The 68154-nt window shown below is 49.1% G+C and overlaps 12 protein-coding genes across 12 annotated transcripts; all 12 read right to left on the bottom strand.

The window, feature by feature from the left end:
• Positions 1 to 18868: 18868 nt before the first annotated feature.
• On the bottom strand, positions 18869 to 23181 carry LOC130457356 (YTH domain-containing protein 1-like; the record flags this gene model as incomplete). Its single annotated transcript, XM_056818134.1, has 3 exons — positions 18869 to 18976; positions 21805 to 22868; positions 22923 to 23181. Coding segments are annotated over 3 exons (1431 nt in total), but the record flags the coding sequence as incomplete, so codon positions are not given.
• Positions 23182 to 25665: 2484 nt separating this feature from the next.
• LOC130457355 (YTH domain-containing protein 1-like) lies at positions 25666 to 27153 on the bottom strand (the record flags this gene model as incomplete). Its single annotated transcript, XM_056818130.1, has 2 exons — positions 25666 to 26840; positions 26895 to 27153. Coding segments are annotated over 2 exons (1434 nt in total), but the record flags the coding sequence as incomplete, so codon positions are not given.
• A 2483-nt stretch (positions 27154 to 29636) lies between these two features.
• LOC130457354 (YTH domain-containing protein 1-like) lies at positions 29637 to 31613 on the bottom strand. Its single transcript, XM_056818125.1, has 2 exons — positions 31355 to 31613; positions 29637 to 30865 (listed from the first exon to the last, which is right to left on the bottom strand). Exons 1-2 carry the CDS (start codon positions 31611 to 31613, stop codon positions 29637 to 29639), a joined length of 1488 nt encoding a protein of 495 aa, XP_056674103.1.
• Positions 31614 to 33580: 1967 nt separating this feature from the next.
• On the bottom strand, positions 33581 to 35068 carry LOC130457353 (YTH domain-containing protein 1-like; the record flags this gene model as incomplete). The annotated part of the gene is made up of 2 exons (XM_056818121.1): positions 33581 to 34755; positions 34810 to 35068. Coding segments are annotated over 2 exons (1434 nt in total), but the record flags the coding sequence as incomplete, so codon positions are not given.
• Positions 35069 to 37532: 2464 nt separating this feature from the next.
• Positions 37533 to 39509, bottom strand: LOC130457352 (YTH domain-containing protein 1-like). The gene is made up of 2 exons (XM_056818111.1): positions 39251 to 39509; positions 37533 to 38761 (listed from the first exon to the last, which is right to left on the bottom strand). The coding sequence occupies exons 1-2, from the start codon at positions 39507 to 39509 to the stop codon at positions 37533 to 37535; spliced, it is 1488 nt and encodes a 495-aa protein (XP_056674089.1).
• Positions 39510 to 41482: 1973 nt separating this feature from the next.
• LOC130457351 (YTH domain-containing protein 1-like) lies at positions 41483 to 43459 on the bottom strand. The gene is made up of 2 exons (XM_056818101.1): positions 43201 to 43459; positions 41483 to 42711 (listed from the first exon to the last, which is right to left on the bottom strand). The coding sequence occupies exons 1-2, from the start codon at positions 43457 to 43459 to the stop codon at positions 41483 to 41485; spliced, it is 1488 nt and encodes a 495-aa protein (XP_056674079.1).
• A 1997-nt stretch (positions 43460 to 45456) lies between these two features.
• On the bottom strand, positions 45457 to 46944 carry LOC130457350 (YTH domain-containing protein 1-like; the record flags this gene model as incomplete). The annotated part of the gene is made up of 1 exon (XM_056818092.1): positions 45457 to 46944. A coding segment is annotated over one exon (1488 nt), but the record flags the coding sequence as incomplete, so codon positions are not given.
• Positions 46945 to 49396: 2452 nt separating this feature from the next.
• Positions 49397 to 50884, bottom strand: LOC130457349 (YTH domain-containing protein 1-like; the record flags this gene model as incomplete). Its single annotated transcript, XM_056818079.1, has 2 exons — positions 49397 to 50571; positions 50626 to 50884. Coding segments are annotated over 2 exons (1434 nt in total), but the record flags the coding sequence as incomplete, so codon positions are not given.
• Positions 50885 to 53365: 2481 nt separating this feature from the next.
• On the bottom strand, positions 53366 to 54853 carry LOC130457347 (YTH domain-containing protein 1-like; the record flags this gene model as incomplete). Its single annotated transcript, XM_056818075.1, has 2 exons — positions 53366 to 54540; positions 54595 to 54853. Coding segments are annotated over 2 exons (1434 nt in total), but the record flags the coding sequence as incomplete, so codon positions are not given.
• A 2464-nt stretch (positions 54854 to 57317) lies between these two features.
• On the bottom strand, positions 57318 to 58805 carry LOC130457346 (YTH domain-containing protein 1-like; the record flags this gene model as incomplete). Its single annotated transcript, XM_056818068.1, has 2 exons — positions 57318 to 58492; positions 58547 to 58805. Coding segments are annotated over 2 exons (1434 nt in total), but the record flags the coding sequence as incomplete, so codon positions are not given.
• A 2462-nt stretch (positions 58806 to 61267) lies between these two features.
• Positions 61268 to 62755, bottom strand: LOC130457342 (YTH domain-containing protein 1-like; the record flags this gene model as incomplete). The annotated part of the gene is made up of 2 exons (XM_056818065.1): positions 61268 to 62442; positions 62497 to 62755. Coding segments are annotated over 2 exons (1434 nt in total), but the record flags the coding sequence as incomplete, so codon positions are not given.
• A 2446-nt stretch (positions 62756 to 65201) lies between these two features.
• On the bottom strand, positions 65202 to 66689 carry LOC130457340 (YTH domain-containing protein 1-like; the record flags this gene model as incomplete). The annotated part of the gene is made up of 2 exons (XM_056818058.1): positions 65202 to 66376; positions 66431 to 66689. Coding segments are annotated over 2 exons (1434 nt in total), but the record flags the coding sequence as incomplete, so codon positions are not given.
• Positions 66690 to 68154: the final 1465 nt, after the last annotated feature.

Raw genomic sequence — 68154 nt, 5'->3', positions numbered from 1 at the left:
ATGAATGAAAAAATAAATAAACAAATAAATAAATAAATAAATATATAAATGAATGAATGAATGAATTAATAAATAAATGAATGAATAAATGAATGAATAGATATAAAAATAAATAAAAGAATGATTGGATCAAAAAAAAAGAAAAAGAAAAAAACCCTGTGGTTTTTTTGTTTCCTCCTTTTTTTTTTCAATTATTTCTTTCTTTCTTGTTTTGCCTCTTGGTTGAGCTTCCAAAGGTAATGCCCGGTTTGTTCTGGGTAGAGGAGAGGTCACCTCCCTGGATCCGCAGATGAGGACTCCAGTGATCCCAAATGAGGGAGATGCCTGACAGCCGACTATATAGAGGAGCTGGCAGGGAGGCCAGGAGTTCTCACCCTTGTGTCCGGAGTTCACACCTTGGGAATATGTGTGAACTTTTTTCTCCATTTGGGGGCAAGAGGAGAAGGTGTGAACTCATGAGCTTGACTGTATCAGAGGCAGAAAATCCACATCCCTCTCTCAGCCCCCTGTTCTCTCTCTCAATTATACACATCCAGGTTCCCTTTGTAAACCTTAAAATTTCTTAGACTTGTGAATGTTGGAAATTTCACCATTGGAAGGTTTCATGCTTGTAAGGAATTTCCTACTGATAGTGGGAACTCTACTGGAATGTGAATCCCATTGGCAAGGGAGGTTCCCCCTCCTCCCTTCTTAAGATTACTTTAGGACAGAAACCTTTTGCTGAACAATGGAAAGGGCTGCAGCAGAGATCAAAACTTAATTATTCCAATCTCCACCCTACTCAGGGTAACAGGATTTAGGAAGGGCTGTAGCAAAGGATCAAGATTTAATTATTTGAGAATATGACCTTCAACAGACATGTGCAAAGCCACAGACCTCTGGGCGGTCCTGGGTTAAGCTAGAGCCACCATTGGCACAGGGAAGACATGGACAGTGATTGGTAGATGTGAGAACTGAGGGGAGGGAACTTGGATGGTTTCCTTAAAGATAGGGGGGTCTGAGGACTGAGGGGTGGTTGGAGAGGTTTTGCTCTGAGAGGTTGTGCTCTGAGAAGCTTGCTCTGAAGGAAGCTGGAGGTGGAGGCCCCTGAGACTGTGTCTCCATTTTGGTCACGTGAGTGATAGGGACTGATCTCTTTTCTTTGCCTCAGCTATCTAAGGGCTTGGGCCTTTTGGCCCAGCCAAAACAGAGGGGGTATTTAAGCCCTATTCCTTTCTCTCCCCTTTCTCTCTCCCTCTCTCTCTCTCTCTAATACCTTTCTTCCTCCTGTCTGTAATTAAACTCCATAAAAGGTTGACTGCTGACTTGAGTTTTCATTTAGGAATTACATAGCTGAATTCCTTGGCGACCTTAAATTAATATGTATCAGTCTCTTAAAGAGATTTCCTTGTCACACCTTTGGTTAATAGGCCCCATGGATGGACACGCCGAGCATGATGGACGGGATTGTTCCTTCCTAGGGTTGCTTTTGTTTCCGTCGCCCTGAGCTCATAACTGCCTCTTACACACATCCTGGTCGGTTGTTTACTGGGTCCGAGGGCGTGTCCAGGGCTTGTATCGGGAGAAAATCAGAGGATACGGGGGCTTCCTAGTAGATTGATGTCCGTTGTCGAAGGACCTTGGGGAGGAGCCAGCTCAGGATCAGTTGGAAGAATCCCTTGGAGAGAATAGGGGTACAGTAGGATCCGCCAGCCGTTCCTACATAATTCATCTGTGGGTGGTGAGCTGAGAAGGAGAATGGAGGCTAGAGGAATCTGGATGTGAGACAGATGAGGCGGTCAGAGGAAGAGAGGCAGGAATCAAGACTCAGAGACCACAACTTAAAACACCTGCGGTGTGGCAAGCTCCGTATTTATTTACCTCTCTAGAAAGGGAAAGCAAGTGGAGAAATTAGAAGTATGAGAAACAAGAGCACAGGCGTGGAGCTGCGAACTCCGGGACATCCTCCGTGGGCCAGGTGGTCAGGAGATGAATGGAAGATGTTCGGGGCAGCTGCATCGCGTCAGTCTCCTCTCCCGTCTTCTCCTCTCTCTTCTCTCCTCGTCTCTCCTCCTCTCTCGCCATTCACGCGCCTCCCTGTCTCTCCGGCCATATGGGGAACTATCACATTCTCCGGGTCGATCCCATTCACGGGGTCTCCGTCTCTGAGAGCCAAAGATAGCTCGTGTTTCACGCAGGAAGTCCTCTACGCGCCTATCAGAATCACATGCTGGTTGACCTCTGTGTCTTGCTTCCTGTGGCACAGGTCGACGTCCTGACCGAGAGTCCTGGAAAGGGAGAGCACGCTGCTGGTGGCCAGCGCGGTAGGAAGGCTGTCCCCTTCCTCGACCAGGGGACATGTCCCGCATTGGCCTTGGTGGCCTGCTGTTGTGAAATGCTCTCAGGTCATCCTCGTAGGAGCCCTTCATGAAAACACCTCTGGCAACTCCTGAAAATCTTCTGTCCGCTGCTGGATGGCGTGCGTCCTCCCTACGCGCTGGTCTCTCACGAAACCCAGGGGCGTAGTCCATCCTCGGTCTCTTCCTGCTGTTATGAACCTCGTCATCTTCTGACCGACGACGCCTTCTCGCATCCCGGTCCGCTTCTCGGCGGGGTGGAAGTCCTCTGGAACGCAAGGGTGAAAGCACTCTTACCTGGTGGTGCCTGTCACCCATGACCTGATACAGGTCAACGCCTTCATCGGGGGGAAAGAGGAGACATAGCTCCGTTGCACATTCGAGGTCAACTTCCTGACCGTCACGTCCAATTTTAACTGGCTTATGTCCATTCAAAGCGTTGGTAAGGTGAACACATTTGGTGAAGGGCAATTCGTGCCTGCAAATCCAGGCAATTCTGAAGACCCCTCCAAGGGTCTTAAGATTCATGCCTTCAGGCAAAACCCAATGTATAGGAGGTCCTCCGTGGTGGGATTCTGAACAGAGTCTCGCAAAGCCTTGAAAAGCTCCACTCTCTGTCACGGAAAATATCAAAATGACATTTCTTGCAGATCGGAATGCAGCATTCAGTTTCTTTTCATTTGCTGGCAGGGTCGACCATATACCCCTGGCTTTGGCAAGGGAGATGTTTTCACGGTTGCTGCTCTTTATGAGGAAGAATCTCGCATCCCGCAGAATATATCGAAGCCTCCTCGTGGGGTCTTCCGGAACAGCAGCAACGGAAGATGATGATCTCTTGTGCTTGCCTCGCGGACCTGCAGATGATTCCGATGCACAACTTGGACTTCTGCGAAAAACAATTGAAGCTATGCCTCGGGCTCTCTTCCTTCCTTGCTTTTTCTCCTCTGATCCATCAGTGCTAGAACCAGCGGCGGCTGACCCTTCTGGGAAAGATAGAGTCTCAGAAAAAGAGCCACCGGCTTCGCTTCGAAGATCCCGGGCGCTTCTCTCTTCGGGCTCTTCCTGCTCCCCTCCATCTTCTTCATCTTTTCTCGCAGCATCCCTCTCTTCCTCTTCTCCCACTCCTTCCGCCTCGTTCCTTCTGCCCTTTCCACTCTCTTCTTCGGAACAGTTCCTGCTGCCGATCTCACGGTCATATTCCACACAGCCTGATTCTTCTTTGGAAGGCAGCTGGGACCTGCTGTGCCACCTATCAACATCCTGCCCAAGGCTCTGGGAGCCGTCCGCTGTGGAAGACTCAGACCTGCTTTGCACGCGCCTTTTCCCGACTGCAGTCTGTTCACGTGGACTTCCACATGGCTCTGTGCTCATAGGTGAGCCAGGTGGCTCTGGAGTCAATTCTCGGGACCACTCAGGGGATTCTTGACTCTCGCGTTGGGTAGTTTCCATTCGATCACATCTTCTTTTGGAGGCCCGTTCCTCATTTTCATCTTGTTCCATTTCAGGGTGACACAAAGAGTCATCCTGATCGTATGCCTCTCCTAAGATATAGTCCAAAACATTAAAATCTCCATCTTTCTCATCCCGATTGCTGGCGGCCATCACCCCAGCTGAGGAGATCAATGAATGAAAAAATAAATAAATAAATAAATAAATGAATTAATTAATTAATTAATAAATAAATAAATGAATGAATAAATGAATGAATAGATATAAAAATAAATAAAAGAATGATTGGATCAAAAAAAAAGAAAAAGAAAAAAACCCTGTGGTTTTTTTGTTTCCTCCTTTTTTTTTTCAATTATTTCTTTCTTTCTTGTTTTGCCTCTTGGTTGAGCTTCCAAAGGTAATGCCCGGTTTGTTCTGGGTAGAGGAGAGGTCACCTCCCTGGATCCGCAGATGAGGACTCCAGTGATCCCAAATGAGGGAGATGCCTGACAGCCGACTATATAGAGGAGCTGGCAGGGAGGCCAGGAGTTCTCACCCTTGTGTCCGGAGTTCACACCTTGGGAATATGTGTGAACTTTTTTCTCCATTTGGGGGCAAGAGGAGAAGGTGTGAACTCATGAGCTTGACTGTATCAGAGGCAGAAAATCCACATCCCTCTCTCAGCCCCCTGTTCTCTCTCTCAATTATACACATCCAGGTTCCCTTTGTAAACCTTAAAATTTCTTAGACTTGTGAATGTTGGAAATTTCACCATTGGAAGGTTTCATGCTTGTAAGGAATTTCCTACTGATAGTGGGAACTCTACTGGAATGTGAATCCCATTGGCAAGGGAGGTTCCCCCTCCTCCCTTCTTAAGATTACTTTAGGACAGAAACCTTTTGCTGAACAATGGAAAGGGCTGCAGCAGAGATCAAAACTTAATTATTCCAATCTCCACCCTACTCAGGGTAACAGGATTTAGGAAGGGCTGTAGCAAAGGATCAAGATTTAATTATTTGAGAATATGACCTTCAACAGACATGTGCAAAGCCACAGACCTCTGGGCGGTCCTGGGTTAAGCTAGAGCCACCATTGGCACAGGGAAGACATGGACAGTGATTGGTAGATGTGAGAACTGAGGGGAGGGAACTTGGATGGTTTCCTTAAAGATAGGGGGGTCTGAGGACTGAGGGGTGGTTGGAGAGGTTTTGCTCTGAGAGGTTGTGCTCTGAGAAGCTTGCTCTGAAGGAAGCTGGAGGTGGAGGCCCCTGAGACTGTGTCTCCATTTTGGTCACGTGAGTGATAGGGACTGATCTCTTTTCTTTGCCTCAGCTATCTAAGGGCTTGGGCCTTTTGGCCCAGCCAAAACAGAGGGGGTATTTAAGCCCTATTCCTTTCTCTCCCCTTTCTCTCTCCCTCTCTCTCTCTCTCTAATACCTTTCTTCCTCCTGTCTGTAATTAAACTCCATAAAAGGTTGACTGCTGACTTGAGTTTTCATTTAGGAATTACATAGCTGAATTCCTTGGCGACCTTAAATTAATATGTATCAGTCTCTTAAAGAGATTTCCTTGTCACACCTTTGGTTAATAGGCCCCATGGATGGACACGCCGAGCATGATGGACGGGATTGTTCCTTCCTAGGGTTGCTTTTGTTTCCGTCGCCCTGAGCTCATAACTGCCTCTTACACACATCCTGGTCGGTTGTTTACTGGGTCCGAGGGCGTGTCCAGGGCTTGTATCGGGAGAAAATCAGAGGATACGGGGGCTTCCTAGTAGATTGATGTCCGTTGTCGAAGGACCTTGGGGAGGAGCCAGCTCAGGATCAGTTGGAAGAATCCCTTGGAGAGAATAGGGGTACAGTAGGATCCGCCAGCCGTTCCTACATAATTCATCTGTGGGTGGTGAGCTGAGAAGGAGAATGGAGGCTAGAGGAATCTGGATGTGAGACAGATGAGGCGGTCAGAGGAAGAGAGGCAGGAATCAAGACTCAGAGACCACAACTTAAAACACCTGCGGTGTGGCAAGCTCCGTATTTATTTACCTCTCTAGAAAGGGAAAGCAAGTGGAGAAATTAGAAGTATGAGAAACAAGAGCACAGGCGTGGAGCTGCGAACTCCGGGACATCCTCCGTGGGCCAGGTGGTCAGGAGATGAATGGAAGATGTTCGGGGCAGCTGCATCGCGTCAGTCTCCTCTCCCGTCTTCTCCTCTCTCTTCTCTCCTCGTCTCTCCTCCTCTCTCGCCATTCACGCGCCTCCCTGTCTCTCCGGCCATATGGGGAACTATCACATTCTCCGGGTCGATCCCATTCACGGGGTCTCCGTCTCTGAGAGCCAAAGATAGCTCGTGTTTCACGCAGGAAGTCCTCTACGCGCCTATCAGAATCACATGCTGGTTGACCTCTGTGTCTTGCTTCCTGTGGCACAGGTCGACGTCCTGACCGAGAGTCCTGGAAAGGGAGAGCACGCTGCTGGTGGCCAGCGCGGTAGGAAGGCTGTCCCCTTCCTCGACCAGGGGACATGTCCCGCATTGGCCTTGGTGGCCTGCTGTTGTGAAATGCTCTCAGGTCATCCTCGTAGGAGCCCTTCATGAAAACACCTCTGGCAACTCCTGAAAATCTTCTGTCCGCTGCTGGATGGCGTGCGTCCTCCCTACGCGCTGGTCTCTCACGAAACCCAGGGGCGTAGTCCATCCTCGGTCTCTTCCTGCTGTTATGAACCTCGTCATCTTCTGACCGACGACGCCTTCTCGCATCCCGGTCCGCTTCTCGGCGGGGTGGAAGTCCTCTGGAACGCAAGGGTGAAAGCACTCTTACCTGGTGGTGCCTGTCACCCATGACCTGATACAGGTCAACGCCTTCATCGGGGGGAAAGAGGAGACATAGCTCCGTTGCACATTCGAGGTCAACTTCCTGACCGTCACGTCCAATTTTAACTGGCTTATGTCCATTCAAAGCGTTGGTAAGGTGAACACATTTGGTGAAGGGCAATTCGTGCCTGCAAATCCAGGCAATTCTGAAGACCCCTCCAAGGGTCTTAAGATTCATGCCTTCAGGCAAAACCCAATGTATAGGAGGTCCTCCGTGGTGGGATTCTGAACAGAGTCTCGCAAAGCCTTGAAAAGCTCCACTCTCTGTCACGGAAAATATCAAAATGACATTTCTTGCAGATCGGAATGCAGCATTCAGTTTCTTTTCATTTGCTGGCAGGGTCGACCATATACCCCTGGCTTTGGCAAGGGAGATGTTTTCACGGTTGCTGCTCTTTATGAGGAAGAATCTCGCATCCCGCAGAATATATCGAAGCCTCCTCGTGGGGTCTTCCGGAACAGCAGCAACGGAAGATGATGATCTCTTGTGCTTGCCTCGCGGACCTGCAGATGATTCCGATGCACAACTTGGACTTCTGCGAAAAACAATTGAAGCTATGCCTCGGGCTCTCTTCCTTCCTTGCTTTTTCTCCTCTGATCCATCAGTGCTAGAACCAGCGGCGGCTGACCCTTCTGGGAAAGATAGAGTCTCAGAAAAAGAGCCACCGGCTTCGCTTCGAAGATCCCGGGCGCTTCTCTCTTCGGGCTCTTCCTGCTCCCCTCCATCTTCTTCATCTTTTCTCGCAGCATCCCTCTCTTCCTCTTCTCCCACTCCTTCCGCCTCGTTCCTTCTGCCCTTTCCACTCTCTTCTTCGGAACAGTTCCTGCTGCCGATCTCACGGTCATATTCCACACAGCCTGATTCTTCTTTGGAAGGCAGCTGGGACCTGCTGTGCCACCTATCAACATCCTGCCCAAGGCTCTGGGAGCCGTCCGCTGTGGAAGACTCAGACCTGCTTTGCACGCGCCTTTTCCCGACTGCAGTCTGTTCACGTGGACTTCCACATGGCTCTGTGCTCATAGGTGAGCCAGGTGGCTCTGGAGTCAATTCTCGGGACCACTCAGGGGATTCTTGACTCTCGCGTTGGGTAGTTTCCATTCGATCACATCTTCTTTTGGAGGCCCGTTCCTCATTTTCATCTTGTTCCATTTCAGGGTGACACAAAGAGTCATCCTGATCGTATGCCTCTCCTAAGATATAGTCCAAAACATTAAAATCTCCATCTTTCTCATCCCGATTGCTGGCGGCCATCACCCCAGCTGAGGAGATCAATGAATGAAAAAATAAATAAATAAATAAATAAATGAATTAATTAATTAATTAATAAATAAATAAATGAATGAATAAATGAATGAATAGATATAAAAATAAATAAAAGAATGATTGGATCAAAAAAAAAGAAAAAGAAAAAAACCCTGTGGTTTTTTTGTTTCCTCCTTTTTTTTTTCAATTATTTCTTTCTTTCTTGTTTTGCCTCTTGGTTGAGCTTCCAAAGGTAATGCCCGGTTTGTTCTGGGTAGAGGAGAGGTCACCTCCCTGGATCCGCAGATGAGGACTCCAGTGATCCCAAATGAGGGAGATGCCTGACAGCCGACTATATAGAGGAGCTGGCAGGGAGGCCAGGAGTTCTCACCCTTGTGTCCGGAGTTCACACCTTGGGAATATGTGTGAACTTTTTTCTCCATTTGGGGGCAAGAGGAGAAGGTGTGAACTCATGAGCTTGACTGTATCAGAGGCAGAAAATCCACATCCCTCTCTCAGCCCCCTGTTCTCTCTCTCAATTATACACATCCAGGTTCCCTTTGTAAACCTTAAAATTTCTTAGACTTGTGAATGTTGGAAATTTCACCATTGGAAGGTTTCATGCTTGTAAGGAATTTCCTACTGATAGTGGGAACTCTACTGGAATGTGAATCCCATTGGCAAGGGAGGTTCCCCCTCCTCCCTTCTTAAGATTACTTTAGGACAGAAACCTTTTGCTGAACAATGGAAAGGGCTGCAGCAGAGATAAAAATTTAATTATTCCAATCTCCACCCTACTCAGGGTAACAGGATTTAGGAAGGGCTGTAGCAAAGGATCAAGATTTAATTATTTGAGAATATGACCTTCAACAGACATGTGCAAAGCCACAGACCTCTGGGCGGTCCTGGGTTAAGCTAGAGCCACCATTGGCACAGGGAAGACATGGACAGTGATTGGTAGATGTGAGAACTGAGGGGAGGGAACTTGGATGGTTTCCTTAAAGATAGGGGGGTCTGAGGACTGAGGGGTGGTTGGAGAGGTTTTGCTCTGAGAGGTTGTGCTCTGAGAAGCTTGCTCTGAAGGAAGCTGGAGGTGGAGGCCCCTGAGACTGTGTCTCCATTTTGGTCACGTGAGTGATAGGGACTGATCTCTTTTCTTTGCCTCAGCTATCTAAGGGCTTGGGCCTTTTGGCCCAGCCAAAACAGAGGGGGTATTTAAGCCCTATTCCTTTCTCTCCCCTTTCTCTCTCCCTCTCTCTCTCTCTAATACCTTTCTTCCTCCTGTCTGTAATTAAACTCCATAAAAGGTTGACTGCTGACTTGAGTTTTCATTTAGGAATTACATAGCTGAATTCCTTGGCGACCTTAAATTAATATGTATCAGTCTCTTAAAGAGATTTCCTTGTCACACCTTTGGTTAATAGGCCCCATGGATGGACACGCCGAGCATGATGGACGGGATTGTTCCTTCCTAGGGTTGCTTTTGTTTCCGTCGCCCTGAGCTCATAACTGCCTCTTACACACATCCTGGTCGGTTGTTTACTGGGTCCGAGGGCGTGTCCAGGGCTTGTATCGGGAGAAAATCAGAGGATACGGGGGCTTCCTAGTAGATTGATGTCCGTTGTCGAAGGACCTTGGGGAGGAGCCAGCTCAGGATCAGTTGGAAGAATCCCTTGGAGAGAATAGGGGTACAGTAGGATCCGCCAGCCGTTCCTACATAATTCATCTGTGGGTGGTGAGCTGAGAAGGAGAATGGAGGCTAGAGGAATCTGGATGTGAGACAGATGAGGCGGTCAGAGGAAGAGAGGCAGGAATCAAGACTCAGAGACCACAACTTAAAACACCTGCGGTGTGGCAAGCTCCGTATTTATTTACCTCTCTAGAAAGGGAAAGCAAGTGGAGAAATTAGAAGTATGAGAAACAAGAGCACAGGCGTGGAGCTGCGAACTCCGGGACATCCTCCGTGGGCCAGGTGGTCAGGAGATGAATGGAAGATGTTCGGGGCAGCTGCATCGCGTCAGTCTCCTCTCCCGTCTTCTCCTCTCTCTTCTCTCCTCGTCTCTCCTCCTCTCTCGCCATTCACGCGCCTCCCTGTCTCTCCGGCCATATGGGGAACTATCACATTCTCCGGGTCGATCCCATTCACGGGGTCTCCGTCTCTGAGAGCCAAAGATAGCTCGTGTTTCACGCAGGAAGTCCTCTACGCGCCTATCAGAATCACATGCTGGTTGACCTCTGTGTCTTGCTTCCTGTGGCACAGGTCGACGTCCTGACCGAGAGTCCTGGAAAGGGAGAGCACGCTGCTGGTGGCCAGCGCGGTAGGAAGGCTGTCCCCTTCCTCGACCAGGGGACATGTCCCGCATTGGCCTTGGTGGCCTGCTGTTGTGAAATGCTCTCAGGTCATCCTCGTAGGAGCCCTTCATGAAAACACCTCTGGCAACTCCTGAAAATCTTCTGTCCGCTGCTGGATGGCGTGCGTCCTCCCTACGCGCTGGTCTCTCACGAAACCCAGGGGCGTAGTCCATCCTCGGTCTCTTCCTGCTGTTATGAACCTCGTCATCTTCTGACCGACGACGCCTTCTCGCATCCCGGTCCGCTTCTCGGCGGGGTGGAAGTCCTCTGGAACGCAAGGGTGAAAGCACTCTTACCTGGTGGTGCCTGTCACCCATGACCTGATACAGGTCAACGCCTTCATCGGGGGGAAAGAGGAGACATAGCTCCGTTGCACATTCGAGGTCAACTTCCTGACCGTCACGTCCAATTTTAACTGGCTTATGTCCATTCAAAGCGTTGGTAAGGTGAACACATTTGGTGAAGGGCAATTCGTGCCTGCAAATCCAGGCAATTCTGAAGACCCCTCCAAGGGTCTTAAGATTCATGCCTTCAGGCAAAACCCAATGTATAGGAGGTCCTCCGTGGTGGGATTCTGAACAGAGTCTCGCAAAGCCTTGAAAAGCTCCACTCTCTGTCACGGAAAATATCAAAATGACATTTCTTGCAGATCGGAATGCAGCATTCAGTTTCTTTTCATTTGCTGGCAGGGTCGACCATATACCCCTGGCTTTGGCAAGGGAGATGTTTTCACGGTTGCTGCTCTTTATGAGGAAGAATCTCGCATCCCGCAGAATATATCGAAGCCTCCTCGTGGGGTCTTCCGGAACAGCAGCAACGGAAGATGATGATCTCTTGTGCTTGCCTCGCGGACCTGCAGATGATTCCGATGCACAACTTGGACTTCTGCGAAAAACAATTGAAGCTATGCCTCGGGCTCTCTTCCTTCCTTGCTTTTTCTCCTCTGATCCATCAGTGCTAGAACCAGCGGCGGCTGACCCTTCTGGGAAAGATAGAGTCTCAGAAAAAGAGCCACCGGCTTCGCTTCGAAGATCCCGGGCGCTTCTCTCTTCGGGCTCTTCCTGCTCCCCTCCATCTTCTTCATCTTTTCTCGCAGCATCCCTCTCTTCCTCTTCTCCCACTCCTTCCGCCTCGTTCCTTCTGCCCTTTCCACTCTCTTCTTCGGAACAGTTCCTGCTGCCGATCTCACGGTCATATTCCACACAGCCTGATTCTTCTTTGGAAGGCAGCTGGGACCTGCTGTGCCACCTATCAACATCCTGCCCAAGGCTCTGGGAGCCGTCCGCTGTGGAAGACTCAGACCTGCTTTGCACGCGCCTTTTCCCGACTGCAGTCTGTTCACGTGGACTTCCACATGGCTCTGTGCTCATAGGTGAGCCAGGTGGCTCTGGAGTCAATTCTCGGGACCACTCAGGGGATTCTTGACTCTCGCGTTGGGTAGTTTCCATTCGATCACATCTTCTTTTGGAGGCCCGTTCCTCATTTTCATCTTGTTCCATTTCAGGGTGACACAAAGAGTCATCCTGATCGTATGCCTCTCCTAAGATATAGTCCAAAACATTAAAATCTCCATCTTTCTCATCCCGATTGCTGGCGGCCATCACCCCAGCTGAGGAGATCAATGAATGAAAAAATAAATAAATAAATAAATAAATAAATTAATTAATTAATTAATTAATTAATAAATCAATAAATGAATGAATAAATGAATGAATAGATATAAAAATAAATAAAAGAATGATTGGATCAAAAAAAAAGAAAAAGAAAAAAACCCTGTGGTTTTTTTGTTTCCTCCTTTTTTTTTTCAATTATTTCTTTCTTTCTTGTTTTGCCTCTTGGTTGAGCTTCCAAAGGTAATGCCCGGTTTGTTCTGGGTAGAGTAGAGGTCACCTCCCTGGATCCGCAGATGAGGACTCCAGTGATCCCAAATGAGGGAGATGCCTGACAGCCGACTATATAGAGGAGCTGGCAGGGAGGCCAGGAGTTCTCACCCTTGTGTCCGGAGTTCACACCTTGGGAATATGTGTGAACTTTTTTCTCCATTTGGGGGCAAGAGGAGAAGGTGTGAACTCATGAGCTTGACTGTATCAGAGGCAGAAAATCCACATCCCTCTCTCAGCCCCCTGTTCTCTCTCTCAATTATACACATCCAGGTTCCCTTTGTAAACCTTAAAATTTCTTAGACTTGTGAATGTTGGAAATTTCACCATTGGAAGGTTTCATGCTTGTAAGGAATTTCCTACTGATAGTGGGAACTCTACTGGAATGTGAATCCCATTGGCAAGGGAGGTTCCCCCTCCTCCCTTCTTAAGATTACTTTAGGACAGAAACCTTTTGCTGAACAATGGAAAGGGCTGCAGCAGAGATCAAAACTTAATTATTCCAATCTCCACCCTACTCAGGGTAACAGGATTTAGGAAGGGCTGTAGCAAAGGATCAAGATTTAATTATTTGAGAATATGACCTTCAACAGACATGTGCAAAGCCACAGACCTCTGGGCGGTCCTGGGTTAAGCTAGAGCCACCATTGGCACAGGGAAGACATGGACAGTGATTGGTAGATGTGAGAACTGAGGGGAGGGAACTTGGATGGTTTCCTTAAAGATAGGGGGGTCTGAGGACTGAGGGGTGGTTGGAGAGGTTTTGCTCTGAGAGGTTGTGCTCTGAGAAGCTTGCTCTGAAGGAAGCTGGAGGTGGAGGCCCCTGAGACTGTGTCTCCATTTTGGTCACGTGAGTGATAGGGACTGATCTCTTTTCTTTGCCTCAGCTATCTAAGGGCTTGGGCCTTTTGGCCCAGCCTAAACAGAGGGGGTATTTAAGCCCTATTCCTTTCTCTCCCCTTTCTCTCTCCCTCTCTCTCTCTCTAATACCTTTCTTCCTCCTGTCTGTAATTAAACTCCATAAAAGGTTGACTGCTGACTTGAGTTTTCATTTAGGAATTACATAGCTGAATTCCTTGGCGACCTTAAATTAATATGTATCAGTCTCTTAAAGAGATTTCCTTGTCACACCTTTGGTTAATAGGCCCCATGGATGGACACGCCGAGCATGATGGACGGGATTGTTCCTTCCTAGGGTTGCTTTTGTTTCCGTCGCCCTGAGCTCATAACTGCCTCTTACACACATCCTGGTCGGTTGTTTACTGGGTCCGAGGGCGTGTCCAGGGCTTGTATCGGGAGAAAATCAGAGGATACGGGGGCTTCCTAGTAGATTGATGTCCGTTGTCGAAGGACCTTGGGGAGGAGCCAGCTCAGGATCAGTTGGAAGAATCCCTTGGAGAGAATAGGGGTACAGTAGGATCCGCCAGCCGTTCCTACATAATTCATCTGTGGGTGGTGAGCTGAGAAGGAGAATGGAGGCTAGAGGAATCTGGATGTGAGACAGATGAGGCGGTCAGAGGAAGAGAGGCAGGAATCAAGACTCAGAGACCACAACTTAAAACACCTGCGGTGTGGCAAGCTCCGTATTTATTTACCTCTCTAGAAAGGGAAAGCAAGTGGAGAAATTAGAAGTATGAGAAACAAGAGCACAGGCGTGGAGCTGCGAACTCCGGGACATCCTCCGTGGGCCAGGTGGTCAGGAGATGAATGGAAGATGTTCGGGGCAGCTGCATCGCGTCAGTCTCCTCTCCCGTCTTCTCCTCTCTCTTCTCTCCTCGTCTCTCCTCCTCTCTCGCCATTCACGCGCCTCCCTGTCTCTCCGGCCATATGGGGAACTATCACATTCTCCGGGTCGATCCCATTCACGGGGTCTCCGTCTCTGAGAGCCAAAGATAGCTCGTGTTTCACGCAGGAAGTCCTCTACGCGCCTATCAGAATCACATGCTGGTTGACCTCTGTGTCTTGCTTCCTGTGGCACAGGTCGACGTCCTGACCGAGAGTCCTGGAAAGGGAGAGCACGCTGCTGGTGGCCAGCGCGGTAGGAAGGCTGTCCCCTTCCTCGACCAGGGGACATGTCCCGCATTGGCCTTGGTGGCCTGCTGTTGTGAAATGCTCTCAGGTCATCCTCGTAGGAGCCCTTCATGAAAACACCTCTGGCAACTCCTGAAAATCTTCTGTCCGCTGCTGGATGGCGTGCGTCCTCCCTACGCGCTGGTCTCTCACGAAACCCAGGGGCGTAGTCCATCCTCGGTCTCTTCCTGCTGTTATGAACCTCGTCATCTTCTGACCGACGACGCCTTCTCGCATCCCGGTCCGCTTCTCGGCGGGGTGGAAGTCCTCTGGAACGCAAGGGTGAAAGCACTCTTACCTGGTGGTGCCTGTCACCCATGACCTGATACAGGTCAACGCCTTCATCGGGGGGAAAGAGGAGACATAGCTCCGTTGCACATTCGAGGTCAACTTCCTGACCGTCACGTCCAATTTTAACTGGCTTATGTCCATTCAAAGCGTTGGTAAGGTGAACACATTTGGTGAAGGGCAATTCGTGCCTGCAAATCCAGGCAATTCTGAAGACCCCTCCAAGGGTCTTAAGATTCATGCCTTCAGGCAAAACCCAATGTATAGGAGGTCCTCCGTGGTGGGATTCTGAACAGAGTCTCGCAAAGCCTTGAAAAGCTCCACTCTCTGTCACGGAAAATATCAAAATGACATTTCTTGCAGATCGGAATGCAGCATTCAGTTTCTTTTCATTTGCTGGCAGGGTCGACCATATACCCCTGGCTTTGGCAAGGGAGATGTTTTCACGGTTGCTGCTCTTTATGAGGAAGAATCTCGCATCCCGCAGAATATATCGAAGCCTCCTCGTGGGGTCTTCCGGAACAGCAGCAACGGAAGATGATGATCTCTTGTGCTTGCCTCGCGGACCTGCAGATGATTCCGATGCACAACTTGGACTTCTGCGAAAAACAATTGAAGCTATGCCTCGGGCTCTCTTCCTTCCTTGCTTTTTCTCCTCTGATCCATCAGTGCTAGAACCAGCGGCGGCTGACCCTTCTGGGAAAGATAGAGTCTCAGAAAAAGAGCCACCGGCTTCGCTTCGAAGATCCCGGGCGCTTCTCTCTTCGGGCTCTTCCTGCTCCCCTCCATCTTCTTCATCTTTTCTCGCAGCATCCCTCTCTTCCTCTTCTCCCACTCCTTCCGCCTCGTTCCTTCTGCCCTTTCCACTCTCTTCTTCGGAACAGTTCCTGCTGCCGATCTCACGGTCATATTCCACACAGCCTGATTCTTCTTTGGAAGGCAGCTGGGACCTGCTGTGCCACCTATCAACATCCTGCCCAAGGCTCTGGGAGCCGTCCGCTGTGGAAGACTCAGACCTGCTTTGCACGCGCCTTTTCCCGACTGCAGTCTGTTCACGTGGACTTCCACATGGCTCTGTGCTCATAGGTGAGCCAGGTGGCTCTGGAGTCAATTCTCGGGACCACTCAGGGGATTCTTGACTCTCGCGTTGGGTAGTTTCCATTCGATCACATCTTCTTTTGGAGGCCCGTTCCTCATTTTCATCTTGTTCCATTTCAGGGTGACACAAAGAGTCATCCTGATCGTATGCCTCTCCTAAGATATAGTCCAAAACATTAAAATCTCCATCTTTCTCATCCCGATTGCTGGCGGCCATCACCCCAGCTGAGGAGATCAATGAATGAAAAAATAAATAAATAAATAAATAAATGAATTAATTAATTAATTAATAAATAAATAAATGAATGAATAAATGAATGAATAGATATAAAAATAAATAAAAGAATGATTGGATCAAAAAAAAAGAAAAAGAAAAAAACCCTGTGGTTTTTTTGTTTCCTCCTTTTTTTTTTCAATTATTTCTTTCTTTCTTGTTTTGCCTCTTGGTTGAGCTTCCAAAGGTAATGCCCGGTTTGTTCTGGGTAGAGTAGAGGTCACCTCCCTGGATCCGCAGATGAGGACTCCAGTGATCCCAAATGAGGGAGATGCCTGACAGCCGACTATATAGAGGAGCTGGCAGGGAGGCCAGGAGTTCTCACCCTTGTGTCCGGAGTTCACACCTTGGGAATATGTGTGAACTTTTTTCTCCATTTGGGGGCAAGAGGAGAAGGTGTGAACTCATGAGCTTGACTGTATCAGAGGCAGAAAATCCACATCCCTCTCTCAGCCCCCTGTTCTCTCTCTCAATTATACACATCCAGGTTCCCTTTGTAAACCTTAAAATTTCTTAGACTTGTGAATGTTGGAAATTTCACCATTGGAAGGTTTCATGCTTGTAAGGAATTTCCTACTGATAGTGGGAACTCTACTGGAATGTGAATCCCATTGGCAAGGGAGGTTCCCCCTCCTCCCTTCTTAAGATTACTTTAGGACAGAAACCTTTTGCTGAACAATGGAAAGGGCTGCAGCAGAGATCAAAACTTAATTATTCCAATCTCCACCCTACTCAGGGTAACAGGATTTAGGAAGGGCTGTAGCAAAGGATCAAGATTTAATTATTTGAGAATATGACCTTCAACAGACATGTGCAAAGCCACAGACCTCTGGGCGGTCCTGGGTTAAGCTAGAGCCACCATTGGCACAGGGAAGACATGGACAGTGATTGGTAGATGTGAGAACTGAGGGGAGGGAACTTGGATGGTTTCCTTAAAGATAGGGGGGTCTGAGGACTGAGGGGTGGTTGGAGAGGTTTTGCTCTGAGAGGTTGTGCTCTGAGAAGCTTGCTCTGAAGGAAGCTGGAGGTGGAGGCCCCTGAGACTGTGTCTCCATTTTGGTCACGTGAGTGATAGGGACTGATCTCTTTTCTTTGCCTCAGCTATCTAAGGGCTTGGGCCTTTTGGCCCAGCCTAAACAGAGGGGGTATTTAAGCCCTATTCCTTTCTCTCCCCTTTCTCTCTCCCTCTCTCTCTCTCTAATACCTTTCTTCCTCCTGTCTGTAATTAAACTCCATAAAAGGTTGACTGCTGACTTGAGTTTTCATTTAGGAATTACATAGCTGAATTCCTTGGCGACCTTAAATTAATATGTATCAGTCTCTTAAAGAGATTTCCTTGTCACACCTTTGGTTAATAGGCCCCATGGATGGACACGCCGAGCATGATGGACGGGATTGTTCCTTCCTAGGGTTGCTTTTGTTTCCGTCGCCCTGAGCTCATAACTGCCTCTTACACACATCCTGGTCGGTTGTTTACTGGGTCCGAGGGCGTGTCCAGGGCTTGTATCGGGAGAAAATCAGAGGATACGGGGGCTTCCTAGTAGATTGATGTCCGTTGTCGAAGGACCTTGGGGAGGAGCCAGCTCAGGATCAGTTGGAAGAATCCCTTGGAGAGAATAGGGGTACAGTAGGATCCGCCAGCCGTTCCTACATAATTCATCTGTGGGTGGTGAGCTGAGAAGGAGAATGGAGGCTAGAGGAATCTGGATGTGAGACAGATGAGGCGGTCAGAGGAAGAGAGGCAGGAATCAAGACTCAGAGACCACAACTTAAAACACCTGCGGTGTGGCAAGCTCCGTATTTATTTACCTCTCTAGAAAGGGAGAGCAAGTGGAGAAATTAGAAGTATGAGAAACAAGAGCACAGGCGTGGAGCTGCGAACTCCGGGACATCCTCCGTGGGCCAGGTGGTCAGGAGATGAATGGAAGATGTTCGGGGCAGCTGCATCGCGTCAGTCTCCTCTCCCGTCTTCTCCTCTCTCTTCTCTCCTCGTCTCTCCTCCTCTCTCGCCATTCACGCGCCTCCCTGTCTCTCCGGCCATATGGGGAACTATCACATTCTCCGGGTCGATCCCATTCACGGGGTCTCCGTCTCTGAGAGCCAAAGATAGCTCGTGTTTCACGCAGGAAGTCCTCTACGCGCCTATCAGAATCACATGCTGGTTGACCTCTGTGTCTTGCTTCCTGTGGCACAGGTCGACGTCCTGACCGAGAGTCCTGGAAAGGGAGAGCACGCTGCTGGTGGCCAGCGCGGTAGGAAGGCTGTCCCCTTCCTCGACCAGGGGACATGTCCCGCATTGGCCTTGGTGGCCTGCTGTTGTGAAATGCTCTCAGGTCATCCTCGTAGGAGCCCTTCATGAAAACACCTCTGGCAACTCCTGAAAATCTTCTGTCCGCTGCTGGATGGCGTGCGTCCTCCCTACGCGCTGGTCTCTCACGAAACCCAGGGGCGTAGTCCATCCTCGGTCTCTTCCTGCTGTTATGAACCTCGTCATCTTCTGACCGACGACGCCTTCTCGCATCCCGGTCCGCTTCTCGGCGGGGTGGAAGTCCTCTGGAACGCAAGGGTGAAAGCACTCTTACCTGGTGGTGCCTGTCACCCATGACCTGATACAGGTCAACGCCTTCATCGGGGGGAAAGAGGAGACATAGCTCCGTTGCACATTCGAGGTCAACTTCCTGACCGTCACGTCCAATTTTAACTGGCTTATGTCCATTCAAAGCGTTGGTAAGGTGAACACATTTGGTGAAGGGCAATTCGTGCCTGCAAATCCAGGCAATTCTGAAGACCCCTCCAAGGGTCTTAAGATTCATGCCTTCAGGCAAAACCCAATGTATAGGAGGTCCTCCGTGGTGGGATTCTGAACAGAGTCTCGCAAAGCCTTGAAAAGCTCCACTCTCTGTCACGGAAAATATCAAAATGACATTTCTTGCAGATCGGAATGCAGCATTCAGTTTCTTTTCATTTGCTGGCAGGGTCGACCATATACCCCTGGCTTTGGCAAGGGAGATGTTTTCACGGTTGCTGCTCTTTATGAGGAAGAATCTCGCATCCCGCAGAATATATCGAAGCCTCCTCGTGGGGTCTTCCGGAACAGCAGCAACGGAAGATGATGATCTCTTGTGCTTGCCTCGCGGACCTGCAGATGATTCCGATGCACAACTTGGACTTCTGCGAAAAACAATTGAAGCTATGCCTCGGGCTCTCTTCCTTCCTTGCTTTTTCTCCTCTGATCCATCAGTGCTAGAACCAGCGGCGGCTGACCCTTCTGGGAAAGATAGAGTCTCAGAAAAAGAGCCACCGGCTTCGCTTCGAAGATCCCGGGCGCTTCTCTCTTCGGGCTCTTCCTGCTCCCCTCCATCTTCTTCATCTTTTCTCGCAGCATCCCTCTCTTCCTCTTCTCCCACTCCTTCCGCCTCGTTCCTTCTGCCCTTTCCACTCTCTTCTTCGGAACAGTTCCTGCTGCCGATCTCACGGTCATATTCCACACAGCCTGATTCTTCTTTGGAAGGCAGCTGGGACCTGCTGTGCCACCTATCAACATCCTGCCCAAGGCTCTGGGAGCCGTCCGCTGTGGAAGACTCAGACCTGCTTTGCACGCGCCTTTTCCCGACTGCAGTCTGTTCACGTGGACTTCCACATGGCTCTGTGCTCATAGGTGAGCCAGGTGGCTCTGGAGTCAATTCTCGGGACCACTCAGGGGATTCTTGACTCTCGCGTTGGGTAGTTTCCATTCGATCACATCTTCTTTTGGAGGCCCGTTCCTCATTTTCATCTTGTTCCATTTCAGGGTGACACAAAGAGTCATCCTGATCGTATGCCTCTCCTAAGATATAGTCCAAAACATTAAAATCTCCATCTTTCTCATCCCGATTGCTGGCGGCCATCACCCCAGCTGAGGAGATCAATGAATGAAAAAATAAATAAATAAATAAATAAATAAATAAATGAATGAATGAATGAATGAATTAATAAATAAATGAATGAATAAATAGATATAAAAATAAATAAAAGAATGATTGGATCAAAAAAAAAAGAAAAAGAAAAAAACCCTGTGGTTTTTTTGTTTCCTCCTTTTTTTTTTTCAATTATTTCTTTCTTTCTTGTTTTGCCTCTTGGTTGAGCTTCCAAAGGTAATGCCCGGTTTGTTCTGGGTAGAGGAGAGGTCACCTCCCTGGATCCGCAGATGAGGACTCCAGTGATCCCAAATGAGGGAGATGCCTGACAGCCGACTATATAGAGGAGCTGGCAGGGAGGCCAGGAGTTCTCACCCTTGTGTCCGGAGTTTACACCTTGGGAATATGTGTGAACTTTTTTCTCCATTTGGGGGCAAGAGGAGAAGGTGTGAACTCATGAGCTTGACTGTATCAGAGGCAGAAAATCCACATCCCTCTCTCAGCCCCCTGTTCTCTCTCTCAATTATACACATCCAGGTTCCCTTTGTAAACCTTAAAATTTCTTAGACTTGTGAATGTTGGAAATTTCACCATTGGAAGGTTTCATGCCTGTAAGGAATTTCCTACTGATAGTGGGAACTCTACTGGAATGTGAATCCCATTGGCAAGGGAGGTTCCCCCTCCTCCCTTCTTAAGATTACTTTAGGACAGAAACCTTTTGCTGAACAATGGAAAGGGCTGCAGCAGAGATCAAAATTTAATTATTCCAATCTCCACCCTACTCAGGGTAACAGGATTTAGGAAGGGCTGTAGCAAAGGATCAAGATTTAATTATTTGAGAATATGACCTTCAACAGACATGTGCAAAGCCACAGACCTCTGGGCGGTCCTGGGTTAAGCTAGAGCCACCATTGGCACAGGGAAGACATGGACAGTGATTGGTAGATGTGAGAACTGAGGGGAGGGAACTTGGATGGTTTCCTTAAAGATAGGGGGGTCTGAGGACTGAGGGGTGGTTGGAGAGGTTTTGCTCTGAGAGGTTGTGCTCTGAGAAGCTTGCTCTGAAGGAAGCTGGAGGTGGAGGCCCCTGAGACTGTGTCTCCATTTTGGTCACGTGAGTGATAGGGACTGATCTCTTTTCTTTGCCTCAGCTATCTAAGGGCTTGGGCCTTTTGGCCCAGCCAAAACAGAGGGGGTATTTAAGCCCTATTCCTTTCTCTCCCCTTTCTCTCTCCCTCTCTCTCTCTCTAATACCTTTCTTCCTCCTGTCTGTAATTAAACTCCATAAAAGGTTGACTGCTGACTTGAGTTTTCATTTAGGAATTACATAGCTGAATTCCTTGGCGACCTTAAATTAATATGTATCAGTCTCTTAAAGAGATTTCCTTGTCACACCTTTGGTTAATAGGCCCCATGGATGGACACGCCGAGCATGATGGACGGGATTGTTCCTTCCTAGGGTTGCTTTTGTTTCCGTCGCCCTGAGCTCATAACTGCCTCTTACACACATCCTGGTCGGTTGTTTACTGGGTCCGAGGGCGTGTCCAGGGCTTGTATCGGGAGAAAATCAGAGGATACGGGGGCTTCCTAGTAGATTGATGTCCGTTGTCGAAGGACCTTGGGGAGGAGCCAGCTCAGGATCAGTTGGAAGAATCCCTTGGAGAGAATAGGGGTACAGTAGGATCCGCCAGCCGTTCCTACATAATTCATCTGTGGGTGGTGAGCTGAGAAGGAGAATGGAGGCTAGAGGAATCTGGATGTGAGACAGATGAGGCGGTCAGAGGAAGAGAGGCAGGAATCAAGACTCAGAGACCACAACTTAAAACACCTGCGGTGTGGCAAGCTCCGTATTTATTTACCTCTCTAGAAAGGGAAAGCAAGTGGAGAAATTAGAAGTATGAGAAACAAGAGCACAGGCGTGGAGCTGCGAACTCCGGGACATCCTCCGTGGGCCAGGTGGTCAGGAGATGAATGGAAGATGTTCGGGGCAGCTGCATCGCGTCAGTCTCCTCTCCCGTCTTCTCCTCTCTCTTCTCTCCTCGTCTCTCCTCCTCTCTCGCCATTCACGCGCCTCCCTGTCTCTCCGGCCATATGGGGAACTATCACATTCTCCGGGTCGATCCCATTCACGGGGTCTCCGTCTCTGAGAGCCAAAGATAGCTCGTGTTTCACGCAGGAAGTCCTCTACGCGCCTATCAGAATCACATGCTGGTTGACCTCTGTGTCTTGCTTCCTGTGGCACAGGTCGACGTCCTGACCGAGAGTCCTGGAAAGGGAGAGCACGCTGCTGGTGGCCAGCGCGGTAGGAAGGCTGTCCCCTTCCTCGACCAGGGGACATGTCCCGCATTGGCCTTGGTGGCCTGCTGTTGTGAAATGCTCTCAGGTCATCCTCGTAGGAGCCCTTCATGAAAACACCTCTGGCAACTCCTGAAAATCTTCTGTCCGCTGCTGGATGGCGTGCGTCCTCCCTACGCGCTGGTCTCTCACGAAACCCAGGGGCGTAGTCCATCCTCGGTCTCTTCCTGCTGTTATGAACCTCGTCATCTTCTGACCGACGACGCCTTCTCGCATCCCGGTCCGCTTCTCGGCGGGGTGGAAGTCCTCTGGAACGCAAGGGTGAAAGCACTCTTACCTGGTGGTGCCTGTCACCCATGACCTGATACAGGTCAACGCCTTCATCGGGGGGAAAGAGGAGACATAGCTCCGTTGCACATTCGAGGTCAACTTCCTGACCGTCACGTCCAATTTTAACTGGCTTATGTCCATTCAAAGCGTTGGTAAGGTGAACACATTTGGTGAAGGGCAATTCGTGCCTGCAAATCCAGGCAATTCTGAAGACCCCTCCAAGGGTCTTAAGATTCATGCCTTCAGGCAAAACCCAATGTATAGGAGGTCCTCCGTGGTGGGATTCTGAACAGAGTCTCGCAAAGCCTTGAAAAGCTCCACTCTCTGTCACGGAAAATATCAAAATGACATTTCTTGCAGATCGGAATGCAGCATTCAGTTTCTTTTCATTTGCTGGCAGGGTCGACCATATACCCCTGGCTTTGGCAAGGGAGATGTTTTCACGGTTGCTGCTCTTTATGAGGAAGAATCTCGCATCCCGCAGAATATATCGAAGCCTCCTCGTGGGGTCTTCCGGAACAGCAGCAATGGAAGATGATGATCTCTTGTGCTTGCCTCGCGGACCTGCAGATGATTCCGATGCACAACTTGGACTTCTGCGAAAAACAATTGAAGCTATGCCTCGGGCTCTCTTCCTTCCTTGCTTTTTCTCCTCTGATCCATCAGTGCTAGAACCAGCGGTGGCTGACCCTTCTGGGAAAGATAGAGTCTCAGAAAAAGAGCCACCGGCTTCGCTTCGAAGATCCCGGGCGCTTCTCTCTTCGGGCTCTTCCTGCTCCCCTCCATCTTCTTCATCTTTTCTCGCAGCATCCCTCTCTTCCTCTTCTCCCACTCCTTCCGCCTCGTTCCTTCTGCCCTTTCCACTCTCTTCTTCGGAACAGTTCCTGCTGCCGATCTCACGGTCATATTCCACACAGCCTGATTCTTCTTTGGAAGGCAGCTGGGACCTGCTGTGCCACCTATCAACATCCTGCCCAAGGCTCTGGGAGCCGTCCGCTGTGGAAGACTCAGACCTGCTTTGCACGCGCCTTTTCCCGACTGCAGTCTGTTCACGTGGACTTCCACATGGCTCTGTGCTCATAGGTGAGCCAGGTGGCTCTGGAGTCAATTCTCGGGACCACTCAGGGGATTCTTGACTCTCGCGTTGGGTAGTTTCCATTCGATCACATCTTCTTTTGGAGGCCCGTTCCTCATTTTCATCTTGTTCCATTTCAGGGTGACACAAAGAGTCATCCTGATCGTATGCCTCTCCTAAGATATAGTCCAAAACATTAAAATCTCCATCTTTCTCATCCCGATTGCTGGCGGCCATCACCCCAGCTGAGGAGATCAATGAATGAAAAAATAAATAAATAAATAAATAAATAAATAAATAAATAAATAAATAAATAAATGAATAAATAAATGAATGAATTAATTAATAAATAAATGAATGAATAAATAGATATAAAAATAAATAAAAGAATGATTGGATCAAAAAAAAAAAGAAAAAGAAAAAACCCTGTGGTTTTTTTGTTTCCTCCTTTTTTTTTTTCAATTATTTCTTTCTTTCTTGTTTTGCCTCTTGGTTGAGCTTCCAAAGGTAATGCCCGGTTTGTTCTGGGTAGAGGAGAGGTCACCTCCCTGGATCCGCAGATGAGGACTCCAGTGATCCCAAATGAGGGAGATGCCTGACAGCCGACTATATAGAGGAGCTGGCAGGGAGGCCAGGAGTTCTCACCCTTGTGTCCGGAGTTTACACCTTGGGAATATGTGTGAACTTTTTTCTCCATTTGGGGGCAAGAGGAGAAGGTGTGAACTCATGAGCTTGACTGTATCAGAGGCAGAAAATCCACATCCCTCTCTCAGCCCCCTGTTCTCTCTCTCAATTATACACATCCAGGTTCCCTTTGTAAACCTTAAAATTTCTTAGACTTGTGAATGTTGGAAATTTCACCATTGGAAGGTTTCATGCTTGTAAGGAATTTCCTACTGATAGTGGGAACTCTACTGGAATGTGAATCCCATTGGCAAGGGAGGTTCCCCCTCCTCCCTTCTTAAGATTACTTTAGGACAGAAACCTTTTGCTGAACAATGGAAAGGGCTGCAGCAGAGATCAAAATTTAATTATTCCAATCTCCACCCTACTCAGGGTAACAGGATTTAGGAAGGGCTGTAGCAAAGGATCAAGATTTAATTATTTGAGAATATGACCTTCAACAGACATGTGCAAAGCCACAGACCTCTGGGCGGTCCTGGGTTAAGCTAGAGCCACCATTGGCACAGGGAAGACATGGACAGTGATTGGTAGATGTGAGAACTGAGGGGAGGGAACTTGGATGGTTTCCTTAAAGATAGGGGGGTCTGAGGACTGAGGGGTGGTTGGAGAGGTTTTGCTCTGAGAGGTTGTGCTCTGAGAAGCTTGCTCTGAAGGAAGCTGGAGGTGGAGGCCCCTGAGACTGTGTCTCCATTTTGGTCACGTGAGTGATAGGGACTGATCTCTTTTCTTTGCCTCAGCTATCTAAGGGCTTGGGCCTTTTGGCCCAGCCAAAACAGAGGGGGTATTTAAGCCCTATTCCTTTCTCTCCCCTTTCTCTCTCCCTCTCTCTCTCTCTCTAATACCTTTCTTCCTCCTGTCTGTAATTAAACTCCATAAAAGGTTGACTGCTGACTTGAGTTTTCATTTAGGAATTACATAGCTGAATTCCTTGGCGACCTTAAATTAATATGTATCAGTCTCTTAAAGAGATTTCCTTGTCACACCTTTGGTTAATAGGCCCCATGGATGGACACGCCGAGCATGATGGACGGGATTGTTCCTTCCTAGGGTTGCTTTTGTTTCCGTCGCCCTGAGCTCATAACTGCCTCTTACACACATCCTGGTCGGTTGTTTACTGGGTCCGAGGGCGTGTCCAGGGCTTGTATCGGGAGAAAATCAGAGGATACGGGGGCTTCCTAGTAGATTGATGTCCGTTGTCGAAGGACCTTGGGGAGGAGCCAGCTCAGGATCAGTTGGAAGAATCCCTTGGAGAGAATAGGGGTACAGTAGGATCCGCCAGCCGTTCCTACATAATTCATCTGTGGGTGGTGAGCTGAGAAGGAGAATGGAGGCTAGAGGAATCTGGATGTGAGACAGATGAGGCGGTCAGAGGAAGAGAGGCAGGAATCAAGACTCAGAGACCACAACTTAAAACACCTGCGGTGTGGCAAGCTCCGTATTTATTTACCTCTCTAGAAAGGGAAAGCAAGTGGAGAAATTAGAAGTATGAGAAACAAGAGCACAGGCGTGGAGCTGCGAACTCCGGGACATCCTCCGTGGGCCAGGTGGTCAGGAGATGAATGGAAGATGTTCGGGGCAGCTGCATCGCGTCAGTCTCCTCTCCCGTCTTCTCCTCTCTCTTCTCTCCTCGTCTCTCCTCCTCTCTCGCCATTCACGCGCCTCCCTGTCTCTCCGGCCATATGGGGAACTATCACATTCTCCGGGTCGATCCCATTCACGGGGTCTCCGTCTCTGAGAGCCAAAGATAGCTCGTGTTTCACGCAGGAAGTCCTCTACGCGCCTATCAGAATCACATGCTGGTTGACCTCTGTGTCTTGCTTCCTGTGGCACAGGTCGACGTCCTGACCGAGAGTCCTGGAAAGGGAGAGCACGCTGCTGGTGGCCAGCGCGGTAGGAAGGCTGTCCCCTTCCTCGACCAGGGGACATGTCCCGCATTGGCCTTGGTGGCCTGCTGTTGTGAAATGCTCTCAGGTCATCCTCGTAGGAGCCCTTCATGAAAACACCTCTGGCAACTCCTGAAAATCTTCTGTCCGCTGCTGGATGGCGTGCGTCCTCCCTACGCGCTGGTCTCTCACGAAACCCAGGGGCGTAGTCCATCCTCGGTCTCTTCCTGCTGTTATGAACCTCGTCATCTTCTGACCGACGACGCCTTCTCGCATCCCGGTCCGCTTCTCGGCGGGGTGGAAGTCCTCTGGAACGCAAGGGTGAAAGCACTCTTACCTGGTGGTGCCTGTCACCCATGACCTGATACAGGTCAACGCCTTCATCGGGGGGAAAGAGGAGACATAGCTCCGTTGCACATTCGAGGTCAACTTCCTGACCGTCACGTCCAATTTTAACTGGCTTATGTCCATTCAAAGCGTTGGTAAGGTGAACACATTTGGTGAAGGGCAATTCGTGCCTGCAAATCCAGGCAATTCTGAAGACCCCTCCAAGGGTCTTAAGATTCATGCCTTCAGGCAAAACCCAATGTATAGGAGGTCCTCCGTGGTGGGATTCTGAACAGAGTCTCGCAAAGCCTTGAAAAGCTCCACTCTCTGTCACGGAAAATATCAAAATGACATTTCTTGCAGATCGGAATGCAGCATTCAGTTTCTTTTCATTTGCTGGCAGGGTCGACCATATACCCCTGGCTTTGGCAAGGGAGATGTTTTCACGGTTGCTGCTCTTTATGAGGAAGAATCTCGCATCCCGCAGAATATATCGAAGCCTCCTCGTGGGGTCTTCCGGAACAGCAGCAATGGAAGATGATGATCTCTTGTGCTTGCCTCGCGGACCTGCAGATGATTCCGATGCACAACTTGGACTTCTGCGAAAAACAATTGAAGCTATGCCTCGGGCTCTCTTCCTTCCTTGCTTTTTCTCCTCTGATCCATCAGTGCTAGAACCAGCGGTGGCTGACCCTTCTGGGAAAGATAGAGTCTCAGAAAAAGAGCCACCGGCTTCGCTTCGAAGATCCCGGGCGCTTCTCTCTTCGGGCTCTTCCTGCTCCCCTCCATCTTCTTCATCTTTTCTCGCAGCATCCCTCTCTTCCTCTTCTCCCACTCCTTCCGCCTCGTTCCTTCTGCCCTTTCCACTCTCTTCTTCGGAACAGTTCCTGCTGCCGATCTCACGGTCATATTCCACACAGCCTGATTCTTCTTTGGAAGGCAGCTGGGACCTGCTGTGCCACCTATCAACATCCTGCCCAAGGCTCTGGGAGCCGTCCGCTGTGGAAGACTCAGACCTGCTTTGCACGCGCCTTTTCCCGACTGCAGTCTGTTCACGTGGACTTCCACATGGCTCTGTGCTCATAGGTGAGCCAGGTGGCTCTGGAGTCAATTCTCGGGACCACTCAGGGGATTCTTGACTCTCGCGTTGGGTAGTTTCCATTCGATCACATCTTCTTTTGGAGGCCCGTTCCTCATTTTCATCTTGTTCCATTTCAGGGTGACACAAAGAGTCATCCTGATCGTATGCCTCTCCTAAGATATAGTCCAAAACATTAAAATCTCCATCTTTCTCATCCCGATTGCTGGCGGCCATCACCCCAGCTGAGGAGATCAATGAATGAAAAAATAAATAAATAAATAAATATATAAATAAATAAATAAATAAATAAATAAATGAATAAATAAATGAATGAATTAATTAATAAATAAATGAATGAATAAATAGATATAAAAATAAATAAAAGAATGATTGGATCAAAAAAAAAAAGAAAAAGAAAAAACCCTGTGGTTTTTTTGTTTCCTCCTTTTTTTTTTCAATTATTTCTTTCTTTCTTGTTTTGCCTCTTGGTTGAGCTTCCAAAGGTAATGCCCGGTTTGTTCTGGGTAGAGGAGAGGTCACCTCCCTGGATCCGCAGATGAGGACTCCAGTGATCCCAAATGAGGGAGATGCCTGACAGCCGACTATATAGAGGAGCTGGCAGGGAGGCCAGGAGTTCTCACCCTTGTGTCCGGAGTTCACACCTTGGGAATATGTGTGAACTTTTTTCTCCATTTGGGGGCAAGAGGAGAAGGTGTGAACTCATGAGCTTGACTGTATCAGAGGCAGAAAATCCACATCCCTCTCTCAGCCCCCTGTTCTCTCTCTCAATTATACACATCCAGGTTCCCTTTGTAAACCTTAAAATTTCTTAGACTTGTGAATGTTGGAAATTTCACCATTGGAAGGTTTCATGCTTGTAAGGAATTTCCTACTGATAGTGGGAACTCTACTGGAATGTGAATCCCATTGGCAAGGGAGGTTCCCCCTCCTCCCTTCTTAAGATTACTTTAGGACAGAAACCTTTTGCTGAACAATGGAAAGGGCTGCAGCAGAGATCAAAACTTAATTATTCCAATCTCCACCCTACTCAGGGTAACAGGATTTAGGAAGGGCTGTAGCAAAGGATCAAGATTTAATTATTTGAGAATATGACCTTCAACAGACATGTGCAAAGCCACAGACCTCTGGGCGGTCCTGGGTTAAGCTAGAGCCACCATTGGCACAGGGAAGACATGGACAGTGATTGGTAGATGTGAGAACTGAGGGGAGGGAACTTGGATGGTTTCCTTAAAGATAGGGGGGTCTGAGGACTGAGGGGTGGTTGGAGAGGTTTTGCTCTGAGAGGTTGTGCTCTGAGAAGCTTGCTCTGAAGGAAGCTGGAGGTGGAGGCCCCTGAGACTGTGTCTCCATTTTGGTCACGTGAGTGATAGGGACTGATCTCTTTTCTTTGCCTCAGCTATCTAAGGGCTTGGGCCTTTTGGCCCAGCCAAAACAGAGGGGGTATTTAAGCCCTATTCCTTTCTCTCCCCTTTCTCTCTCCCTCTCTCTCTCTCTCTAATACCTTTCTTCCTCCTGTCTGTAATTAAACTCCATAAAAGGTTGACTGCTGACTTGAGTTTTCATTTAGGAATTACATAGCTGAATTCCTTGGCGACCTTAAATTAATATGTATCAGTCTCTTAAAGAGATTTCCTTGTCACACCTTTGGTTAATAGGCCCCATGGATGGACACGCCGAGCATGATGGACGGGATTGTTCCTTCCTAGGGTTGCTTTTGTTTCCGTCGCCCTGAGCTCATAACTGCCTCTTACACACATCCTGGTCGGTTGTTTACTGGGTCCGAGGGCGTGTCCAGGGCTTGTATCGGGAGAAAATCAGAGGATACGGGGGCTTCCTAGTAGATTGATGTCCGTTGTCGAAGGACCTTGGGGAGGAGCCAGCTCAGGATCAGTTGGAAGAATCCCTTGGAGAGAATAGGGGTACAGTAGGATCCGCCAGCCGTTCCTACATAATTCATCTGTGGGTGGTGAGCTGAGAAGGAGAATGGAGGCTAGAGGAATCTGGATGTGAGACAGATGAGGCGGTCAGAGGAAGAGAGGCAGGAATCAAGACTCAGAGACCACAACTTAAAACACCTGCGGTGTGGCAAGCTCCGTATTTATTTACCTCTCTAGAAAGGGAAAGCAAGTGGAGAAATTAGAAGTATGAGAAACAAGAGCACAGGCGTGGAGCTGCGAACTCCGGGACATCCTCCGTGGGCCAGGTGGTCAGGAGATGAATGGAAGATGTTCGGGGCAGCTGCATCGCGTCAGTCTCCTCTCCCGTCTTCTCCTCTCTCTTCTCTCCTCGTCTCTCCTCCTCTCTCGCCATTCACGCGCCTCCCTGTCTCTCCGGCCATATGGGGAACTATCACATTCTCCGGGTCGATCCCATTCACGGGGTCTCCGTCTCTGAGAGCCAAAGATAGCTCGTGTTTCACGCAGGAAGTCCTCTACGCGCCTATCAGAATCACATGCTGGTTGACCTCTGTGTCTTGCTTCCTGTGGCACAGGTCGACGTCCTGACCGAGAGTCCTGGAAAGGGAGAGCACGCTGCTGGTGGCCAGCGCGGTAGGAAGGCTGTCCCCTTCCTCGACCAGGGGACATGTCCCGCATTGGCCTTGGTGGCCTGCTGTTGTGAAATGCTCTCAGGTCATCCTCGTAGGAGCCCTTCATGAAAACACCTCTGGCAACTCCTGAAAATCTTCTGTCCGCTGCTGGATGGCGTGCGTCCTCCCTACGCGCTGGTCTCTCACGAAACCCAGGGGCGTAGTCCATCCTCGGTCTCTTCCTGCTGTTATGAACCTCGTCATCTTCTGACCGACGACGCCTTCTCGCATCCCGGTCCGCTTCTCGGCGGGGTGGAAGTCCTCTGGAACGCAAGGGTGAAAGCACTCTTACCTGGTGGTGCCTGTCACCCATGACCTGATACAGGTCAACGCCTTCATCGGGGGGAAAGAGGAGACATAGCTCCGTTGCACATTCGAGGTCAACTTCCTGACCGTCACGTCCAATTTTAACTGGCTTATGTCCATTCAAAGCGTTGGTAAGGTGAACACATTTGGTGAAGGGCAATTCGTGCCTGCAAATCCAGGCAATTCTGAAGACCCCTCCAAGGGTCTTAAGATTCATGCCTTCAGGCAAAACCCAATGTATAGGAGGTCCTCCGTGGTGGGATTCTGAACAGAGTCTCGCAAAGCCTTGAAAAGCTCCACTCTCTGTCACGGAAAATATCAAAATGACATTTCTTGCAGATCGGAATGCAGCATTCAGTTTCTTTTCATTTGCTGGCAGGGTCGACCATATACCCCTGGCTTTGGCAAGGGAGATGTTTTCACGGTTGCTGCTCTTTATGAGGAAGAATCTCGCATCCCGCAGAATATATCGAAGCCTCCTCGTGGGGTCTTCCGGAACAGCAGCAACGGAAGATGATGATCTCTTGTGCTTGCCTCGCGGACCTGCAGATGATTCCGATGCACAACTTGGACTTCTGCGAAAAACAATTGAAGCTATGCCTCGGGCTCTCTTCCTTCCTTGCTTTTTCTCCTCTGATCCATCAGTGCTAGAACCAGCGGCGGCTGACCCTTCTGGGAAAGATAGAGTCTCAGAAAAAGAGCCACCGGCTTCGCTTCGAAGATCCCGGGCGCTTCTCTCTTCGGGCTCTTCCTGCTCCCCTCCATCTTCTTCATCTTTTCTCGCAGCATCCCTCTCTTCCTCTTCTCCCACTCCTTCCGCCTCGTTCCTTCTGCCCTTTCCACTCTCTTCTTCGGAACAGTTCCTGCTGCCGATCTCACGGTCATATTCCACACAGCCTGATTCTTCTTTGGAAGGCAGCTGGGACCTGCTGTGCCACCTATCAACATCCTGCCCAAGGCTCTGGGAGCCGTCCGCTGTGGAAGACTCAGACCTGCTTTGCACGCGCCTTTTCCCGACTGCAGTCTGTTCACGTGGACTTCCACATGGCTCTGTGCTCATAGGTGAGCCAGGTGGCTCTGGAGTCAATTCTCGGGACCACTCAGGGGATTCTTGACTCTCGCGTTGGGTAGTTTCCATTCGATCACATCTTCTTTTGGAGGCCCGTTCCTCATTTTCATCTTGTTCCATTTCAGGGTGACACAAAGAGTCATCCTGATCGTATGCCTCTCCTAAGATATAGTCCAAAACATTAAAATCTCCATCTTTCTCATCCCGATTGCTGGCGGCCATCACCCCAGCTGAGGAGATCAATGAATGAAAAAATAAATAAATAAATAAATAAATGAATTAATTAATTAATTAATAAATAAATAAATGAATGAATAAATGAATGAATAGATATAAAAATAAATAAAAGAATGATTGGATCAAAAAAAAAGAAAAAGAAAAAAACCCTGTGGTTTTTTTGTTTCCTCCTTTTTTTTTTCAATTATTTCTTTCTTTCTTGTTTTGCCTCTTGGTTGAGCTTCCAAAGGTAATGCCCGGTTTGTTCTGGGTAGAGGAGAGGTCACCTCCCTGGATCCGCAGATGAGGACTCCAGTGATCCCAAATGAGGGAGATGCCTGACAGCCGACTATATAGAGGAGCTGGCAGGGAGGCCAGGAGTTCTCACCCTTGTGTCCGGAGTTCACACCTTGGGAATATGTGTGAACTTTTTTCTCCATTTGGGGGCAAGAGGAGAAGGTGTGAACTCATGAGCTTGACTGTATCAGAGGCAGAAAATCCACATCCCTCTCTCAGCCCCCTGTTCTCTCTCTCAATTATACACATCCAGGTTCCCTTTGTAAACCTTAAAATTTCTTAGACTTGTGAATGTTGGAAATTTCACCATTGGAAGGTTTCATGCTTGTAAGGAATTTCCTACTGATAGTGGGAACTCTACTGGAATGTGAATCCCATTGGCAAGGGAGGTTCCCCCTCCTCCCTTCTTAAGATTACTTTAGGACAGAAACCTTTTGCTGAACAATGGAAAGGGCTGCAGCAGAGATAAAAATTTAATTATTCCAATCTCCACCCTACTCAGGGTAACAGGATTTAGGAAGGGCTGTAGCAAAGGATCAAGATTTAATTATTTGAGAATATGACCTTCAACAGACATGTGCAAAGCCACAGACCTCTGGGCGGTCCTGGGTTAAGCTAGAGCCACCATTGGCACAGGGAAGACATGGACAGTGATTGGTAGATGTGAGAACTGAGGGGAGGGAACTTGGATGGTTTCCTTAAAGATAGGGGGGTCTGAGGACTGAGGGGTGGTTGGAGAGGTTTTGCTCTGAGAGGTTGTGCTCTGAGAAGCTTGCTCTGAAGGAAGCTGGAGGTGGAGGCCCCTGAGACTGTGTCTCCATTTTGGTCACGTGAGTGATAGGGACTGATCTCTTTTCTTTGCCTCAGCTATCTAAGGGCTTGGGCCTTTTGGCCCAGCCAAAACAGAGGGGGTATTTAAGCCCTATTCCTTTCTCTCCCCTTTCTCTCTCCCTCTCTCTCTCTCTAATACCTTTCTTCCTCCTGTCTGTAATTAAACTCCATAAAAGGTTGACTGCTGACTTGAGTTTTCATTTAGGAATTACATAGCTGAATTCCTTGGCGACCTTAAATTAATATGTATCAGTCTCTTAAAGAGATTTCCTTGTCACACCTTTGGTTAATAGGCCCCATGGATGGACACGCCGAGCATGATGGACGGGATTGTTCCTTCCTAGGGTTGCTTTTGTTTCCGTCGCCCTGAGCTCATAACTGCCTCTTACACACATCCTGGTCGGTTGTTTACTGGGTCCGAGGGCGTGTCCAGGGCTTGTATCGGGAGAAAATCAGAGGATACGGGGGCTTCCTAGTAGATTGATGTCCGTTGTCGAAGGACCTTGGGGAGGAGCCAGCTCAGGATCAGTTGGAAGAATCCCTTGGAGAGAATAGGGGTACAGTAGGATCCGCCAGCCGTTCCTACATAATTCATCTGTGGGTGGTGAGCTGAGAAGGAGAATGGAGGCTAGAGGAATCTGGATGTGAGACAGATGAGGCGGTCAGAGGAAGAGAGGCAGGAATCAAGACTCAGAGACCACAACTTAAAACACCTGCGGTGTGGCAAGCTCCGTATTTATTTACCTCTCTAGAAAGGGAAAGCAAGTGGAGAAATTAGAAGTATGAGAAACAAGAGCACAGGCGTGGAGCTGCGAACTCCGGGACATCCTCCGTGGGCCAGGTGGTCAGGAGATGAATGGAAGATGTTCGGGGCAGCTGCATCGCGTCAGTCTCCTCTCCCGTCTTCTCCTCTCTCTTCTCTCCTCGTCTCTCCTCCTCTCTCGCCATTCACGCGCCTCCCTGTCTCTCCGGCCATATGGGGAACTATCACATTCTCCGGGTCGATCCCATTCACGGGGTCTCCGTCTCTGAGAGCCAAAGATAGCTCGTGTTTCACGCAGGAAGTCCTCTACGCGCCTATCAGAATCACATGCTGGTTGACCTCTGTGTCTTGCTTCCTGTGGCACAGGTCGACGTCCTGACCGAGAGTCCTGGAAAGGGAGAGCACGCTGCTGGTGGCCAGCGCGGTAGGAAGGCTGTCCCCTTCCTCGACCAGGGGACATGTCCCGCATTGGCCTTGGTGGCCTGCTGTTGTGAAATGCTCTCAGGTCATCCTCGTAGGAGCCCTTCATGAAAACACCTCTGGCAACTCCTGAAAATCTTCTGTCCGCTGCTGGATGGCGTGCGTCCTCCCTACGCGCTGGTCTCTCACGAAACCCAGGGGCGTAGTCCATCCTCGGTCTCTTCCTGCTGTTATGAACCTCGTCATCTTCTGACCGACGACGCCTTCTCGCATCCCGGTCCGCTTCTCGGCGGGGTGGAAGTCCTCTGGAACGCAAGGGTGAAAGCACTCTTACCTGGTGGTGCCTGTCACCCATGACCTGATACAGGTCAACGCCTTCATCGGGGGGAAAGAGGAGACATAGCTCCGTTGCACATTCGAGGTCAACTTCCTGACCGTCACGTCCAATTTTAACTGGCTTATGTCCATTCAAAGCGTTGGTAAGGTGAACACATTTGGTGAAGGGCAATTCGTGCCTGCAAATCCAGGCAATTCTGAAGACCCCTCCAAGGGTCTTAAGATTCATGCCTTCAGGCAAAACCCAATGTATAGGAGGTCCTCCGTGGTGGGATTCTGAACAGAGTCTCGCAAAGCCTTGAAAAGCTCCACTCTCTGTCACGGAAAATATCAAAATGACATTTCTTGCAGATCGGAATGCAGCATTCAGTTTCTTTTCATTTGCTGGCAGGGTCGACCATATACCCCTGGCTTTGGCAAGGGAGATGTTTTCACGGTTGCTGCTCTTTATGAGGAAGAATCTCGCATCCCGCAGAATATATCGAAGCCTCCTCGTGGGGTCTTCCGGAACAGCAGCAATGGAAGATGATGATCTCTTGTGCTTGCCTCGCGGACCTGCAGATGATTCCGATGCACAACTTGGACTTCTGCGAAAAACAATTGAAGCTATGCCTCGGGCTCTCTTCCTTCCTTGCTTTTTCTCCTCTGATCCATCAGTGCTAGAACCAGCGGTGGCTGACCCTTCTGGGAAAGATAGAGTCTCAGAAAAAGAGCCACCGGCTTCGCTTCGAAGATCCCGGGCGCTTCTCTCTTCGGGCTCTTCCTGCTCCCCTCCATCTTCTTCATCTTTTCTCGCAGCATCCCTCTCTTCCTCTTCTCCCACTCCTTCCGCCTCGTTCCTTCTGCCCTTTCCACTCTCTTCTTCGGAACAGTTCCTGCTGCCGATCTCACGGTCATATTCCACACAGCCTGATTCTTCTTTGGAAGGCAGCTGGGACCTGCTGTGCCACCTATCAACATCCTGCCCAAGGCTCTGGGAGCCGTCCGCTGTGGAAGACTCAGACCTGCTTTGCACGCGCCTTTTCCCGACTGCAGTCTGTTCACGTGGACTTCCACATGGCTCTGTGCTCATAGGTGAGCCAGGTGGCTCTGGAGTCAATTCTCGGGACCACTCAGGGGATTCTTGACTCTTGCGTTGGGTAGTTTCCATTCGATCACATCTTCTTTTGGAGGCCCGTTCCTCATTTTCATCTTGTTCCATTTCAGGGTGACACAAAGAGTCATCCTGATCGTATGCCTCTCCTAAGATATAGTCCAAAACATTAAAATCTCCATCTTTCTCATCCCGATTGCTGGCGGCCATCACCCCAGCTGAGGAGATCAATGAATGAAAAAATAAATAAATAAATAAATTAATTAATTAATTAATTAATTAATTAATTAATAAATCAATAAATGAATGAATAAATGAATGAATAGATATAAAAATAAATAAAAGAATGATTGGATCAAAAAAAAAGAAAAAGAAAAAAACCCTGTGGTTTTTTTGTTTCCTCCTTTTTTTTTTCAATTATTTCTTTCTTTCTTGTTTTGCCTCTTGGTTGAGCTTCCAAAGGTAATGCCCGGTTTGTTCTGGGTAGAGTAGAGGTCACCTCCCTGGATCCGCAGATGAGGACTCCAGTGATCCCAAATGAGGGAGATGCCTGACAGCCGACTATATAGAGGAGCTGGCAGGGAGGCCAGGAGTTCTCACCCTTGTGTCCGGAGTTCACACCTTGGGAATATGTGTGAACTTTTTTCTCCATTTGGGGGCAAGAGGAGAAGGTGTGAACTCATGAGCTTGACTGTATCAGAGGCAGAAAATACACATCCCTCTCTCAGCCCCCTGTTCTCTCTCTCAATTATACACATCCAGGTTCCCTTTGTAAACCTTAAAATTTCTTAGACTTGTGAATGTTGGAAATTTCACCATTGGAAGGTTTCATGCTTGTAAGGAATTTCCTACTGATAGTGGGAACTCTACTGGAATGTGAATCCCATTGGCAAGGGAGGTTCCCCCTCCTCCCTTCTTAAGATTACTTTAGGACAGAAACCTTTTGCTGAACAATGGAAAGGGCTGCAGCAGAGATCAAAATTTAATTATTCCAATCTCCACCCTACTCAGGGTAACAGGATTTAGGAAGGGCTGTAGCAAAGGATCAAGATTTAATTATTTGAGAATATGACCTTCAACAGACATGTGCAAAGCCACAGACCTCTGGGCGGTCCTGGGTTAAGCTAGAGCCACCATTGGCACAGGGAAGACATGGACAGTGATTGGTAGATGTGAGAACTGAGGGGAGGGAACTTGGATGGTTTCCTTAAAGATAGGGGGGTCTGAGGACTGAGGGGTGGTTGGAGAGGTTTTGCTCTGAGAGGTTGTGCTCTGAGAAGCTTGCTCTGAAGGAAGCTGGAGGTGGAGGCCCCTGAGACTGTGTCTCCATTTTGGTCACGTGAGTGATAGGGACTGATCTCTTTTCTTTGCCTCAGCTATCTAAGGGCTTGGGCCTTTTGGCCCAGCCTAAACAGAGGGGGTATTTAAGCCCTATTCCTTTCTCTCCCCTTTCTCTCTCCCTCTCTCTCTCTCTAATACCTTTCTTCCTCCTGTCTGTAATTAAACTCCATAAAAGGTTGACTGCTGACTTGAGTTTTCATTTAGGAATTACATAGCTGAATTCCTTGGCGACCTTAAATTAATATGTATCAGTCTCTTAAAGAGATTTCCTTGTCACACCTTTGGTTCATAGGCCCCATGGATGGACACGCCGAGCATGATGGACGGGATTGTTCCTTCCTAGGGTTGCTTTTGTTTCCGTCGCCCTGAGCTCATAACTGCCTCTTACACACATCCTGGTCGGTTGTTTACTGGGTCCGAGGGCGTGTCCAGGGCTTGTATCGGGAGAAAATCAGAGGATACGGGGGCTTCCTAGTAGATTGATGTCCGTTGTCGAAGGACCTTGGGGAGGAGCCAGCTCAGGATCAGTTGGAAGAATCCCTTGGAGAGAATAGGGGTACAGTAGGATCCGCCAGCCGTTCCTACATAATTCATCTGTGGGTGGTGAGCTGAGAAGGAGAATGGAGGCTAGAGGAATCTGGATGTGAGACAGATGAGGCGGTCAGAGGAAGAGAGGCAGGAATCAAGACTCAGAGACCACAACTTAAAACACCTGCGGTGTGGCAAGCTCCGTATTTATTTACCTCTCTAGAAAGGGAGAGCAAGTGGAGAAATTAGAAGTATGAGAAACAAGAGCACAGGCGTGGAGCTGCGAACTCCGGGACATCCTCCGTGGGCCAGGTGGTCAGGAGATGAATGGAAGATGTTCGGGGCAGCTGCATCGCGTCAGTCTCCTCTCCCGTCTTCTCCTCTCTCTTCTCTCCTCGTCTCTCCTCCTCTCTCGCCATTCACGCGCCTCCCTGTCTCTCCGGCCATATGGGGAACTATCACATTCTCCGGGTCGATCCCATTCACGGGGTCTCCGTCTCTGAGAGCCAAAGATAGCTCGTGTTTCACGCAGGAAGTCCTCTACGCGCCTATCAGAATCACATGCTGGTTGACCTCTGTGTCTTGCTTCCTGTGGCACAGGTCGACGTCCTGACCGAGAGTCCTGGAAAGGGAGAGCACGCTGCTGGTGGCCAGCGCGGTAGGAAGGCTGTCCCCTTCCTCGACCAGGGGACATGTCCCGCATTGGCCTTGGTGGCCTGCTGTTGTGAAATGCTCTCAGGTCATCCTCGTAGGAGCCCTTCATGAAAACACCTCTGGCAACTCCTGAAAATCTTCTGTCCGCTGCTGGATGGCGTGCGTCCTCCCTACGCGCTGGTCTCTCACGAAACCCAGGGGCGTAGTCCATCCTCGGTCTCTTCCTGCTGTTATGAACCTCGTCATCTTCTGACCGACGACGCCTTCTCGCATCCCGGTCCGCTTCTCGGCGGGGTGGAAGTCCTCTGGAACGCAAGGGTGAAAGCACTCTTACCTGGTGGTGCCTGTCACCCATGACCTGATACAGGTCAACGCCTTCATCGGGGGGAAAGAGGAGACATAGCTCCGTTGCACATTCGAGGTCAACTTCCTGACCGTCACGTCCAATTTTAACTGGCTTATGTCCATTCAAAGCGTTGGTAAGGTGAACACATTTGGTGAAGGGCAATTCGTGCCTGCAAATCCAGGCAATTCTGAAGACCCCTCCAAGGGTCTTAAGATTCATGCCTTCAGGCAAAACCCAATGTATAGGAGGTCCTCCGTGGTGGGATTCTGAACAGAGTCTCGCAAAGCCTTGAAAAGCTCCACTCTCTGTCACGGAAAATATCAAAATGACATTTCTTGCAGATCGGAATGCAGCATTCAGTTTCTTTTCATTTGCTGGCAGGGTCGACCATATACCCCTGGCTTTGGCAAGGGAGATGTTTTCACGGTTGCTGCTCTTTATGAGGAAGAATCTCGCATCCCGCAGAATATATCGAAGCCTCCTCGTGGGGTCTTCCGGAACAGCAGCAACGGAAGATGATGATCTCTTGTGCTTGCCTCGCGGACCTGCAGATGATTCCGATGCACAACTTGGACTTCTGCGAAAAACAATTGAAGCTATGCCTCGGGCTCTCTTCCTTCCTTGCTTTTTCTCCTCTGATCCATCAGTGCTAGAACCAGCGGCGGCTGACCCTTCTGGGAAAGATAGAGTCTCAGAAAAAGAGCCACCGGCTTCGCTTCGAAGATCCCGGGCGCTTCTCTCTTCGGGCTCTTCCTGCTCCCCTCCATCTTCTTCATCTTTTCTCGCAGCATCCCTCTCTTCCTCTTCTCCCACTCCTTCCGCCTCGTTCCTTCTGCCCTTTCCACTCTCTTCTTCGGAACAGTTCCTGCTGCCGATCTCACGGTCATATTCCACACAGCCTGATTCTTCTTTGGAAGGCAGCTGGGACCTGCTGTGCCACCTATCAACATCCTGCCCAAGGCTCTGGGAGCCGTCCGCTGTGGAAGACTCAGACCTGCTTTGCACGCGCCTTTTCCCGACTGCAGTCTGTTCACGTGGACTTCCACATGGCTCTGTGCTCATAGGTGAGCCAGGTGGCTCTGGAGTCAATTCTCGGGACCACTCAGGGGATTCTTGACTCTCGCGTTGGGTAGTTTCCATTCGATCACATCTTCTTTTGGAGGCCCGTTCCTCATTTTCATCTTGTTCCATTTCAGGGTGACACAAAGAGTCATCCTGATCGTATGCCTCTCCTAAGATATAGTCCAAAACATTAAAATCTCCATCTTTCTCATCCCGATTGCTGGCGGCCATCACCCCAGCTGAGGAGATCAATGAATGAAAAAATAAATAAATAAATAAATAAATAAATAAATGAATGAATGAATGAATGAATTAATAAATAAATGAATGAATAAATAGATATAAAAATAAATAAAAGAATGATTGGATCAAAAAAAAAAGAAAAAGAAAAAAACCCTGTGGTTTTTTTGTTTCCTCCTTTTTTTTTTTCAATTATTTCTTTCTTTCTTGTTTTGCCTCTTGGTTGAGCTTCCAAAGGTAATGCCCGGTTTGTTCTGGGTAGAGGAGAGGTCACCTCCCTGGATCCGCAGATGAGGACTCCAGTGATCCCAAATGAGGGAGATGCCTGACAGCCGACTATATAGAGGAGCTGGCAGGGAGGCCAGGAGTTCTCACCCTTGTGTCCGGAGTTCACACCTTGGGAATATGTGTGAACTTTTTTCTCCATTTGGGGGCAAGAGGAGAAGGTGTGAACTCATGAGCTTGACTGTATCAGAGGCAGAAAATCCACATCCCTCTCTCAGCCCCCTGTTCTCTCTCTCAATTATACACATCCAGGTTCCCTTTGTAAACCTTAAAATTTCTTAGACTTGTGAATGTTGGAAATTTCACCATTGGAAGGTTTCATGCCTGTAAGGAATTTCCTACTGATAGTGGGAACTCTACTGGAATGTGAATCCCATTGGCAAGGGAGGTTCCCCCTCCTCCCTTCTTAAGATTACTTTAGGACAGAAACCTTTTGCTGAACAATGAATGGAAAGGGCTGCAGCAGAGATCAAAATTTAATTATTCCAATCTCCACCCTACTCAGGGTAACAGGATTTAGGAAGGGCTGTAGCAAAGGATCAAGATTTAATTATTTGAGAATATGACCTTCAACAGACATGTGCAAAGCCACAGACCTCTGGGCGGTCCTGGGTTAAGCTAGAGCCACCATTGGCACAGGGAAGACATGGACAGTGATTGGTAGATGTGAGAACTGAGGGGAGGGAACTTGGATGGTTTCCTTAAAGATAGGGGGGTCTGAGGACTGAGGGGTGGTTGGAGAGGTTTTGCTCTGAGAGGTTGTGCTCTGAGAAGCTTGCTCTGAAGGAAGCTGGAGGTGGAGGCCCCTGAGACTGTGTCTCCATTTTGGTCACGTGAGTGATAGGGACTGATCTCTTTTCTTTGCCTCAGCTATCTAAGGGCTTGGGCCTTTTGGCCCAGCCAAAACAGAGGGGGTATTTAAGCCCTATTCCTTTCTCTCCCCTTTCTCTCTCCCTCTCTCTCTCTCTAATACCTTTCTTCCTCCTGTCTGTAATTAAACTCCATAAAAGGTTGACTGCTGACTTGAGTTTTCATTTAGGAATTACATAGCTGAATTCCTTGGCGACCTTAAATTAATATGTATCAGTCTCTTAAAGAGATTTCCTTGTCACACCTTTGGTTAATAGGCCCCATGGATGGACACGCCGAGCATGATGGACGGGATTGTTCCTTCCTAGGGTTGCTTTTGTTTCCGTCGCCCTGAGCTCATAACTGCCTCTTACACACATCCTGGTCGGTTGTTTACTGGGTCCGAGGGCGTGTCCAGGGCTTGTATCGGGAGAAAATCAGAGGATACGGGGGCTTCCTAGTAGATTGATGTCCGTTGTCGAAGGACCTTGGGGAGGAGCCAGCTCAGGATCAGTTGGAAGAATCCCTTGGAGAGAATAGGGGTACAGTAGGATCCGCCAGCCGTTCCTACATAATTCATCTGTGGGTGGTGAGCTGAGAAGGAGAATGGAGGCTAGAGGAATCTGGATGTGAGACAGATGAGGCGGTCAGAGGAAGAGAGGCAGGAATCAAGACTCAGAGACCACAACTTAAAACACCTGCGGTGTGGCAAGCTCCGTATTTATTTACCTCTCTAGAAAGGGAAAGCAAGTGGAGAAATTAGAAGTATGAGAAACAAGAGCACAGGCGTGGAGCTGCGAACTCCGGGACATCCTCCGTGGGCCAGGTGGTCAGGAGATGAATGGAAGATGTTCGGGGCAGCTGCATCGCGTCAGTCTCCTCTCCCGTCTTCTCCTCTCTCTTCTCTCCTCGTCTCTCCTCCTCTCTCGCCATTCACGCGCCTCCCTGTCTCTCCGGCCATATGGGGAACTATCACATTCTCCGGGTCGATCCCATTCACGGGGTCTCCGTCTCTGAGAGCCAAAGATAGCTCGTGTTTCACGCAGGAAGTCCTCTACGCGCCTATCAGAATCACATGCTGGTTGACCTCTGTGTCTTGCTTCCTGTGGCACAGGTCGACGTCCTGACCGAGAGTCCTGGAAAGGGAGAGCACGCTGCTGGTGGCCAGCGCGGTAGGAAGGCTGTCCCCTTCCTCGACCAGGGGACATGTCCCGCATTGGCCTTGGTGGCCTGCTGTTGTGAAATGCTCTCAGGTCATCCTCGTAGGAGCCCTTCATGAAAACACCTCTGGCAACTCCTGAAAATCTTCTGTCCGCTGCTGGATGGCGTGCGTCCTCCCTACGCGCTGGTCTCTCACGAAACCCAGGGGCGTAGTCCATCCTCGGTCTCTTCCTGCTGTTATGAACCTCGTCATCTTCTGACCGACGACGCCTTCTCGCATCCCGGTCCGCTTCTCGGCGGGGTGGAAGTCCTCTGGAACGCAAGGGTGAAAGCACTCTTACCTGGTGGTGCCTGTCACCCATGACCTGATACAGGTCAACGCCTTCATCGGGGGGAAAGAGGAGACATAGCTCCGTTGCACATTCGAGGTCAACTTCCTGACCGTCACGTCCAATTTTAACTGGCTTATGTCCATTCAAAGCGTTGGTAAGGTGAACACATTTGGTGAAGGGCAATTCGTGCCTGCAAATCCAGGCAATTCTGAAGACCCCTCCAAGGGTCTTAAGATTCATGCCTTCAGGCAAAACCCAATGTATAGGAGGTCCTCCGTGGTGGGATTCTGAACAGAGTCTCGCAAAGCCTTGAAAAGCTCCACTCTCTGTCACGGAAAATATCAAAATGACATTTCTTGCAGATCGGAATGCAGCATTCAGTTTCTTTTCATTTGCTGGCAGGGTCGACCATATACCCCTGGCTTTGGCAAGGGAGATGTTTTCACGGTTGCTGCTCTTTATGAGGAAGAATCTCGCATCCCGCAGAATATATCGAAGCCTCCTCGTGGGGTCTTCCGGAACAGCAGCAACGGAAGATGATGATCTCTTGTGCTTGCCTCGCGGACCTGCAGATGATTCCGATGCACAACTTGGACTTCTGCGAAAAACAATTGAAGCTATGCCTCGGGCTCTCTTCCTTCCTTGCTTTTTCTCCTCTGATCCATCAGTGCTAGAACCAGCGGCGGCTGACCCTTCTGGGAAAGATAGAGTCTCAGAAAAAGAGCCACCGGCTTCGCTTCGAAGATCCCGGGCGCTTCTCTCTTCGGGCTCTTCCTGCTCCCCTCCATCTTCTTCATCTTTTCTCGCAGCATCCCTCTCTTCCTCTTCTCCCACTCCTTCCGCCTCGTTCCTTCTGCCCTTTCCACTCTCTTCTTCGGAACAGTTCCTGCTGCCGATCTCACGGTCATATTCCACACAGCCTGATTCTTCTTTGGAAGGCAGCTGGGACCTGCTGTGCCACCTATCAACATCCTGCCCAAGGCTCTGGGAGCCGTCCGCTGTGGAAGACTCAGACCTGCTTTGCACGCGCCTTTTCCCGACTGCAGTCTGTTCACGTGGACTTCCACATGGCTCTGTGCTCATAGGTGAGCCAGGTGGCTCTGGAGTCAATTCTCGGGACCACTCAGGGGATTCTTGACTCTCGCGTTGGGTAGTTTCCATTCGATCACATCTTCTTTTGGAGGCCCGTTCCTCATTTTCATCTTGTTCCATTTCAGGGTGACACAAAGAGTCATCCTGATCGTATGCCTCTCCTAAGATATAGTCCAAAACATTAAAATCTCCATCTTTCTCATCCCGATTGCTGGCGGCCATCACCCCAGCTGAGGAGATCAATGAATGAAAAAATAAATAAATAAATAAATAAATAAATAAATAAATAAATAAATAAATAAATGAATGAATAAATAAATGAATGAATTAATTAATAAATAAATGAATGAATAAATAGATATAAAAATAAATAAAAGAATGATTGGATCAAAAAAAAAAAAGAAAAAGAAAAAACCCTGTGGTTTTTTTGTTTCCTCCTTTTTTTTTTCAATTATTTCTTTCTTTCTTGTTTTGCCTCTTGGTTGAGCTTCCAAAGGTAATGCCCGGTTTGTTCTGGGTAGAGGAGAGGTCACCTCCCTGGATCCGCAGATGAGGACTCCAGTGATCCCAAATGAGGGAGATGCCTGACAGCCGACTATATAGAGGAGCTGGCAGGGAGGCCAGGAGTTCTCACCCTTGTGTCCGGAGTTCACACCTTGGGAATATGTGTGAACTTTTTTCTCCATTTGGGGGCAAGAGGAGAAGGTGTGAACTCATGAGCTTGACTGTATCAGAGGCAGAAAATCCACATCCCTCTCTCAGCCCCCTGTTCTCTCTCTCAATTATACACATCCAGGTTCCCTTTGTAAACCTTAAAATTTCTTAGACTTGTGAATGTTGGAAATTTCACCATTGGAAGGTTTCATGCCTGTAAGGAATTTCCTACTGATAGTGGGAACTCTACTGGAATGTGAATCCCATTGGCAAGGGAGGTTCCCCCTCCTCCCTTCTTAAGATTACTTTAGGACAGAAACCTTTTGCTGAACAATGGAAAGGGCTGCAGCAGAGATCAAAATTTAATTATTCCAATCTCCACCCTACTCAGGGTAACAGGATTTAGGAAGGGCTGTAGCAAAGGATCAAGATTTAATTATTTGAGAATATGACCTTCAACAGACATGTGCAAAGCCACAGACCTCTGGGCGGTCCTGGGTTAAGCTAGAGCCACCATTGGCACAGGGAAGACATGGACAGTGATTGGTAGATGTGAGAACTGAGGGGAGGGAACTTGGATGGTTTCCTTAAAGATAGGGGGGTCTGAGGACTGAGGGGTGGTTGGAGAGGTTTTGCTCTGAGAGGTTGTGCTCTGAGAAGCTTGCTCTGAAGGAAGCTGGAGGTGGAGGCCCCTGAGACTGTGTCTCCATTTTGGTCACGTGAGTGATAGGGACTGATCTCTTTTCTTTGCCTCAGCTATCTAAGGGCTTGGGCCTTTTGGCCCAGCCAAAACAGAGGGGGTATTTAAGCCCTATTCCTTTCTCTCCCCTTTCTCTCTCCCTCTCTCTCTCTCTAATACCTTTCTTCCTCCTGTCTGTAATTAAACTCCATAAAAGGTTGACTGCTGACTTGAGTTTTCATTTAGGAATTACATAGCTGAATTCCTTGGCGACCTTAAATTAATATGTATCAGTCTCTTAAAGAGATTTCCTTGTCACACCTTTGGTTAATAGGCCCCATGGATGGACACGCCGAGCATGATGGACGGGATTGTTCCTTCCTAGGGTTGCTTTTGTTTCCGTCGCCCTGAGCTCATAACTGCCTCTTACACACATCCTGGTCGGTTGTTTACTGGGTCCGAGGGCGTGTCCAGGGCTTGTATCGGGAGAAAATCAGAGGATACGGGGGCTTCCTAGTAGATTGATGTCCGTTGTCGAAGGACCTTGGGGAGGAGCCAGCTCAGGATCAGTTGGAAGAATCCCTTGGAGAGAATAGGGGTACAGTAGGATCCGCCAGCCGTTCCTACATAATTCATCTGTGGGTGGTGAGCTGAGAAGGAGAATGGAGGCTAGAGGAATCTGGATGTGAGACAGATGAGGCGGTCAGAGGAAGAGAGGCAGGAATCAAGACTCAGAGACCACAACTTAAAACACCTGCGGTGTGGCAAGCTCCGTATTTATTTACCTCTCTAGAAAGGGAAAGCAAGTGGAGAAATTAGAAGTATGAGAAACAAGAGCACAGGCGTGGAGCTGCGAACTCCGGGACATCCTCCGTGGGCCAGGTGGTCAGGAGATGAATGGAAGATGTTCGGGGCAGCTGCATCGCGTCAGTCTCCTCTCCCGTCTTCTCCTCTCTCTTCTCTCCTCGTCTCTCCTCCTCTCTCGCCATTCACGCGCCTCCCTGTCTCTCCGGCCATATGGGGAACTATCACATTCTCCGGGTCGATCCCATTCACGGGGTCTCCGTCTCTGAGAGCCAAAGATAGCTCGTGTTTCACGCAGGAAGTCCTCTACGCGCCTATCAGAATCACATGCTGGTTGACCTCTGTGTCTTGCTTCCTGTGGCACAGGTCGACGTCCTGACCGAGAGTCCTGGAAAGGGAGAGCACGCTGCTGGTGGCCAGCGCGGTAGGAAGGCTGTCCCCTTCCTCGACCAGGGGACATGTCCCGCATTGGCCTTGGTGGCCTGCTGTTGTGAAATGCTCTCAGGTCATCCTCGTAGGAGCCCTTCATGAAAACACCTCTGGCAACTCCTGAAAATCTTCTGTCCGCTGCTGGATGGCGTGCGTCCTCCCTACGCGCTGGTCTCTCACGAAACCCAGGGGCGTAGTCCATCCTCGGTCTCTTCCTGCTGTTATGAACCTCGTCATCTTCTGACCGACGACGCCTTCTCGCATCCCGGTCCGCTTCTCGGCGGGGTGGAAGTCCTCTGGAACGCAAGGGTGAAAGCACTCTTACCTGGTGGTGCCTGTCACCCATGACCTGATACAGGTCAACGCCTTCATCGGGGGGAAAGAGGAGACATAGCTCCGTTGCACATTCGAGGTCAACTTCCTGACCGTCACGTCCAATTTTAACTGGCTTATGTCCATTCAAAGCGTTGGTAAGGTGAACACATTTGGTGAAGGGCAATTCGTGCCTGCAAATCCAGGCAATTCTGAAGACCCCTCCAAGGGTCTTAAGATTCATGCCTTCAGGCAAAACCCAATGTATAGGAGGTCCTCCGTGGTGGGATTCTGAACAGAGTCTCGCAAAGCCTTGAAAAGCTCCACTCTCTGTCACGGAAAATATCAAAATGACATTTCTTGCAGATCGGAATGCAGCATTCAGTTTCTTTTCATTTGCTGGCAGGGTCGACCATATACCCCTGGCTTTGGCAAGGGAGATGTTTTCACGGTTGCTGCTCTTTATGAGGAAGAATCTCGCATCCCGCAGAATATATCGAAGCCTCCTCGTGGGGTCTTCCGGAACAGCAGCAACGGAAGATGATGATCTCTTGTGCTTGCTTCGCGGACCTGCAGATGATTCCGATGCACAACTTGGACTTCTGCGAAAAACAATTGAAGCTATGCCTCGGGCTCTCTTCCTTCCTTGCTTTTTCTCCTCTGATCCATCAGTGCTAGAACCAGCGGCGGCTGACCCTTCTGGGAAAGATAGAGTCTCAGAAAAAGAGCCACCGGCTTCGCTTCGAAGATCCCGGGCGCTTCTCTCTTCGGGCTCTTCCTGCTCCCCTCCATCTTCTTCATCTTTTCTCGCAGCATCCCTCTCTTCCTCTTCTCCCACTCCTTCCGCCTCGTTCCTTCTGCCCTTTCCACTCTCTTCTTCGGAACAGTTCCTGCTGCCGATCTCACGGTCATATTCCACACAGCCTGATTCTTCTTTGGAAGGCAGCTGGGACCTGCTGTGCCACCTATCAACATCCTGCCCAAGGCTCTGGGAGCCGTCCGCTGTGGAAGACTCAGACCTGCTTTGCACGCGCCTTTTCCCGACTGCAGTCTGTTCACGTGGACTTCCACATGGCTCTGTGCTCATAGGTGAGCCAGGTGGCTCTGGAGTCAATTCTCGGGACCACTCAGGGGATTCTTGACTCTCGCGTTGGGTAGTTTCCATTCGATCACATCTTCTTTTGGAGGCCCGTTCCTCATTTTCATCTTGTTCCATTTCAGGGTGACACAAAGAGTCATCCTGATCGTATGCCTCTCCTAAGATATAGTCCAAAACATTAAAATCTCCATCTTTCTCATCCCGATTGCTGGCGGCCATCACCCCAGCTGAGGAGATCAATGAATGAAAAAATAAATAAATAAATAAATGAATGAATGAATGAATGAATTAATAAATAAATGAATGAATAAATAGATATAAAAATAAATAAAAGAATGATTGGATCAAAAAAAAAAAGAAAAAGAAAAAAACCCTGTGGTTTTTTTGTTTCCTCCTTTTTTTTTTCAATTATTTCTTTCTTTCTTGTTTTGCCTCTTGGTTGAGCTTCCAAAGGTAATGCCCGGTTTGTTCTGGGTAGAGGAGAGGTCACCTCCCTGGATCCGCAGATGAGGACTCCAGTGATCCCAAATGAGGGAGATGCCTGACAGCCGACTATATAGAGGAGCTGGCAGGGAGGCCAGGAGTTCTCACCCTTGTGTCCGGAGTTCACACCTTGGGAATATGTGTGAACTTTTTTCTCCATTTGGGGGCAAGAGGAGAAGGTGTGAACTCATGAGCTTGACTGTATCAGAGGCAGAAAATCCACATCCCTCTCTCAGCCCCCTGTTCTCTCTCTCAATTATACACATCCAGGTTCCCTTTGTAAACCTTAAAATTTCTTAGACTTGTGAATGTTGGAAATTTCACCATTGGAAGGTTTCATGCCTGTAAGGAATTTCCTACTGATAGTGGGAACTCTACTGGAATGTGAATCCCATTGGCAAGGGAGGTTCCCCCTCCTCCCTTCTTAAGATTACTTTAGGACAGAAACCTTTTGCTGAACAATGAATGGAAAGGGCTGCAGCAGAGATCAAAATTTAATTATTCCAATCTCCACCCTACTCAGGGTAACAGGATTTAGGAAGGGCTGTAGCAAAGGATCAAGATTTAATTATTTGAGAATATGACCTTCAACAGACATGTGCAAAGCCACAGACCTCTGGGCGGTCCTGGGTTAAGCTAGAGCCACCATTGGCACAGGGAAGACATGGACAGTGATTGGTAGATGTGAGAACTGAGGGGAGGGAACTTGGATGGTTTCCTTAAAGATAGGGGGGTCTGAGGACTGAGGGGTGGTTGGAGAGGTTTTGCTCTGAGAGGTTGTGCTCTGAGAAGCTTGCTCTGAAGGAAGCTGGAGGTGGAGGCCCCTGAGACTGTGTCTCCATTTTGGTCACGTGAGTGATAGGGACTGATCTCTTTTCTTTGCCTCAGCTATCTAAGGGCTTGGGCCTTTTGGCCCAGCCAAAACAGAGGGGGTATTTAAGCCCTATTCCTTTCTCTCCCCTTTCTCTCTCCCTCTCTCTCTCTCTCTAATACCTTTCTTCCTCCTGTCTGTAATTAAACTCCATAAAAGGTTGACTGCTGACTTGAGTTTTCATTTAGGAATTACATAGCTGAATTCCTTGGCGACCTTAAATTAATATGTATCAGTCTCTTAAAGAGATTTCCTTGTCACACCTTTGGTTAATAGGCCCCATGGATGGACACGCCGAGCATGATGGACGGGATTGTTCCTTCCTAGGGTTGCTTTTGTTTCCGTCGCCCTGAGCTCATAACTGCCTCTTACACACATCCTGGTCGGTTGTTTACTGGGTCCGAGGGCGTGTCCAGGGCTTGTATCGGGAGAAAATCAGAGGATACGGGGGCTTCCTAGTAGATTGATGTCCGTTGTCGAAGGACCTTGGGGAGGAGCCAGCTCAGGATCAGTTGGAAGAATCCCTTGGAGAGAATAGGGGTACAGTAGGATCCGCCAGCCGTTCCTACATAATTCATCTGTGGGTGGTGAGCTGAGAAGGAGAATGGAGGCTAGAGGAATCTGGATGTGAGACAGATGAGGCGGTCAGAGGAAGAGAGGCAGGAATCAAGACTCAGAGACCACAACTTAAAACACCTGCGGTGTGGCAAGCTCCGTATTTATTTACCTCTCTAGAAAGGGAAAGCAAGTGGAGAAATTAGAAGTATGAGAAACAAGAGCACAGGCGTGGAGCTGCGAACTCCGGGACATCCTCCGTGGGCCAGGTGGTCAGGAGATGAATGGAAGATGTTCGGGGCAGCTGCATCGCGTCAGTCTCCTCTCCCGTCTTCTCCTCTCTCTTCTCTCCTCGTCTCTCCTCCTCTCTCGCCATTCACGCGCCTCCCTGTCTCTCCGGCCATATGGGGAACTATCACATTCTCCGGGTCGATCCCATTCACGGGGTCTCCGTCTCTGAGAGCCAAAGATAGCTCGTGTTTCACGCAGGAAGTCCTCTACGCGCCTATCAGAATCACATGCTGGTTGACCTCTGTGTCTTGCTTCCTGTGGCACAGGTCGACGTCCTGACCGAGAGTCCTGGAAAGGGAGAGCACGCTGCTGGTGGCCAGCGCGGTAGGAAGGCTGTCCCCTTCCTCGACCAGGGGACATGTCCCGCATTGGCCTTGGTGGCCTGCTGTTGTGAAATGCTCTCAGGTCATCCTCGTAGGAGCCCTTCATGAAAACACCTCTGGCAACTCCTGAAAATCTTCTGTCCGCTGCTGGATGGCGTGCGTCCTCCCTACGCGCTGGTCTCTCACGAAACCCAGGGGCGTAGTCCATCCTCGGTCTCTTCCTGCTGTTATGAACCTCGTCATCTTCTGACCGACGACGCCTTCTCGCATCCCGGTCCGCTTCTCGGCGGGGTGGAAGTCCTCTGGAACGCAAGGGTGAAAGCACTCTTACCTGGTGGTGCCTGTCACCCATGACCTGATACAGGTCAACGCCTTCATCGGGGGGAAAGAGGAGACATAGCTCCGTTGCACATTCGAGGTCAACTTCCTGACCGTCACGTCCAATTTTAACTGGCTTATGTCCATTCAAAGCGTTGGTAAGGTGAACACATTTGGTGAAGGGCAATTCGTGCCTGCAAATCCAGGCAATTCTGAAGACCCCTCCAAGGGTCTTAAGATTCATGCCTTCAGGCAAAACCCAATGTATAGGAGGTCCTCCGTGGTGGGATTCTGAACAGAGTCTCGCAAAGCCTTGAAAAGCTCCACTCTCTGTCACGGAAAATATCAAAATGACATTTCTTGCAGATCGGAATGCAGCATTCAGTTTCTTTTCATTTGCTGGCAGGGTCGACCATATACCCCTGGCTTTGGCAAGGGAGATGTTTTCACGGTTGCTGCTCTTTATGAGGAAGAATCTCGCATCCCGCAGAATATATCGAAGCCTCCTCGTGGGGTCTTCCGGAACAGCAGCAATGGAAGATGATGATCTCTTGTGCTTGCCTCGCGGACCTGCAGATGATTCCGATGCACAACTTGGACTTCTGCGAAAAACAATTGAAGCTATGCCTCGGGCTCTCTTCCTTCCTTGCTTTTTCTCCTCTGATCCATCAGTGCTAGAACCAGCGGTGGCTGACCCTTCTGGGAAAGATAGAGTCTCAGAAAAAGAGCCACCGGCTTCGCTTCGAAGATCCCGGGCGCTTCTCTCTTCGGGCTCTTCCTGCTCCCCTCCATCTTCTTCATCTTTTCTCGCAGCATCCCTCTCTTCCTCTTCTCCCACTCCTTCCGCCTCGTTCCTTCTGCCCTTTCCACTCTCTTCTTCGGAACAGTTCCTGCTGCCGATCTCACGGTCATATTCCACACAGCCTGATTCTTCTTTGGAAGGCAGCTGGGACCTGCTGTGCCACCTATCAACATCCTGCCCAAGGCTCTGGGAGCCGTCCGCTGTGGAAGACTCAGACCTGCTTTGCACGCGCCTTTTCCCGACTGCAGTCTGTTCACGTGGACTTCCACATGGCTCTGTGCTCATAGGTGAGCCAGGTGGCTCTGGAGTCAATTCTCGGGACCACTCAGGGGATTCTTGACTCTCGCGTTGGGTAGTTTCCATTCGATCACATCTTCTTTTGGAGGCCCGTTCCTCATTTTCATCTTGTTCCATTTCAGGGTGACACAAAGAGTCATCCTGATCGTATGCCTCTCCTAAGATATAGTCCAAAACATTAAAATCTCCATCTTTCTCATCCCGATTGCTGGCGGCCATCACCCCAGCTGAGGAGATCAATGAATGAAAAAATAAATAAATAAATAAATATATAAATAAATAAATAAATAAATAAATAAATGAATAAATAAATGAATGAATTAATTAATAAATAAATGAATGAATAAATAGATATAAAAATAAATAAAAGAATGATTGGATCAAAAAAAAAAAGAAAAAGAAAAAACCCTGTGGTTTTTTTGTTTCCTCCTTTTTTTTTTCAATTATTTCTTTCTTTCTTGTTTTGCCTCTTGGTTGAGCTTCCAAAGGTAATGCCCGGTTTGTTCTGGGTAGAGGAGAGGTCACCTCCCTGGATCCGCAGATGAGGACTCCAGTGATCCCAAATGAGGGAGATGCCTGACAGCCGACTATATAGAGGAGCTGGCAGGGAGGCCAGGAGTTCTCACCCTTGTGTCCGGAGTTCACACCTTGGGAATATGTGTGAACTTTTTTCTCCATTTGGGGGCAAGAGGAGAAGGTGTGAACTCATGAGCTTGACTGTATCAGAGGCAGAAAATCCACATCCCTCTCTCAGCCCCCTGTTCTCTCTCTCAATTATACACATCCAGGTTCCCTTTGTAAACCTTAAAATTTCTTAGACTTGTGAATGTTGGAAATTTCACCATTGGAAGGTTTCATGCTTGTAAGGAATTTCCTACTGATAGTGGGAACTCTACTGGAATGTGAATCCCATTGGCAAGGGAGGTTCCCCCTCCTCCCTTCTTAAGATTACTTTAGGACAGAAACCTTTTGCTGAACAATGGAAAGGGCTGCAGCAGAGATAAAAATTTAATTATTCCAATCTCCACCCTACTCAGGGTAACAGGATTTAGGAAGGGCTGTAGCAAAGGATCAAGATTTAATTATTTGAGAATATGACCTTCAACAGACATGTGCAAAGCCACAGACCTCTGGGCGGTCCTGGGTTAAGCTAGAGCCACCATTGGCACAGGGAAGACATGGACAGTGATTGGTAGATGTGAGAACTGAGGGGAGGGAACTTGGATGGTTTCCTTAAAGATAGGGGGGTCTGAGGACTGAGGGGTGGTTGGAGAGGTTTTGCTCTGAGAGGTTGTGCTCTGAGAAGCTTGCTCTGAAGGAAGCTGGAGGTGGAGGCCCCTGAGACTGTGTCTCCATTTTGGTCACGTGAGTGATAGGGACTGATCTCTTTTCTTTGCCTCAGCTATCTAAGGGCTTGGGCCTTTTGGCCCAGCCAAAACAGAGGGGGTATTTAAGCCCTATTCCTTTCTCTCCCCTTTCTCTCTCCCTCTCTCTCTCTCTAATACCTTTCTTCCTCCTGTCTGTAATTAAACTCCATAAAAGGTTGACTGCTGACTTGAGTTTTCATTTAGGAATTACATAGCTGAATTCCTTGGCGACCTTAAATTAATATGTATCAGTCTCTTAAAGAGATTTCCTTGTCACACCTTTGGTTAATAGGCCCCATGGATGGACACGCCGAGCATGATGGACGGGATTGTTCCTTCCTAGGGTTGCTTTTGTTTCCGTCGCCCTGAGCTCATAACTGCCTCTTACACACATCCTGGTCGGTTGTTTACTGGGTCCGAGGGCGTGTCCAGGGCTTGTATCGGGAGAAAATCAGAGGATACGGGGGCTTCCTAGTAGATTGATGTCCGTTGTCGAAGGACCTTGGGGAGGAGCCAGCTCAGGATCAGTTGGAAGAATCCCTTGGAGAGAATAGGGGTACAGTAGGATCCGCCAGCCGTTCCTACATAATTCATCTGTGGGTGGTGAGCTGAGAAGGAGAATGGAGGCTAGAGGAATCTGGATGTGAGACAGATGAGGCGGTCAGAGGAAGAGAGGCAGGAATCAAGACTCAGAGACCACAACTTAAAACACCTGCGGTGTGGCAAGCTCCGTATTTATTTACCTCTCTAGAAAGGGAAAGCAAGTGGAGAAATTAGAAGTATGAGAAACAAGAGCACAGGCGTGGAGCTGCGAACTCCGGGACATCCTCCGTGGGCCAGGTGGTCAGGAGATGAATGGAAGATGTTCGGGGCAGCTGCATCGCGTCAGTCTCCTCTCCCGTCTTCTCCTCTCTCTTCTCTCCTCGTCTCTCCTCCTCTCTCGCCATTCACGCGCCTCCCTGTCTCTCCGGCCATATGGGGAACTATCACATTCTCCGGGTCGATCCCATTCACGGGGTCTCCGTCTCTGAGAGCCAAAGATAGCTCGTGTTTCACGCAGGAAGTCCTCTACGCGCCTATCAGAATCACATGCTGGTTGACCTCTGTGTCTTGCTTCCTGTGGCACAGGTCGACGTCCTGACCGAGAGTCCTGGAAAGGGAGAGCACGCTGCTGGTGGCCAGCGCGGTAGGAAGGCTGTCCCCTTCCTCGACCAGGGGACATGTCCCGCATTGGCCTTGGTGGCCTGCTGTTGTGAAATGCTCTCAGGTCATCCTCGTAGGAGCCCTTCATGAAAACACCTCTGGCAACTCCTGAAAATCTTCTGTCCGCTGCTGGATGGCGTGCGTCCTCCCTACGCGCTGGTCTCTCACGAAACCCAGGGGCGTAGTCCATCCTCGGTCTCTTCCTGCTGTTATGAACCTCGTCATCTTCTGACCGACGACGCCTTCTCGCATCCCGGTCCGCTTCTCGGCGGGGTGGAAGTCCTCTGGAACGCAAGGGTGAAAGCACTCTTACCTGGTGGTGCCTGTCACCCATGACCTGATACAGGTCAACGCCTTCATCGGGGGGAAAGAGGAGACATAGCTCCGTTGCACATTCGAGGTCAACTTCCTGACCGTCACGTCCAATTTTAACTGGCTTATGTCCATTCAAAGCGTTGGTAAGGTGAACACATTTGGTGAAGGGCAATTCGTGCCTGCAAATCCAGGCAATTCTGAAGACCCCTCCAAGGGTCTTAAGATTCATGCCTTCAGGCAAAACCCAATGTATAGGAGGTCCTCCGTGGTGGGATTCTGAACAGAGTCTCGCAAAGCCTTGAAAAGCTCCACTCTCTGTCACGGAAAATATCAAAATGACATTTCTTGCAGATCGGAATGCAGCATTCAGTTTCTTTTCATTTGCTGGCAGGGTCGACCATATACCCCTGGCTTTGGCAAGGGAGATGTTTTCACGGTTGCTGCTCTTTATGAGGAAGAATCTCGCATCCCGCAGAATATATCGAAGCCTCCTCGTGGGGTCTTCCGGAACAGCAGCAATGGAAGATGATGATCTCTTGTGCTTGCCTCGCGGACCTGCAGATGATTCCGATGCACAACTTGGACTTCTGCGAAAAACAATTGAAGCTATGCCTCGGGCTCTCTTCCTTCCTTGCTTTTTCTCCTCTGATCCATCAGTGCTAGAACCAGCGGTGGCTGACCCTTCTGGGAAAGATAGAGTCTCAGAAAAAGAGCCACCGGCTTCGCTTCGAAGATCCCGGGCGCTTCTCTCTTCGGGCTCTTCCTGCTCCCCTCCATCTTCTTCATCTTTTCTCGCAGCATCCCTCTCTTCCTCTTCTCCCACTCCTTCCGCCTCGTTCCTTCTGCCCTTTCCACTCTCTTCTTCGGAACAGTTCCTGCTGCCGATCTCACGGTCATATTCCACACAGCCTGATTCTTCTTTGGAAGGCAGCTGGGACCTGCTGTGCCACCTATCAACATCCTGCCCAAGGCTCTGGGAGCCGTCCGCTGTGGAAGACTCAGACCTGCTTTGCACGCGCCTTTTCCCGACTGCAGTCTGTTCACGTGGACTTCCACATGGCTCTGTGCTCATAGGTGAGCCAGGTGGCTCTGGAGTCAATTCTCGGGACCACTCAGGGGATTCTTGACTCTTGCGTTGGGTAGTTTCCATTCGATCACATCTTCTTTTGGAGGCCCGTTCCTCATTTTCATCTTGTTCCATTTCAGGGTGACACAAAGAGTCATCCTGATCGTATGCCTCTCCTAAGATATAGTCCAAAACATTAAAATCTCCATCTTTCTCATCCCGATTGCTGGCGGCCATCACCCCAGCTGAGGAGATCAATGAATGAAAAAATAAATAAATAAATTAATTAATTAATTAATTAATTAATTAATTAATTAATAAATCAATAAATGAATGAATAAATGAATGAATAGATATAAAAATAAATAAAAGAATGATTGGATCAAAAAAAAAGAAAAAGAAAAAAACCCTGTGGTTTTTTTGTTTCCTCCTTTTTTTTTTCAATTATTTCTTTCTTTCTTGTTTTGCCTCTTGGTTGAGCTTCCAAAGGTAATGCCCGGTTTGTTCTGGGTAGAGTAGAGGTCACCTCCCTGGATCCGCAGATGAGGACTCCAGTGATCCCAAATGAGGGAGATGCCTGACAGCCGACTATATAGAGGAGCTGGCAGGGAGGCCAGGAGTTCTCACCCTTGTGTCCGGAGTTCACACCTTGGGAATATGTGTGAACTTTTTTCTCCATTTGGGGGCAAGAGGAGAAGGTGTGAACTCATGAGCTTGACTGTATCAGAGGCAGAAAATACACATCCCTCTCTCAGCCCCCTGTTCTCTCTCTCAATTATACACATCCAGGTTCCCTTTGTAAACCTTAAAATTTCTTAGACTTGTGAATGTTGGAAATTTCACCATTGGAAGGTTTCATGCTTGTAAGGAATTTCCTACTGATAGTGGGAACTCTACTGGAATGTGAATCCCATTGGCAAGGGAGGTTCCCCCTCCTCCCTTCTTAAGATTACTTTAGGACAGAAACCTTTTGCTGAACAATGGAAAGGGCTGCAGCAGAGATCAAAATTTAATTATTCCAATCTCCACCCTACTCAGGGTAACAGGATTTAGGAAGGGCTGTAGCAAAGGATCAAGATTTAATTATTTGAGAATATGACCTTCAACAGACATGTGCAAAGCCACAGACCTCTGGGCGGTCCTGGGTTAAGCTAGAGCCACCATTGGCACAGGGAAGACATGGACAGTGATTGGTAGATGTGAGAACTGAGGGGAGGGAACTTGGATGGTTTCCTTAAAGATAGGGGGGTCTGAGGACTGAGGGGTGGTTGGAGAGGTTTTGCTCTGAGAGGTTGTGCTCTGAGAAGCTTGCTCTGAAGGAAGCTGGAGGTGGAGGCCCCTGAGACTGTGTCTCCATTTTGGTCACGTGAGTGATAGGGACTGATCTCTTTTCTTTGCCTCAGCTATCTAAGGGCTTGGGCCTTTTGGCCCAGCCTAAACAGAGGGGGTATTTAAGCCCTATTCCTTTCTCTCCCCTTTCTCTCTCCCTCTCTCTCTCTCTAATACCTTTCTTCCTCCTGTCTGTAATTAAACTCCATAAAAGGTTGACTGCTGACTTGAGTTTTCATTTAGGAATTACATAGCTGAATTCCTTGGCGACCTTAAATTAATATGTATCAGTCTCTTAAAGAGATTTCCTTGTCACACCTTTGGTTCATAGGCCCCATGGATGGACACGCCGAGCATGATGGACGGGATTGTTCCTTCCTAGGGTTGCTTTTGTTTCCGTCGCCCTGAGCTCATAACTGCCTCTTACACACATCCTGGTCGGTTGTTTACTGGGTCCGAGGGCGTGTCCAGGGCTTGTATCGGGAGAAAATCAGAGGATACGGGGGCTTCCTAGTAGATTGATGTCCGTTGTCGAAGGACCTTGGGGAGGAGCCAGCTCAGGATCAGTTGGAAGAATCCCTTGGAGAGAATAGGGGTACAGTAGGATCCGCCAGCCGTTCCTACATAATTCATCTGTGGGTGGTGAGCTGAGAAGGAGAATGGAGGCTAGAGGAATCTGGATGTGAGACAGATGAGGCGGTCAGAGGAAGAGAGGCAGGAATCAAGACTCAGAGACCACAACTTAAAACACCTGCGGTGTGGCAAGCTCCGTATTTATTTACCTCTCTAGAAAGGGAGAGCAAGTGGAGAAATTAGAAGTATGAGAAACAAGAGCACAGGCGTGGAGCTGCGAACTCCGGGACATCCTCCGTGGGCCAGGTGGTCAGGAGATGAATGGAAGATGTTCGGGGCAGCTGCATCGCGTCAGTCTCCTCTCCCGTCTTCTCCTCTCTCTTCTCTCCTCGTCTCTCCTCCTCTCTCGCCATTCACGCGCCTCCCTGTCTCTCCGGCCATATGGGGAACTATCACATTCTCCGGGTCGATCCCATTCACGGGGTCTCCGTCTCTGAGAGCCAAAGATAGCTCGTGTTTCACGCAGGAAGTCCTCTACGCGCCTATCAGAATCACATGCTGGTTGACCTCTGTGTCTTGCTTCCTGTGGCACAGGTCGACGTCCTGACCGAGAGTCCTGGAAAGGGAGAGCACGCTGCTGGTGGCCAGCGCGGTAGGAAGGCTGTCCCCTTCCTCGACCAGGGGACATGTCCCGCATTGGCCTTGGTGGCCTGCTGTTGTGAAATGCTCTCAGGTCATCCTCGTAGGAGCCCTTCATGAAAACACCTCTGGCAACTCCTGAAAATCTTCTGTCCGCTGCTGGATGGCGTGCGTCCTCCCTACGCGCTGGTCTCTCACGAAACCCAGGGGCGTAGTCCATCCTCGGTCTCTTCCTGCTGTTATGAACCTCGTCATCTTCTGACCGACGACGCCTTCTCGCATCCCGGTCCGCTTCTCGGCGGGGTGGAAGTCCTCTGGAACGCAAGGGTGAAAGCACTCTTACCTGGTGGTGCCTGTCACCCATGACCTGATACAGGTCAACGCCTTCATCGGGGGGAAAGAGGAGACATAGCTCCGTTGCACATTCGAGGTCAACTTCCTGACCGTCACGTCCAATTTTAACTGGCTTATGTCCATTCAAAGCGTTGGTAAGGTGAACACATTTGGTGAAGGGCAATTCGTGCCTGCAAATCCAGGCAATTCTGAAGACCCCTCCAAGGGTCTTAAGATTCATGCCTTCAGGCAAAACCCAATGTATAGGAGGTCCTCCGTGGTGGGATTCTGAACAGAGTCTCGCAAAGCCTTGAAAAGCTCCACTCTCTGTCACGGAAAATATCAAAATGACATTTCTTGCAGATCGGAATGCAGCATTCAGTTTCTTTTCATTTGCTGGCAGGGTCGACCATATACCCCTGGCTTTGGCAAGGGAGATGTTTTCACGGTTGCTGCTCTTTATGAGGAAGAATCTCGCATCCCGCAGAATATATCGAAGCCTCCTCGTGGGGTCTTCCGGAACAGCAGCAACGGAAGATGATGATCTCTTGTGCTTGCCTCGCGGACCTGCAGATGATTCCGATGCACAACTTGGACTTCTGCGAAAAACAATTGAAGCTATGCCTCGGGCTCTCTTCCTTCCTTGCTTTTTCTCCTCTGATCCATCAGTGCTAGAACCAGCGGCGGCTGACCCTTCTGGGAAAGATAGAGTCTCAGAAAAAGAGCCACCGGCTTCGCTTCGAAGATCCCGGGCGCTTCTCTCTTCGGGCTCTTCCTGCTCCCCTCCATCTTCTTCATCTTTTCTCGCAGCATCCCTCTCTTCCTCTTCTCCCACTCCTTCCGCCTCGTTCCTTCTGCCCTTTCCACTCTCTTCTTCGGAACAGTTCCTGCTGCCGATCTCACGGTCATATTCCACACAGCCTGATTCTTCTTTGGAAGGCAGCTGGGACCTGCTGTGCCACCTATCAACATCCTGCCCAAGGCTCTGGGAGCCGTCCGCTGTGGAAGACTCAGACCTGCTTTGCACGCGCCTTTTCCCGACTGCAGTCTGTTCACGTGGACTTCCACATGGCTCTGTGCTCATAGGTGAGCCAGGTGGCTCTGGAGTCAATTCTCGGGACCACTCAGGGGATTCTTGACTCTCGCGTTGGGTAGTTTCCATTCGATCACATCTTCTTTTGGAGGCCCGTTCCTCATTTTCATCTTGTTCCATTTCAGGGTGACACAAAGAGTCATCCTGATCGTATGCCTCTCCTAAGATATAGTCCAAAACATTAAAATCTCCATCTTTCTCATCCCGATTGCTGGCGGCCATCACCCCAGCTGAGGAGATCAATGAATGAAAAAATAAATAAATAAATAAATAAATAAATAAATGAATGAATGAATGAATGAATTAATAAATAAATGAATGAATAAATAGATATAAAAATAAATAAAAGAATGATTGGATCAAAAAAAAAAGAAAAAGAAAAAAACCCTGTGGTTTTTTTGTTTCCTCCTTTTTTTTTTTCAATTATTTCTTTCTTTCTTGTTTTGCCTCTTGGTTGAGCTTCCAAAGGTAATGCCCGGTTTGTTCTGGGTAGAGGAGAGGTCACCTCCCTGGATCCGCAGATGAGGACTCCAGTGATCCCAAATGAGGGAGATGCCTGACAGCCGACTATATAGAGGAGCTGGCAGGGAGGCCAGGAGTTCTCACCCTTGTGTCCGGAGTTTACACCTTGGGAATATGTGTGAACTTTTTTCTCCATTTGGGGGCAAGAGGAGAAGGTGTGAACTCATGAGCTTGACTGTATCAGAGGCAGAAAATCCACATCCCTCTCTCAGCCCCCTGTTCTCTCTCTCAATTATACACATCCAGGTTCCCTTTGTAAACCTTAAAATTTCTTAGACTTGTGAATGTTGGAAATTTCACCATTGGAAGGTTTCATGCCTGTAAGGAATTTCCTACTGATAGTGGGAACTCTACTGGAATGTGAATCCCATTGGCAAGGGAGGTTCCCCCTCCTCCCTTCTTAAGATTACTTTAGGACAGAAACCTTTTGCTGAACAATGAATGGAAAGGGCTGCAGCAGAGATCAAAATTTAATTATTCCAATCTCCACCCTACTCAGGGTAACAGGATTTAGGAAGGGCTGTAGCAAAGGATCAAGATTTAATTATTTGAGAATATGACCTTCAACAGACATGTGCAAAGCCACAGACCTCTGGGCGGTCCTGGGTTAAGCTAGAGCCACCATTGGCACAGGGAAGACATGGACAGTGATTGGTAGATGTGAGAACTGAGGGGAGGGAACTTGGATGGTTTCCTTAAAGATAGGGGGGTCTGAGGACTGAGGGGTGGTTGGAGAGGTTTTGCTCTGAGAGGTTGTGCTCTGAGAAGCTTGCTCTGAAGGAAGCTGGAGGTGGAGGCCCCTGAGACTGTGTCTCCATTTTGGTCACGTGAGTGATAGGGACTGATCTCTTTTCTTTGCCTCAGCTATCTAAGGGCTTGGGCCTTTTGGCCCAGCCAAAACAGAGGGGGTATTTAAGCCCTATTCCTTTCTCTCCCCTTTCTCTCTCCCTCTCTCTCTCTCTAATACCTTTCTTCCTCCTGTCTGTAATTAAACTCCATAAAAGGTTGACTGCTGACTTGAGTTTTCATTTAGGAATTACATAGCTGAATTCCTTGGCGACCTTAAATTAATATGTATCAGTCTCTTAAAGAGATTTCCTTGTCACACCTTTGGTTAATAGGCCCCATGGATGGACACGCCGAGCATGATGGACGGGATTGTTCCTTCCTAGGGTTGCTTTTGTTTCCGTCGCCCTGAGCTCATAACTGCCTCTTACACACATCCTGGTCGGTTGTTTACTGGGTCCGAGGGCGTGTCCAGGGCTTGTATCGGGAGAAAATCAGAGGATACGGGGGCTTCCTAGTAGATTGATGTCCGTTGTCGAAGGACCTTGGGGAGGAGCCAGCTCAGGATCAGTTGGAAGAATCCCTTGGAGAGAATAGGGGTACAGTAGGATCCGCCAGCCGTTCCTACATAATTCATCTGTGGGTGGTGAGCTGAGAAGGAGAATGGAGGCTAGAGGAATCTGGATGTGAGACAGATGAGGCGGTCAGAGGAAGAGAGGCAGGAATCAAGACTCAGAGACCACAACTTAAAACACCTGCGGTGTGGCAAGCTCCGTATTTATTTACCTCTCTAGAAAGGGAAAGCAAGTGGAGAAATTAGAAGTATGAGAAACAAGAGCACAGGCGTGGAGCTGCGAACTCCGGGACATCCTCCGTGGGCCAGGTGGTCAGGAGATGAATGGAAGATGTTCGGGGCAGCTGCATCGCGTCAGTCTCCTCTCCCGTCTTCTCCTCTCTCTTCTCTCCTCGTCTCTCCTCCTCTCTCGCCATTCACGCGCCTCCCTGTCTCTCCGGCCATATGGGGAACTATCACATTCTCCGGGTCGATCCCATTCACGGGGTCTCCGTCTCTGAGAGCCAAAGATAGCTCGTGTTTCACGCAGGAAGTCCTCTACGCGCCTATCAGAATCACATGCTGGTTGACCTCTGTGTCTTGCTTCCTGTGGCACAGGTCGACGTCCTGACCGAGAGTCCTGGAAAGGGAGAGCACGCTGCTGGTGGCCAGCGCGGTAGGAAGGCTGTCCCCTTCCTCGACCAGGGGACATGTCCCGCATTGGCCTTGGTGGCCTGCTGTTGTGAAATGCTCTCAGGTCATCCTCGTAGGAGCCCTTCATGAAAACACCTCTGGCAACTCCTGAAAATCTTCTGTCCGCTGCTGGATGGCGTGCGTCCTCCCTACGCGCTGGTCTCTCACGAAACCCAGGGGCGTAGTCCATCCTCGGTCTCTTCCTGCTGTTATGAACCTCGTCATCTTCTGACCGACGACGCCTTCTCGCATCCCGGTCCGCTTCTCGGCGGGGTGGAAGTCCTCTGGAACGCAAGGGTGAAAGCACTCTTACCTGGTGGTGCCTGTCACCCATGACCTGATACAGGTCAACGCCTTCATCGGGGGGAAAGAGGAGACATAGCTCCGTTGCACATTCGAGGTCAACTTCCTGACCGTCACGTCCAATTTTAACTGGCTTATGTCCATTCAAAGCGTTGGTAAGGTGAACACATTTGGTGAAGGGCAATTCGTGCCTGCAAATCCAGGCAATTCTGAAGACCCCTCCAAGGGTCTTAAGATTCATGCCTTCAGGCAAAACCCAATGTATAGGAGGTCCTCCGTGGTGGGATTCTGAACAGAGTCTCGCAAAGCCTTGAAAAGCTCCACTCTCTGTCACGGAAAATATCAAAATGACATTTCTTGCAGATCGGAATGCAGCATTCAGTTTCTTTTCATTTGCTGGCAGGGTCGACCATATACCCCTGGCTTTGGCAAGGGAGATGTTTTCACGGTTGCTGCTCTTTATGAGGAAGAATCTCGCATCCCGCAGAATATATCGAAGCCTCCTCGTGGGGTCTTCCGGAACAGCAGCAACGGAAGATGATGATCTCTTGTGCTTGCTTCGCGGACCTGCAGATGATTCCGATGCACAACTTGGACTTCTGCGAAAAACAATTGAAGCTATGCCTCGGGCTCTCTTCCTTCCTTGCTTTTTCTCCTCTGATCCATCAGTGCTAGAACCAGCGGCGGCTGACCCTTCTGGGAAAGATAGAGTCTCAGAAAAAGAGCCACCGGCTTCGCTTCGAAGATCCCGGGCGCTTCTCTCTTCGGGCTCTTCCTGCTCCCCTCCATCTTCTTCATCTTTTCTCGCAGCATCCCTCTCTTCCTCTTCTCCCACTCCTTCCGCCTCGTTCCTTCTGCCCTTTCCACTCTCTTCTTCGGAACAGTTCCTGCTGCCGATCTCACGGTCATATTCCACACAGCCTGATTCTTCTTTGGAAGGCAGCTGGGACCTGCTGTGCCACCTATCAACATCCTGCCCAAGGCTCTGGGAGCCGTCCGCTGTGGAAGACTCAGACCTGCTTTGCACGCGCCTTTTCCCGACTGCAGTCTGTTCACGTGGACTTCCACATGGCTCTGTGCTCATAGGTGAGCCAGGTGGCTCTGGAGTCAATTCTCGGGACCACTCAGGGGATTCTTGACTCTCGCGTTGGGTAGTTTCCATTCGATCACATCTTCTTTTGGAGGCCCGTTCCTCATTTTCATCTTGTTCCATTTCAGGGTGACACAAAGAGTCATCCTGATCGTATGCCTCTCCTAAGATATAGTCCAAAACATTAAAATCTCCATCTTTCTCATCCCGATTGCTGGCGGCCATCACCCCAGCTGAGGAGATCAATGAATGAAAAAATAAATAAATAAATAAATGAATGAATGAATGAATGAATTAATAAATAAATGAATGAATAAATAGATATAAAAATAAATAAAAGAATGATTGGATCAAAAAAAAAAAGAAAAAGAAAAAAACCCTGTGGTTTTTTTGTTTCCTCCTTTTTTTTTTCAATTATTTCTTTCTTTCTTGTTTTGCCTCTTGGTTGAGCTTCCAAAGGTAATGCCCGGTTTGTTCTGGGTAGAGGAGAGGTCACCTCCCTGGATCCGCAGATGAGGACTCCAGTGATCCCAAATGAGGGAGATGCCTGACAGCCGACTATATAGAGGAGCTGGCAGGGAGGCCAGGAGTTCTCACCCTTGTGTCCGGAGTTCACACCTTGGGAATATGTGTGAACTTTTTTCTCCATTTGGGGGCAAGAGGAGAAGGTGTGAACTCATGAGCTTGACTGTATCAGAGGCAGAAAATCCACATCCCTCTCTCAGCCCCCTGTTCTCTCTCTCAATTATACACATCCAGGTTCCCTTTGTAAACCTTAAAATTTCTTAGACTTGTGAATGTTGGAAATTTCACCATTGGAAGGTTTCATGCCTGTAAGGAATTTCCTACTGATAGTGGGAACTCTACTGGAATGTGAATCCCATTGGCAAGGGAGGTTCCCCCTCCTCCCTTCTTAAGATTACTTTAGGACAGAAACCTTTTGCTGAACAATGGAAAGGGCTGCAGCAGAGATCAAAATTTAATTATTCCAATCTCCACCCTACTCAGGGTAACAGGATTTAGGAAGGGCTGTAGCAAAGGATCAAGATTTAATTATTTGAGAATATGACCTTCAACAGACATGTGCAAAGCCACAGACCTCTGGGCGGTCCTGGGTTAAGCTAGAGCCACCATTGGCACAGGGAAGACATGGACAGTGATTGGTAGATGTGAGAACTGAGGGGAGGGAACTTGGATGGTTTCCTTAAAGATAGGGGGGTCTGAGGACTGAGGGGTGGTTGGAGAGGTTTTGCTCTGAGAGGTTGTGCTCTGAGAAGCTTGCTCTGAAGGAAGCTGGAGGTGGAGGCCCCTGAGACTGTGTCTCCATTTTGGTCACGTGAGTGATAGGGACTGATCTCTTTTCTTTGCCTCAGCTATCTAAGGGCTTGGGCCTTTTGGCCCAGCCTAAACAGAGGGGGTATTTAAGCCCTATTCCTTTCTCTCCCCTTTCTCTCTCCCTCTCTCTCTCTCTAATACCTTTCTTCCTCCTGTCTGTAATTAAACTCCATAAAAGGTTGACTGCTGACTTGAGTTTTCATTTAGGAATTACATAGCTGAATTCCTTGGCGACCTTAAATTAATATGTATCAGTCTCTTAAAGAGATTTCCTTGTCACACCTTTGGTTAATAGGCCCCATGGATGGACACGCCGAGCATGATGGACGGGATTGTTCCTTCCTAGGGTTGCTTTTGTTTCCGTCGCCCTGAGCTCATAACTGCCTCTTACACACATCCTGGTCGGTTGTTTACTGGGTCCGAGGGCGTGTCCAGGGCTTGTATCGGGAGAAAATCAGAGGATACGGGGGCTTCCTAGTAGATTGATGTCCGTTGTCGAAGGACCTTGGGGAGGAGCCAGCTCAGGATCAGTTGGAAGAATCCCTTGGAGAGAATAGGGGTACAGTAGGATCCGCCAGCCGTTCCTACATAATTCATCTGTGGGTGGTGAGCTGAGAAGGAGAATGGAGGCTAGAGGAATCTGGATGTGAGACAGATGAGGCGGTCAGAGGAAGAGAGGCAGGAATCAAGACTCAGAGACCACAACTTAAAACACCTGCGGTGTGGCAAGCTCCGTATTTATTTACCTCTCTAGAAAGGGAAAGCAAGTGGAGAAATTAGAAGTATGAGAAACAAGAGCACAGGCGTGGAGCTGCGAACTCCGGGACATCCTCCGTGGGCCAGGTGGTCAGGAGATGAATGGAAGATGTTCGGGGCAGCTGCATCGCGTCAGTCTCCTCTCCCGTCTTCTCCTCTCTCTTCTCTCCTCGTCTCTCCTCCTCTCTCGCCATTCACGCGCCTCCCTGTCTCTCCGGCCATATGGGGAACTATCACATTCTCCGGGTCGATCCCATTCACGGGGTCTCCGTCTCTGAGAGCCAAAGATAGCTCGTGTTTCACGCAGGAAGTCCTCTACGCGCCTATCAGAATCACATGCTGGTTGACCTCTGTGTCTTGCTTCCTGTGGCACAGGTCGACGTCCTGACCGAGAGTCCTGGAAAGGGAGAGCACGCTGCTGGTGGCCAGCGCGGTAGGAAGGCTGTCCCCTTCCTCGACCAGGGGACATGTCCCGCATTGGCCTTGGTGGCCTGCTGTTGTGAAATGCTCTCAGGTCATCCTCGTAGGAGCCCTTCATGAAAACACCTCTGGCAACTCCTGAAAATCTTCTGTCCGCTGCTGGATGGCGTGCGTCCTCCCTACGCGCTGGTCTCTCACGAAACCCAGGGGCGTAGTCCATCCTCGGTCTCTTCCTGCTGTTATGAACCTCGTCATCTTCTGACCGACGACGCCTTCTCGCATCCCGGTCCGCTTCTCGGCGGGGTGGAAGTCCTCTGGAACGCAAGGGTGAAAGCACTCTTACCTGGTGGTGCCTGTCACCCATGACCTGATACAGGTCAACGCCTTCATCGGGGGGAAAGAGGAGACATAGCTCCGTTGCACATTCGAGGTCAACTTCCTGACCGTCACGTCCAATTTTAACTGGCTTATGTCCATTCAAAGCGTTGGTAAGGTGAACACATTTGGTGAAGGGCAATTCGTGCCTGCAAATCCAGGCAATTCTGAAGACCCCTCCAAGGGTCTTAAGATTCATGCCTTCAGGCAAAACCCAATGTATAGGAGGTCCTCCGTGGTGGGATTCTGAACAGAGTCTCGCAAAGCCTTGAAAAGCTCCACTCTCTGTCACGGAAAATATCAAAATGACATTTCTTGCAGATCGGAATGCAGCATTCAGTTTCTTTTCATTTGCTGGCAGGGTCGACCATATACCCCTGGCTTTGGCAAGGGAGATGTTTTCACGGTTGCTGCTCTTTATGAGGAAGAATCTCGCATCCCGCAGAATATATCGAAGCCTCCTCGTGGGGTCTTCCGGAACAGCAGCAACGGAAGATGATGATCTCTTGTGCTTGCTTCGCGGACCTGCAGATGATTCCGATGCACAACTTGGACTTCTGCGAAAAACAATTGAAGCTATGCCTCGGGCTCTCTTCCTTCCTTGCTTTTTCTCCTCTGATCCATCAGTGCTAGAACCAGCGGCGGCTGACCCTTCTGGGAAAGATAGAGTCTCAGAAAAAGAGCCACCGGCTTCGCTTCGAAGATCCCGGGCGCTTCTCTCTTCGGGCTCTTCCTGCTCCCCTCCATCTTCTTCATCTTTTCTCGCAGCATCCCTCTCTTCCTCTTCTCCCACTCCTTCCGCCTCGTTCCTTCTGCCCTTTCCACTCTCTTCTTCGGAACAGTTCCTGCTGCCGATCTCACGGTCATATTCCACACAGCCTGATTCTTCTTTGGAAGGCAGCTGGGACCTGCTGTGCCACCTATCAACATCCTGCCCAAGGCTCTGGGAGCCGTCCGCTGTGGAAGACTCAGACCTGCTTTGCACGCGCCTTTTCCCGACTGCAGTCTGTTCACGTGGACTTCCACATGGCTCTGTGCTCATAGGTGAGCCAGGTGGCTCTGGAGTCAATTCTCGGGACCACTCAGGGGATTCTTGACTCTCGCGTTGGGTAGTTTCCATTCGATCACATCTTCTTTTGGAGGCCCGTTCCTCATTTTCATCTTGTTCCATTTCAGGGTGACACAAAGAGTCATCCTGATCGTATGCCTCTCCTAAGATATAGTCCAAAACATTAAAATCTCCATCTTTCTCATCCCGATTGCTGGCGGCCATCACCCCAGCTGAGGAGATCAATGAATGAAAAAATAAATAAATAAATAAATAAATAAATAAATAAATGAATGAATGAATGAATGAATTAATAAATAAATGAATGAATAAATAGATATAAAAATAAATAAAAGAATGATTGGATCAAAAAAAAAAGAAAAAGAAAAAAACCCTGTGGTTTTTTTGTTTCCTCCTTTTTTTTTCAATTATTTCTTTCTTTCTTGTTTTGCCTCTTGGTTGAGCTTCCAAAGGTAATGCCCGGTTTGTTCTGGGTAGAGGAGAGGTCACCTCCCTGGATCCGCAGATGAGGACTCCAGTGATCCCAAATGAGGGAGATGCCTGACAGCCGACTATATAGAGGAGCTGGCAGGGAGGCCAGGAGTTCTCACCCTTGTGTCCGGAGTTCACACCTTGGGAATATGTGTGAACTTTTTTCTCCATTTGGGGGCAAGAGGAGAAGGTGTGAACTCATGAGCTTGACTGTATCAGAGGCAGAAAATCCACATCCCTCTCTCAGCCCCCTGTTCTCTCTCTCAATTATACACATCCAGGTTCCCTTTGTAAACCTTAAAATTTCTTAGACTTGTGAATGTTGGAAATTTCACCATTGGAAGGTTTCATGCCTGTAAGGAATTTCCTACTGATAGTGGGAACTCTACTGGAATGTGAATCCCATTGGCAAGGGAGGTTCCCCCTCCTCCCTTCTTAAGATTACTTTAGGACAGAAACCTTTTGCTGAACAATGGAAAGGGCTGCAGCAGAGATCAAAATTTAATTATTCCAATCTCCACCCTACTCAGGGTAACAGGATTTAGGAAGGGCTGTAGCAAAGGATCAAGATTTAATTATTTGAGAATATGACCTTCAACAGACATGTGCAAAGCCACAGACCTCTGGGCGGTCCTGGGTTAAGCTAGAGCCACCATTGGCACAGGGAAGACATGGACAGTGATTGGTAGATGTGAGAACTGAGGGGAGG

This window comes from Monodelphis domestica, chromosome 1, assembly GCF_027887165.1.
Source record: "Monodelphis domestica isolate mMonDom1 chromosome 1, mMonDom1.pri, whole genome shotgun sequence".
NCBI lineage: Eukaryota > Metazoa > Chordata > Mammalia > Didelphimorphia > Didelphidae > Monodelphis > Monodelphis domestica.
The sequence above is the reverse complement of the archived record's forward strand: the minus strand, read 5'-3'. Positions and strand labels throughout refer to the sequence as shown.

Coding starts and splice junctions, on each gene's coding strand:
- LOC130457354 (XM_056818125.1), bottom strand. CDS start 31,613: ATGGCCGCCAGCAATCGGGATGAGAAAGATGGAGATTTTAATGTTTTG. Junction 30,866..31,354: donor AGAGCCATGTGGAAGTCCAC/GTGAACAGACTG, acceptor AATCATCTGCAG/GTCCGCGAGGCAAGCACAAG.
- LOC130457352 (XM_056818111.1), bottom strand. CDS start 39,509: ATGGCCGCCAGCAATCGGGATGAGAAAGATGGAGATTTTAATGTTTTG. Junction 38,762..39,250: donor AGAGCCATGTGGAAGTCCAC/GTGAACAGACTG, acceptor AATCATCTGCAG/GTCCGCGAGGCAAGCACAAG.
- LOC130457351 (XM_056818101.1), bottom strand. CDS start 43,459: ATGGCCGCCAGCAATCGGGATGAGAAAGATGGAGATTTTAATGTTTTG. Junction 42,712..43,200: donor AGAGCCATGTGGAAGTCCAC/GTGAACAGACTG, acceptor AATCATCTGCAG/GTCCGCGAGGCAAGCACAAG.